The 72,089-nt window shown below is 44.8% G+C and overlaps 2 protein-coding genes across 2 annotated transcripts; one reads left to right on the plus strand and one right to left on the minus strand.

The window, feature by feature from the left end:
- Positions 1-16,171: 16,171 nt before the first annotated feature.
- T265_09026 (hypothetical protein) lies at positions 16,172-33,103 on the plus strand (the record flags this gene model as incomplete). The annotated part of the gene is made up of 3 exons (XM_009174990.1): positions 16,172-16,180; positions 25,661-25,859; positions 33,075-33,103. 3 exons carry the CDS (start codon positions 16,172-16,174, stop codon positions 33,101-33,103), a joined length of 237 nt encoding a protein of 78 aa, XP_009173254.1.
- Positions 33,104-38,121: 5,018 nt separating this feature from the next.
- On the minus strand, positions 38,122-50,097 carry T265_14732 (hypothetical protein; the record flags this gene model as incomplete). Its single annotated transcript, XM_009175003.1, has 8 exons — positions 38,122-38,867; positions 41,163-41,263; positions 43,160-43,441; positions 43,531-43,758; positions 45,984-46,208; positions 46,252-46,404; positions 47,381-47,588; positions 49,630-50,097. Coding segments are annotated over 8 exons (2,133 nt in total), but the record flags the coding sequence as incomplete, so codon positions are not given.
- Positions 50,098-72,089: the final 21,992 nt, after the last annotated feature.

Here is a 72,089-nt window from a genome sequence, read left to right on the forward strand (position 1 = left end):
CTGGTGCTTGAGGGTTATTCTGAAAACAAGATGGACTGAAAAATGTTTTCAAAGCGGCAGTTGGACAATAATGCTCTGGAACCTCACACCTCATACCTATCCAGCCACGTTGCCTGCGGCTAGTTGATCGAATTCTACGCAAGCCAGAGGACAAAAACGTGAAGAGATTCATTAACACAATCGCCGGCCGGAATTGGCGCTGCAGCGGCCAACCACGAATGTTGTTCATACGGTCAAATCGCATATTAGACGTTCCAAATATGTCTACGGTATTCACAGCCGTAAATGAGACTGAATTTCATCTGCCCCCATCTCCTCATTGTACCATCGACTGTAGCGTCACATGAGAACACTCGTGCCTCACTACCGTACGACCTTGTAAGTTTATTTGAATGAAGGTTTGCAATAGGAAGACGAAATGAACGGGACTGGGGAAAGAACGTGGATCTAGCCTACAGCAAACGTCTGAGACACCCAAACTTCCAACACTCAGTCACACAATGGGAACGGATGGCATGAACGCCAGTGACACTGGTTAGCTGCCATACCGTTCAATTTCTCCAGCCAAAAACAGCGAAGCTTCGTTGCTGGACGTTATCAGGGTGTGACAGTTTGCGAGTCTCCATAACCCATTGAGCGTGTGACACCCACAGAGCCACTCATGACAAGTTAGTCAGTGGGTAGAATTCTAACTAACACATTCTTCTAGTCTTTGAGATTGGGGGTTGGAACTTGCCTGACAACTTGCTCCTTAAAAATGTATGGCTCTCTGACAGTTCTACGCCAAACACCACTTCCTTGCAGTTGAACACCCGGGCCAAAGGCTTTAGCTGAGGACCCCAGTCATCCTCTTGTCTAATCCTTCACCCCCTGGCCGTATCCCAGCCAAAGTATAGCCATGATGGTTCTCACCTCAGCACCAATTGTCAAGTATAGACAGCTACGATCCAAGACTTTCCTGGAGCTGATTTACAGGGGATCGCAGCAATACTTTTTGAAAGGAATCTAAATCAGGATATGAGATTTCTTTCCCATAGACATTTAGAACGAAGCTCAGTGGTCACTCCTGTGAGCTATATTTAACGGATAACCAACAGGGCTGAGCTCGCAAAGATCCAGTAGGTCGTGCCATGTGAGAGGATTGGCCTAACTGGTTAAAACAATCAGGGTTTTTAACTGAACACACGTGACCATTCGACCAACGCTACGCGTACGAAAGCAGACCCGAGATAGGATCAGTGATCGGTAATAAAGCAAAAGTAAGGCGGAGCACGTACAAACGGCAACAAACGAGTAATGCTACAAAATTACGTGACCAAATAAAATAAAATGGTCCAAGATACTAAGCCAGTACAATCCTAGCCACAAGCTCCTTTTTGAAGCATTAAAAGGGGGGGGGGAACGAGGAATGTCCACAGCTTTCGCAGGGAAAATCTTGTGTGCGTGCCTTCACAAGTGAAATAGTCGAAGATATAACGATATTGCCGGTGTGTCAAGTGTGCCTGGCTTTGGCACACGGTACTAAGACTACTGAAGTTGACTTTGGACGTTCTGTTTGATCCTGGTTTCCAAGTGCCTGGTTGTATCCGAATCAACAGATGTAACCAAATTAATAAGATTGGATTTGGCGACCGAAGCACGGGTTCTTTCTTTGATGCTTTCGCAGGGAAAATCTTGTGTGCGTGCCTTCACAAGTGAAATAGTCGAAGATATAACGATATTGCCGGTGTGTCAAGTGTGCCTGGCTTTGGCACACGGTACTAAGACTACTGAAGTTGACTTTGGACGTTCTGTTTGATCCTGGTTTCCAAGTGCCTGGTTGTATCCGAATCAACAGATGTAACCAAATTAATAAGATTGGATTTGGCGACCGAAGCACGGGTTCTTTCTTTGATGGGGTGAGGAGACGCGCGGTTTGTCCGAGCATTATTAAGTGGGCAGCGCTAACAGCTGCATTTGAGAGGCCTCTGATCAAAGATGTTACGTTACCTCCTTTGAATGGCAAACAGAGATTACTCCGTTTTTCTATACTCCTGGAGGTATCTCATTTCCTCCTTGAGGTTCGCATTTTTTGTCTATGAATCTCAGTGTATATTCGTTTTTCTTTGCAACTGCTGCTCTGCTGCATTAGGAGTGACATTGTATTATGATCTACCAAAGGGAGTTTTAGCTGTAGCTCATTTTTGTCCATTTTGTGTGAAATTTAAATACTGTCGTATCCACACAGACTTTCTGAAGATGCTTATCGAAGTATACTGAAGTTCATGGGTGCTCTTATTCAACCTGGCCAGTTATGAGTCCAATTTAGGGTCCTTAGAGGATAGTTCTCCTAATTCCAAGACAGGTATAACTTCGCTGGTGCTATCGGTGAAGTTCCACATCTTATTTCCAAGCCAGACTACGCGTGTCTAAATAATTTAAAGAAACAACGGGTTGACTCTCTCCTCATTTCAGGAAGTGTCCACCCCAAGGTCACATCCCACCAATCGGATAGCGAACTCTTGTTTGAATGACATACTCTAACAAATATTCATCTAGACCACTCAACACTGGCATTCGCCTAAACGTTCGTACGATGTTTTGAAAATGCATGTGGCCAAGCCGTGAAGATCTGTCGTAATTTTTTCATACCAAGTAAACGTTTCCTTTTAAATTGCGCTCCTTTATGAAAAACATTCCACGGAAAATACACCTGGAGCATAGGATTTTTAAACATCCACAAAGACGATCTCACGTGACTTTGAGAATCTGGGTACAGGTTTCATCACTGACTTTACCCTGATATTTTACTGATAGCCCATGATCACCTTGTCATACAGGAGACCCGTCCTTTTAAATCGTAGTCCCCCAAAATCAGCAACACCTCATCCGACTGTTCTGGCGCAGATGGTCACGTTCTTTCTCCTTGTGCCCCGCTTACCACTTAGGGTCATATCACAGCCAGACACCAATATTTCGGAAAGCTAAATCCTGTTGCACAGATAATTGAGCTTTAAAGGCGTATTGTTGACCCTTAGGGCAACTGTTCGGAAGTCTGTACACAAGAGGTACAAATACGTCAGTGAATGTGTGCTCAAAACGGACAGCTTGTGAGCTACGGAACCAGGAAAAGCGAATCCTGACATTGCAGATAGACAGTTGAGGAAGCCACAGTTCAATTTCATATCACCTTTGCTTGAATACTTTCCTTCTTATCCTGGCGCAATTGTTCTGGTTAAACAACATGAAAAATGGGAAACTGTGTGAGCTCAAGATTATGTTATCCAGACTCCACCAGCTCGATTCAACGTATCTGGATATTCAAGCTCAGACCAAGAAATATGATCCTGAAGTGAACAGTAACTTGAGTTTGAAGGATTGACTGGAGTATACGGTGGACCTGATCTGATACGTTCCAAAACCCTTACTTTGAACGTATGTGTCATTCGATTTGGCAGACTTACATTAGTCTCATCATGAGATAGTAAACAAAAGTAAACGACCACATATGGTTTAAGCTCTCCAGAGGAATGTGTGATCCGCCTTCATTTGGTATACCTCTGGTGCATAGTCTGTGTGTATTTTTAAGTGAATAGGGGGCTTCAATCGACCGTTCCGAGTGAGTGGAATTTTTCGTCACGTCATGATCACAACACCGTGTCGTTGTGGCTGGCTGCGCAATGCGGTACAGTGGAGCCATAGGATGTAACGCATACATGACAAGTGCTAGCTGTTATGTCGCACAGACATTGGCCCAAAGGTTGTCTGTGCTACCAAAGCGCACATAAACTCGGAGGCGATTTGAACACAACTTGGCGAATGAACTACCTGTGTAATCTTCCTACGTTACCATCCAGCCTGTGTTTTTTTGGAGAACAGCACCGACACATTAGTCCCCGAAAGGCATATTTGCCCGGACTGGAATGACAAATCAGGACACATTACCAGACAACTCTGGGGATCACAATCTAACAGTGCACTTTACAATCAGACATCTATCGAACAGGTCAAGTGGATCATAGGAAAGCAAAAATCTTGTTCAACCTGCTTACTTGTGGAAACCATTGACTGAGTTGCCTGTGCTGACATTTTGCCAAATTGTGTGTTTTGCTGTCAGAATCGTCTGTGGAAAATTTGCACTACTGAGTAGGTTTTCTGTGAAAATTCAACTTAGATCGGTTAAAAGGCGAAATCTGCAGTATTGCCGCCAACGAGAAAGAACTCTCTTACGGCTAACTAAACTGTAGGTTCGTTTATATCATCCATTAGATTACCAGTGCGAAATTCGAATAATTCACTAACAAAACATATCTTGAGCACGGTTTTTTGGACACATTGAAATAGATTTCGTGTATTCCAAATTATTCAGTTCTTTGAACTCTGTGGTCCCACTATGTCCCCCTGTGTGCACACAAGCCACGTTTGATCTGCCGTTTAACGGAGAACGTAGTCGAATTGTGCTGTCTGGCCGACAAGATCGACAGAACTAAGATCCAGTGGCTCCCGTGTATATGCGCGGAAACAATAAGCAGAGTTACCGGCATCAAGTATAGCTGAGATTATCTTCACCGTGAGGGGGCTGCCTGTAAAGTAGTGTACCGTAGTAGTGTGCCCTGCGGTTCACAGATCCTTTTTATCGCACAGTAGGGAGCGATTTTGTCAAGCGGGACCGCGATATTAACCCTCCAGCATATTCCAAAGTGATTAGCAGTCAATAACTGAGCCTTGCCATCGGTAACCGATAGCTACGTGATTATTATCGTTCCAAGAGCCTCCATTCTCCGGAAAAACCTAGTGTGTGACTCAAGTTCACAAAACGTCCTATCACGATAAGTTCCAGTCTCTTCTCAAAACATACTGAGTAAAAAGAACTATATAGGCAAAAGGCAATATACCTTCACATTTAAGGCAAACTCCCGATCGAGCCCTGGGTTTGTGGTTGAAAGACAGCTAGTATATCGGCCAAAAATTTGACAGTAAATGATATTGTTTCCGAGTTATGGACCGATGGGTTCACATCCTCACCAGATTTTCGGGTTGTCAACGGCACAAACATAGTGCCAGTCTTCTTGTGAATAAATTATCCCATCGCAAAATAACCCAGTGATCAGTAGACATCCTGGAACCTATAGGGTCTGAGTTTGACAGTCATGGCCTGAAAGAAGTTCTCCAGCTGACGGACGCCTTGACTACGATTGACACATTACATAGTACATTGTGTTCGTTTGATATCCATTCGCCTTCTACCAAAGTCCAACCTGAGGAATCTGTCAGCCTGCATTCTATGTTCCGAGTAACCCTAGCACCATCCAGATTCCGGTTCCTGGAAAGTTCATTTTACTCCATACAAAATAAGATAAATATTACTTTCGAGGTTACCGTTATCAACAAATGGATAGTTTGGTGATGGACAGTTCAGAAACAGCTGATGACAAAGCACTGTGTTCTCCGGGTCAGTTGGAAAAAAGAGAGAATGAACAAAATTATTGCGGACTGAATTCGTTTCGTACGGTCTCGTCTGTTACAATGTAGCACGGAATAAAACGAAACAGTTATATCGTCCATATGATTTTGAAACATGTTGTGATAAATCTGCAATACCGCAACGGCCTCACACTAACTCTTAGGTCTTTTGAGAGCTAAATCGGTTAGCCAAACAAAAAACTCCAATCTATGTGGCTGACTGCTCCGTGCTGTGAGATTGACCGATGAGCAAGTTCCAGCTCTGTCTTGATGACAGAGTTGGGAGCAACTAACATTGCGCGAAGTTGCTTGGGCAGTTGCTTCTTTGCTGGCGTCTCCAGCCTTCGGTAATTTATACTGATGTGTGAATCACTGCAACTGCGGGGGGATTCGTAAACTCAGTGATTGGCCTTCGAAACTAGCCCCGGCGTGACGATCGGCAGCATTGGCGTAGCCCTCGTATGGCATAGCCCTCCTATATGCCTCGACATTCAGGTGCGCTACCGTATAGTTTCGGCGGAGGGTTCCATTCACAGTTCCTTTAATTTAACTGAAGACATTATTTCCAACATAGGGAACCTGTAGGAAAATAAATTTCTCCAGTACTGTACTTTGTGTTTTCTCCTTGTCACTTATTCTGGGTTATTTCTTAATGAAATAGTTCGGATACCGAAGTAAACTAAGGCGTGCCGCCTCCATAATTCTCAGGGCCACGGATATCATTCTTTCCAACAGCAGTTATATTTGTAGGTGGAGATTCGTATTCCACGTTATGCTGTCCAAATGACGAATACAGCAAGTTCCGGCTGACGTCTCGGTACATCAACATTTGGCTTTGTCTGCTGTATTGTTTGTCCAAAATATATGTATACCAACATACCTTGCTCAAATTGAAACCCAACTAAACATGGCTGGGTCTTGTGACTCAAACAGCTGGGGCCGACCGAATATGTGCACATGAAACTCCTAAGATGTGTTGAAGATTAGAACTAAATCGATCTGCTGAGATAATATTTCATCGTGTTGTCGTATTCTTGTAATCTTGTTCGTGTAATTTTATCTTATGAACCTTACGCACAAAATGCGATACCCATGACTTATAATCCATAGCTTGCAAACGCCATATCTATTCAGAGTATCTTATATCTATATGAGGTATTCCTGAATCCAACTTTCAGTAGAGGACGGTATTTCACCTCAAGCAAATGAGAATAATTCAGAAAAAACATCAAGTGACTGTACCTCCTTTAGCATGAAGCACTCATCCACTGTACACAATGCCAACTCACAGGAGCGCACCCGGAGTAATACAGTGCAATTAGATGGTGTGTAACTTTGGAAACATTGTCCACAGTAAAAACGAAGGAACTTGTTCAGATTCGAAGCTTTACACAAACATGCCCTAGAGAAGGCTCCAGAATTATCAGTGATGAGCAGCAATGAATAAGATGGTATCCGCACCGAATTAATCAACAGCGTTTGTCCAAACAAAACAGTTTCGTATCGCCTGTTTGACTGCCTTGGACGCTTTAGGATGATCAAAGGGGGCATGACACTTAAGAAATATCTTGCCACAAAAGTGACCAGCGGGCGCAGTTTATTATTCTTAATGAGATTTACATTATAGAGTGTAAAACGGAAGTTACCCGAATTTCACATACTGAACGTTGTGGTGAGTTTGGTGGGCCCAATCAGGAGCATTGAAATCGGAATCATACAAACAACCGATCAGCAGTACACCGGCTTCGATCGCATCAAGGTCGAAATTCAATATCAGTGTTTGATTGGTCGAGCTGAGCACGTACATGTGTGAAGCCAGATTGAGGACATTGAAACAGCACGCCTCTTTTTATTGATGATAAGCGGTGTGAGTGGACACTGTCACAGTCAGGTAGCTTAGTGCTAATTGCTCCGAAAGAATGCTATTACTGCTGCTGCGATAAGTTCTTACGTGATACGAGTCTTGTGGAATGAAAATGCAATCGTTGAAACAGTCTTTGTTAGAAGACTATTTTTGCAACTCTACCGCTATCTAGTTGAAATAAATCACCACATCTCTGTAGACGCGGTTAGCACACACAATCAATTTGAACCTCGTGTGATTATCGTTGATTTATGGAAAACGTCCAATTAGACTTTCAGGAATTTCAGCGATGAAAACAACTAACACCTTTTCATCACATCTTTATCACGATGGTACATTGAGTTGTTTGAGTCAAATCGTATTCCATTTACTAATGACGGTGTGAAAATTTGGCTTTTTCCTGTTTAGTTAGGGAATATTTCTTGGATTAATTCAAGTTGTGTCCCATGAAAAAGATTCTCGTGGATTCGGAATAGAATGATCTCGCACAGCGCACAGTCAATCCTGAGACGAAGTTTAAATAGGAAAGGGTATTATTGTATCCCGATAATGTCTAGGTGTTTGCTTGCTCACATACAGCACAATCTGCTTGCTTACCCCTTGGTGGAGAAGATGACTATTTTAGCATCAGTCCGAATGTTGAGGTTTTTAATTTCGAAGTTCTGCAACGCTACACGAATGGCCCTTACAATGACATTCAGGTGCTCTGGAGTTAGGTGAAACTTACTAAAAATATAGTCGTTTACGTCCTGAGACGTTTATTTCAGACGTTCTAAAGTTAACGTTGTCTCCAGTAGATTAAGACCTCACCGGGCTATAAGCCTTGAGAGACATCAGAGTCACTTTGATTCAGATTCGGCTTAACTCACATTCCCAAGAAAAAAATATAAGAACAAGTTCAAATACAATCCAGGCACACAAATCGTTACCCCGCGTCGGGGTTCACGAAACAGCCTTGGTTCCCCAGCTGGGTGCATCCGACTGACAGGAAGAGTGAGTTCTTTGTTTCTGCTTATTTGTCACCTGCGTTCCTCGTTCATCAAGAAATCTTGGAAAAGTCAGTGGAAAGTGAAAAATAACGCATAAAATAGCAAAAACCAAACAACACGAACTGTTGAATTTTTGGAGAAACTCGCGTGAATGGATACACGTATACTGAGGTCTGAAGATGAGTTTTGACCACCTTGCATCCATTCAGCTCATTGTTTGTTCGAGTCAAACACAGACAAGTGTCAACAGTCATTGAACGAAGTAACGTCATTCACACACTTGGTGCCACGTAAAGAAGCGTGTGAGCAAAAACATTTCCACGTCTGTCATATTCTCTCCATGGGTCCTACTCTATTTATTCTCCTAAAATTATATCTGTCCTCACCTTCACTTGTGATTTAGGTATATTGTGACTCCACACAACCAAATGTTTGCTGGTCTGAATCCATTATTCAATAAATATAGTGGACCCCGTACAAAGAAGCCCTACAGAAGACCACGGTCGATCGGGAATGGCGTACACTGAGGTCCGTTTGGGCTCCGATATTTCCACTTAGCCGAAGTTACCATAATTTGCAACTGAGCAAAGGGACACATTAAGGATATCGGCCATAGGCCTCGAGCGGTATTGGAGTTAAGAGCTGCTGATTTTGTTGTCTGGTGCAACCACTGTGCAACCGCATTTGATAGATCAAGGCTACCTCAAGAGTGAGATGGATCCAACCACGACTTCTCATAAGTTTAGTCCCACACATGGCTTCAATCTAATCAAAAGGATATGGTAACAGGAAACCTCATACTGACCAATGATCAGCTAACAACCTGATATCAAACGGTGCATCTGGAGGGTTAGTTGCCGCCGGCTGACTTTTAAGGCTCTGCGCTGAATAAAAGCGATCCGCGTTTTCCGTGTTCATATCTTCGACTCAGATGCACCGCACACTACTTATGTCTCCTCCTTCAGCTAGACAAGCTCGATGGACAAGATCACCTGATCAACAACCATTAAACGTACCCGAGCTATCGGCATCCTGCCGGCAGGTTTCACTGCCGGGATATCTACTTTTTTATTTACATTAATAATTTACCCAAAGTACAGAACAACCCATACAATACGTTCGCTGACCACCTGAAAGGGATGGAGGGTCTAATTAAATAGCTTTCCAAGAAAATATGCACCAACTTAAGTGCGAACTTTCCGGAATATTATTTGATTTGACTATGGCCCTGTGAGAATTGAAATTCTTGTTCACTTCAAGTGGCTAGGGTAGCCGAGATGTGCAGCTGAGGAGTTAAGGTAAAATACAGCTTCAGTCAGTCCCGTCAGTATGAGGAAACAGCACTTCGAGGTCACTGGACCCTCATGAGGCTTAAATGGGTATTCCCATATGCAAGGCACAAGGTGTTGTGCGAAATGTTCGTTGTCAGTTCAGGGGCTTGCTGTCCGTGCGTGAGTCCCGTGCCTAACAACGAAGTACCCCGTCATTTAGAAATGGATTCGTCGCTGCCTGGTAGGAAATATATGGGTCGACCATCTTTCTATCTGTGTGACCAAACTGAAGCTTACCAAAGAAATAATTATTTCTCTATAATGTCTTTTTTACCAGCTCACTACTCCGCACGCATTCCCTTGGTACCTCTAAGTTGGTGATCGATCACAGACTTTGGTCACTGTGACATTTAACCCACTGAGATTGCTTGAAACGCCTTGATCATTGCCTACCCCGCTCTCGAGTAACTGGCCAGACCTAGGCATGACATCTACACAACGTAAAACTTATGTCTTGTGGATCACCTTATGTTGTGGCGCACGGAGATCTATGGAGTTCATTTTTGAAAGAAAATGATACTTCCACTTCAGCGTGCCGTATTAGAACTCGCCTTGTCACGCCCTATCCTGAGTTCCTAGTAAGGAGTGAGCAGTGTACCTATTTCGACACATCTCCGGAAACCTGAGACAGAAGGAGCTTGAACGGACATGTACACTTATATCTGTGGTCAGTAATCTGCCCAGAACTTAAAAAAGGAAAAAAACTACGAATAAAGCCACAAAAAACACCTTTAGGCCGGAAACATTGAGCACGGAAAACCAGTGAGTTCGGCCAGTTGTACAGAAAACCGAAGACTTCAGTGAGAAAACATGGGCAAAGGATGCGATATGAGTGAGCATTGTCTGTCTAAGATAAGTTGATCAGTTTGATCTTCCTACAAGTTTTTTGGGTGACACTCAGGTCTGACAGCCAGCGAAATTACGTCAGCAGTCCTCCACCAAAAGTGCACTCACGTTATCAACTGGCCCAAAAGAATGGAGGGGAATCCGCTCCAAAAACGGAAATTATATGGGCCACTTCACGATGGATGCATATATCCCTTCCGTTGAGGTTGTTCACTGGGAATTTCTTGTACACTTCAAGCGCTTTTGTTGACTTCATACGTAAATTCCCTATACTTTGAAGTGTTTTCTCAGGCCCACTGAAAGAAATTTTTATCTCTGGAGATTCAACCTTCAGTGACCAACCGAAACTTGTGTTCTAGTGGTGAGCTCTCCTGCGTTTTCCACAACCATCAAAAGCTACAACTGAACGGTCACATGACACCTCCATAAGGAACGAACAGTATCGACACGTCTTTCCTCTTTGATTTTAGGTCTTACGTTTGCAACATGGAACACGATAATGAATGCGGAATTCCGGGCAAGTAAATAGTGGTTATTTGAATATCAGAGTAGTGTGGCTTACATTCACGCACATTCAATGGAGAGGTTAAACAGTGCAGGTTGCATGTGCGAAGGCATTGGAAAGAACAAATGAATAATGATGGTAATAATACCGAAAAGTGTTTGATTCCATACGGAGAGTTATATATATATATATATATATACAAGTGGTCTACTAACAACTACACTGGCATACAAAATTACTGTTCTCGTTGTCAAGGAAATGCAGACGAACATTTTCAACCTCAGTGAAATTGGCGTGAATTACAAAGCAAACAAAAACGTGTGACTGGCTTTGAGCTTGGCTTTGGTGACTCATTCAGAACTTTGGTAGTAGTTACTTCCTACGTCTTTCACCAAGAAAGCAGGTGTAAAATATTCTCTCAGTTGGGGGCCGGTAATCAGTTTCAAGGCTTCCATGTAAGTAAGCAAGAAGTAAAGCTACTAATGCTTCAGTAGACTGCCGAGGCCCACGACCAAATAGTAAAGAAAGGGTGCTTTTTCATAGCTACTTTTGCGACTCCTTCTCTCTTTCTCTTTCTCTCTGTGTGTCAGTTGCACGCGTCACACCACCGCGGCTAAATTGCAACTACTTGGTGCTAGCACCATCCGGCCAGATTGAGAAATATAGCAAATACAGCCGAAGATGCCTCACGCCAACAGTGCGTAACAAGGTTTTTGTTGAGTTTTCTTCTTATTCTTGGCTTATACAACCTTGGACGGAAGCCCATTGCAACAAAATTTTATTTCTCTAATTTTGTGCAATTTGGGTTTGACGGAAACTCGGCGACTGCGCCTATCTGATGAGCCCCAAGAAGGACGGAACTGTTCGTGGACTGTCGAATAACTTTCAGCAATCTGAGTAGTGTATCACGTCTATACATGCATCGCGATATCTCGAATATCGTACCGACTGAAACATGAGGCGGTCTGGTGCAGCACAGTCAGTTACCTAGAAAGAGTACAAACAGGAGATTCAACTGGGTTCCAGGTGAGTCCCTCACAAAACCAAATTTGTTTGCAAATGAGTGTATTTCGCCAAAATGGTTAACCATATTGTTAAATACGGCTCTTCGCATGGCAATACACATACGTATGTAGTAAGTGTTTTTGGGGACGCACTGTGATAAACGTTTGGACAGAATTAGCCTTCCTTGAATTAGCGTGTTCGTTTAAAAGCCTTCGTTGGTCAAAAACCAATCCAAAGGGGTGATTCAGCCTCATATGTCTATGCCTTAGGCAAATCCGTGTGCATCATTGATTTCGAATATTTATCTGACACACACCAGTCAGACCCTCGAGCTTCTACATCTTTTTTCACCCTGATCCATTATCAATAAACTACTTTTTCCGTTGACCAATGAAACAACCAACACAGTGGTTCCTAACACATTTTGTATCGCTACAATCTTGTTAATTACAAGGTGGTCGGTTAACACCGCCGGCCCAAACCCAGATTTCTGTGCACACGATCAATTCTCCCTCATCTCCGCACACAAAGATCAAGAAGGACACGAGTTCGACTGGAGAGGCGTTCGCATACTGGCTCAAGCGAGAACAAAAAGAGAACGCGAATTTACGGAAGCGTGGTGCTCCACCGAAGAAGCCATCTAAAAACACTGAAATTGATCCCATTTACCAGCCACACAGAGCGAGAGAACGCCAGGACCACAGAGATTAGAGCTGCACAAACAAACAGACGGGGAACTCATAGGAGAAGCAGGAAAGCACCCTTCAAACGGACACATCAATTGGATTGGAGGAGGCGTCCAACCGAAGCACCAAATCAACTGGCGGACTCAGGGACACTAACCGCCACGGTGGAGGAAATAGGGCGGTACAAGCAACCAATCAAACTCGAGAACGGCAACAAAGATCACAAACGGACCAATAGATTCACTAAATTCGTTACACTTCAAGTAGCCAATCACGTCAGAAGATAACAGATAGCCTTCGACTGCTATATAAGCACACGCAGGCAGCCAGTTGCCAAGCTCGGCGAACAGATCAACAGCCACCTGATCAACAACCAATAAACTCACCCGAGTTACCAATATTTCCCCACATTACCAATTTCTGTGCATTATGTATTCTGGTCATTATCCACCCGGGTTGTACAGATAGGAGGTGATTCAGAGCCTGTAACAAATCACAAGGCAACACGATGAGTCAGTAACTGTCTGAATCAGTCCCAAAGCCCACCGACCAATCGTCTCACTATTCCAGAATGTACATCTGAAGGCCAGCGAAAGTTAAGTTCAGTCAGATGGCTTCGCTTGTTTTGGTCACTAAGGCATATAAACAATTGGGCACCAAAAGCAAAGTGTGGCCAAGCCGGTGAGGATCCAAACCAATCAAATTCAGATGAATTTAAACAGACAACACACGATTCGGAAAGGCGTCCAGGAAGAATGTTTAAGGACCAATAAAAATGCTTTGACTTTGCTTAATGAGAGTTTGCAGGAGCAAAGTGAAGCTTTTTCTTGCTCGATCTCCGGGGTCAAGACACAATTTACTCACCGCTCAATCAGATATTTCGTAGTTTTGCCTTTTAGTTATCTTCGTAGAAAATTCTATCGACTTCCAACTTTGCTCATTTATGTGTCCTTAGTATGCGGTAGATTCAGACAAGTTCATCCGTCATCTAGATTGGGGTTGAGATTCCTCCGAGAGAAGAACCGACTGCCATGGATAATTTCGTTGGCACAGTTTAATCGGTATAAATGCCCATCTGGATACAGAATTCCGTGCTGAACATGGTAAGGATATGTAGTGACAGACCCAATAGCGAAAACCAGTTAATACGATTGAATGAGTGACCCCTAGTGGGTCTTCCAGTTGTCGTTTACCAGCTAAATAACAAAGCAACTTTATTTTTGTTGTTTTAAGTAACAAGTCTACATGTTATCAAGAAAAATGTGGCAGCTAATTTCACAGAGTTTGGAAACCGAGTCGTCCAACTGCAGGCCATGGTATTCGTACCATCGTCATCGTCATGGCCATTATCATTAATCAGTATCATCACCACTGACAGCAACAACAGATGAAAACACTGGCACCTCACCGCCGTACAACCATGTCATTTTATTTGAAGAAAGCCTCAGCAAGTCGTCTAATAGGCTAACAGTTTAGGCGCAACGTACGGAATAAAATCTTTCAAACGGTTTGTAACGGATCTCCCATTTCTAATAAGTGGTCATCGCAATATTATTGTCCACGTTGGATTAAACCAATCAACTTGGAATTCGTTAATCGGCGTCTTCGCCTGAAGCGGTACGTTTGACAAAATCTCCTGTTGCTGGTGTTCGCCTGTCCATCTTCAGGTTAAGCTTTGCGTACAGTGTGACCAAGATGCAATCATTCGAAACCGTTTCAATTCGGACCAGATGCTTCACGTGACCTGAAAGCACTCGCAAAGCATACCGCAAACGGAACGAAACACGTGAGCCTGCACTATCGGGGGTCTCACGTGTTGTGCCTACGTCACGCGGTCGATTCCTCGAAATCACCAGATCTCACATCATTGTGACCAAACTGGCTATATAAGTAAGGTTATCCAAACTGTCTCTCTTCAACAGCATCCTTGAATCTACATGAGAGTTGCTTTTGCCAATGGCAAGAGAATAGTCCAATCAGTCTTCTGTGGGGATGGTGTTTCTTAGGGCAGATAACGATACGGGTAGACACAACTTATCTTCGTATGAATATATGGTAAATTACCGGTACTGGTGGCTGCATACAGTGACTATTTCTGAGCGCTCGCGTGAAACGATTATCTCCTAAGAAGAGCCGCGTACATCATCCACAGAGACCACTGCTGTTGTAGTGGCTACCAGTCTACCACACAAGTCAAGACTCGCAAACATTCTTGCGTCATTCCTACTTGAATTTTGCCAAATTGCTCTTATCAAGAACAAGAGAAGGACATTTTCGTGTTTGTTTCCGCCAGAACAGTATTACTACAGTAACATTCGATTGTACCGGTGGACAGTGCTGTGCAAACACGTACAAGCACATACAAATACGGGCCAACAAATCCAGTCAACATGATCAGTCCAAAAGTGGGGTCGCAATTCGCCAAACCCAGTGCTATCATTTCGGGATTCAACGAAGTTGAATCCCACCCTAGTTGTTCGGTTGGATGACTTAATTCGGTGTCGCTGTTCATTTTGGGCGTCGTTGTCTCTCTGGTTCCGCAATATGGTGCAACGGGAAGTCAGATATAAATAAAATGAACAGAAAACAGAGAAAACCACACGAAAGAAAGTGCAAAAAGAGAGGCTTGTCTCAAGCAGAAGAATGTGCATGAAGCAACCATTTGGTGATATCAAGGAGGATCACTTGAAGTGTCAACAAGACGTAATGTGGTCACAACTAAATAAAATGGTTTGTTTGCATTTCCAATCAAGGGACCATTAATGGATAGCGGGCACTCAATGAGAGTGCGAGCGACGACTGATACTTTCTCCGGAAGTCAACAAAGGCATACGTTACCAGCCTACGGCTGTTTTCCGTTGACCCCGTTTCGCTCAAACAGAAGTTAGAGAGTAGAACAGAACGGCAGGGGAAACTCAAGCCAGTATCTTCTTTACTGAGGCGGCACATTGCTGATCTGCCAAAAATCGTTCGATGAAGCCACGAGGAAAAAGCGAAGAAGCAACTGTTTCTTAACTAAACATTACAAAATCTCTACGTCCTTCAATAATGTGGAAGAATACTTCTGAATCCTGTATCTAGGATTGAAGTAAAATGGACATAACAGTACCTGCTGAAACTGTAACGCTCAGACTGAACCCGTCAGATTAAGGGTCGAAGGGCAGAATTCCTCCGAAGAGTTCACAAAGTTGTCAGCTCCATCAAAGTGGATTCATTCATTTTAGGCTCAGTAGCTAGTTGCTGTAGGTGCCTCACGAAATTAAACAGAGGCTCCTAATTAAAGCACAACGGCAAGAATGGTGATTAAGTTAAAATATATTGCATCGTTGGCTTTCGGGAAATAATCCTCCTTGTTTCTCGTGGTCGCCAGCCCCGAACTGGTACCGTACGGCAGTTCCGTAGAACGATTGACGAATTTCGAATCAGCCTGTGTTTTTGCAGACAATTTTTTTCCTATGGACATCATTCCAACTAGAGGATATTCATTAAATGGCTGACGAGTAATGGCAGTGGTAAGTTATTTTTGCTTGCGTTCCCAGAATGCGCAAAAAGTCCAAATTTACCGCAAGCTCAATTTTCGTGCAAAAACAGTATGTTTTGTTTGGTGGCATCGAAACTGCTCGAAGGTTGGTGGCCGATGGTCGTGGATATTTCGGGAGCTATCCTACGATCTTCCCGGAGTACCCAGTTGCTTGACTCAGTTTTATTGAGGAGTAAGTGGTAATCACATCGTACACGAGTGATCCATTGTGAAAGATGGACAAGCGAGGGCTCCAAATCCTTAGAGTTGATAGCATTTCAAGGTTATTCGCGCATCGTTGCCTTTTGCAGGGGAGTTGACGTATACTTGGATAGTGATTTGTCCACTCCTGTTCATGGCGCACTCGCGAAGCATGCGGATGAGTCGTCTTGAATAAGTAGTACAGCCGCCTTAGTTACATCGCGGCAGCCAGCTGAAAGGTCTTTTCTCCCTCCCCCTAATAGGAGGAAGTTTTCGCATCCAACTTCACACAGGGTGAAGTTCATTGGTACTTGGGGTGGTGGTCACATAGGTCATGAGACGAACCATAAAATGTTGTCCCAACGGTTTTTGGTCCAGCTAGTCCCGTCAACATTAAGAACAATACCTGGGTGGACAGGAGTCCAGATCAGTATTTGCTCGGCAAGACTCTGAGGTCTCATGCAGCTTAACTAAAGTGGCTACAGTAGAATGAGGAAATATGGACAACGACATAGATCAGCTGCAACTTTCACCACACGAAACCGTTATAGACAAAAGCTGTCGCCACTTGGCTGGCTCTATCGGGGTTGAATACCTGTCAGCCAAACTCTCAATTGAGGACGACTGAGAGCAAAAGCCTGCATGTTCACTGTCTGTGATCTGCCTGTCTATCCGCGATATTGTCTTCCCACGATTGGATACACCACAATTCTAGACTGCACAGATCTGTATATCTATTTCGGCTCACTCGGAATGTGACCGTCACAGTTAGCAGTCTCGCCTGCCTCAACATGGAAAACAAATATTGTTTTGCTTTTGGTGGAGGAATGCACAAGTGGCTGTTTGATCGGGTCATATTGATTTCAGACTCTCCTTGAATCACTTGCCACCCATGTATTAACCAACACATAGAAACTCCAGTAACCAACAGCATCGCCAACCAACCAACAACAGAGCTATAGTCCAGTAATGCATGGGATTGAGAAGTTGGACTACAGTCACCGGGACATAGAGACATTTCGTATTACTTACATTGCAGTGGATATTGTTTCCTTATTTTATCTGCGGGAAAGCCAATACTAGTTGAAAAACTGTTTTGTCTTCACCTGTCAGCGGCACACTGGTTAAATAAGCACAGTTGAATTGCTCCCCTTGAATGTGATTTTCAAGAAATCTCCACCTAAGCAACAATTTAGGTGAAAACCACACAGTATTCTCTCTTTACGAGAAACTTGGACAGAGGAAGCGCTCAGAAGAAAGTGATTTTGATTGGCAGTTTTTCGAAAACGCGAGTCCTCCAAAGTCGCACGCTCAAGAGTCCCCTGAGTTTCGTGAACTGCGCATTGCTGGTGTTTCCCGTTGAGGATGAAACAGTTGTATGGTGCTTCTCGGCTTTTCAAAATACGGTGGCTTTACCTATGGGACAAAATATGCATCTCAAATGTCACTACCAACCATCTATAGGTAATCACATTCACGTCCCACTCATTTGAAAGTTTTTCCTATCCTAGTGCCCCACACCAAAAGGGGAAGCACCGGACTCGCGTTTCGCTCCTATTACAACTCACCAACACGGTAGACCCTTGGGGTTTGGATTCCGAGTGTGAGCTTGTTGCTATTGGTCCAGCAGTGAACGCCGGACGTGCCTGATTTACCACGTCTGAACAGGTGAATGTGCTCATCCCCGGATGATGTGGGTAGTTTTTCCGACGCCTCAGATGCCCACAACTTATCTCTAAGTAGCCCAGAGGAAAAATAAATTCACAAGATGGGTGAAAATTTAATTTGAAAAGTCGTCACCCGGGGACCCTGTCGGCACGATTGCGTGATTTTGATTCCGTTATTGAAATGTGTGTGGCTCTATATCCTGTCTAAGTGCGATCTAATCGCATCACCGATCAGCCACTCGTAACTGAACGGTTAAGTGTTCAGAGTACTAGCCTGTAGGTCGTGGGTTTGAAATTCTGTTGAGCTTTGTAAGGTGTTCACTGCTTATGACTCCCAATAAGGTTGAAACAGCTCAGCCGTGCTTCAGCATAGACTGTCTTCACTTAGAAAGCGAAATTTTCATTGAAAAAGACCAAATCATCACGTAACGAGTAATGGCCTCTTTCATCATTTTACAAGCTACATAGGTGCGCATTGCGGTGTTTCCCGTTGAGGATGAAACAGTTGTATGGTGCTTCTCGGCTTTTCAAAATACGGTGGCTTTACCTATGGGACAAAATATGCATCTCAAATGTCACTACCAACCATCTATAGGTAATCACATTCACGTCCCACTCATTTGAAAGTTTTTCCTATCCTAGTGCCCCACACCAAAAGGGGAAGCACCGGACTCGCGTTTCGCTCCTATTACAACTCACCAACACGGTAGACCCTTGGGGTTTGGATTCCGAGTGTGAGCTTGTTGCTATTGGTCCAGCAGTGAACGCCGGACGTGCCTGATTTACCACGTCTGAACAGGTGAATGTGCTCATCCCCGGATGATGTGGGTAGTTTTTCCGACGCCTCAGATGCCCACAACTTATCTCTAAGTAGCCCAGAGGAAAAATAAATTCACAAGATGGGTGAAAATTTAATTTGAAAAGTCGTCACCCGGGGACCCTGTCGGCACGATTGCGTGATTTTGATTCCGTTATTGAAATGTGTGTGGCTCTATATCCTGTCTAAGTGCGATCTAATCGCATCACCGATCAGCCACTCGTAACTGAACGGTTAAGTGTTCAGAGTACTAGCCTGTAGGTCGTGGGTTTGAAATTCTGTTGAGCTTTGTAAGGTGTTCACTGCTTATGACTCCCAATAAGGTTGAAACAGCTCAGCCGTGCTTCAGCATAGACTGTCTTCACTTAGAAAGCGAAATTTTCATTGAAAAAGACCAAATCATCACGTAACGAGTAATGGCCTCTTTCATCATTTTACAAGCTACATAGGCAAAAAGTGAACTTCCCTTTTGAAGCTTATTAACCCAGAACATAGGTGAATGTCACGTACGGCTAAGCACAACTGAAACCACTGGGTCAATCACTAATCCGATGGCAAGGTACGTTTGCTGATGGTACCTCCACCTTCAAAAGTAACAGGGCTGTGTGTTTCAATAAAACAAGAAAAGGCTACCAAAGGATTGGCATATATTGCATACGTGCTATATAAGACGCCGTCGACAGAAAGCAATGAAACTAAAGCCCTAGTGAATTCAGGACGGTTCACTCAAGAAGGTGTCTCTAGCAGGGACCATGGAGAAGGCCTACCAACAGCCAGATATCAAAGCCACTTGGAAATCGTCACAAACCATACAGACAATTCAGAACTGATGGTTAGCTATGAACGGCAGGAAAATTTACACATGATGTGAACAGCTCAGTGATCAAGTGACAAGCACATAGCATACGTTTTTCGGACGAAAGGAAAGAAGAGGGAGCTGATTGTAACGGCGAGAATTATTATGCTAACGAAAACCAACTATTCCCCATTTCAGAAAGCCAGTGAACGGTAACCCTAACATATCTCTGTAGTAACGTCTACGAGGAAGAGTGGTAACTCCTCGTTGTTCCAAAAGCAGGAATCTATTGAGCAACGTTTACGAGTGAAATGTAGGGGTACAGGTGATCAAAAAGCGTATGTAAATCCTGACTCTTAGAACTACATGTAACCTTATGATGGTCAAGCCTTGAGTGGATTCTCATGGTATTTCACAAAATTATGAACAAAACGTGGAAGTGGGGGACAAATTTATTACTCTTCAGTTCAGTTTCTAATCAGGAGAAAGTACCTCAATGAACTTCGTCCGATGATGCAGCAGGGCGGAGAGTATTTAGGATATTTTATAGCTTACGAATACTAAATACAGCGCTTGAACCGTTTCGCTCGTCAGAACCTCTGATATCCAATGTTTCCGTCGATGTCGGTACATCTTTGAGCGTCAAAAAGTCGAAGGATTTCTAGCCCCCCTCTACACTGAGATCCTTCTGTTTGAACCCTACATTCAATTCGTTAAAAGTAATACACCACACTGCATTGTGATAAAAAGGAATCGAACATTGCAATTGTATTGAATAATTTTTTAGAACTACTGAGGTCAGATAAGTCCACGGCGATGAATAGACACTTTGTTTCATCCTTCAAACTACCTGGTCTCAAATAGCTAAAAAGAACAAACATGCACTTATGTAGGTGCAATATCCTGAAGACTCTTATCGTTAGGCCGAAGCAGACGAGCCCCAAACCTATCGCACACAGACAGAATCTATGGCAGATCAGGACAGAAGATTTCTTTAGCAAAGTTTAGGATAGAGTAACCGATGCAGGTGGGTAGTTCAGAAGAGGTCGCCATTCTGCAGTGTAATAAATTTGTCTCCTATATCATTGCATGATAAGTGGTTATCCAATTTATAGTCGTTCCAAAACTATACTTCCTTGATTAATCGCTACCTCCAAACTAACCGATATGGGTTTTGCGTTTGATGGAGTTTTTGATGATGCATCAACAGACGCTGCTGTTTTCCTCGTTCCATGTTTTTTGGTCACGAACAAAAACCAGACTGCACCATGAACATTAATCTTTATTTCTTACCCGGAAAAACAGCTGGTCATAAATAGGAGTAGATTGGCTGTCTTAAATGTTTGAAATTAGAGCGTACAAAATCAACTCTGGAACGCAGACGTGGTCCAACTAGATAAGAGATTGCCAAAAGGTGTGTACTGTATTTACTTATTGAGCAATCCAGAAGGCGTGATACAGAATATTGGGGCAGTATAACCATCAAAACCGAGGCATAAAGAGTTTTGACGAGTGAGGACAGTACTCACTCATTTGAACTTGGCTACAAAAAGGTGACGAACAGTAAGTGAGGACAAGGTTTTGTTCATCGACATGCCATGCGGGCAAGGATTGGTCCGTTGCACGTCCTCAAGAAATGAAACTAACGCTCTTTCCACAAGGACAAACTGAAAATGAGCTGGAATGACCTGATTAGTGCGTAACAGACTCAGTCACCTTAAACAAGCTCAAGAGAAGACAATTTACATCCACCAATTGGTCATATAGTACGCAACAGCCGAACAATAATTGCCACGTTTAGATGGTCTCAAGATAACTCAGCTTCTGAAGCTATTGGCGCGATTACTGACGAGTAGTAAGCAGTTCCGATGTATTTCCGTGCATATGTAACCATATCCGGCTAAGTATTCCAGTCACAGTGGCTGAGTTGGGACTCAGTGACCTGAATTTTTTTGTGCTACTTAAGAATACCACCAGTAATTTTATTGGGGAAGAAGCTTCCTCATGCCTGCAGAATTTCCCCCTAAAGACGCATACGGGCTGCCAGGGGGGAGCAAGTGGGAAAAATCCTTGTGGTCAGACAGTTCTCCACTGAGTGTGATGTGAAAGCGCCTATTCCGGTGCCTTAAACATTATCACTAGGCTTATGATACACGCAAACCACTTCGCTACCAATATTGAAAATAGCGTCAGAGAGACAGTTTTCAAGGCCGCCTGGAGTATAGATCCCTTGAATGCCAGGTGGGCACACACAAGCCCCAGAACGAACACATCTGGCCGATTTAAAAGCTACCGACGTTGACGCGCCCGAGTAAACATTCGGATTGTTTGAAACTAGGACTCGAAGCCCAAATTGACATTATACCCGCTGACCGACCAGAATACCTACGAAGAGCGGAGACATGTAACAAACTCGAACTACAATTGTGCTAATGATTTCAGTAATAGTCTTTTAGCTGTAGCACTCATTCGGTGCCCAGCTGCTATGCCACTCAATGGAAGCACGAAGGCTAAAGTACTGCCAAGTCGCCCAGGCCTAGGTTAGAGCTGTCAAGGTGCCGAGGTTGGGTTCGAACCACGGACTTTCCGGTCAGTAAGTTCATCCTTTGACATTTAGAGCTATCCAAAGCTCACCGATGGATAAAACTTAATGGTTTCGATCATCTCTGACTAATCAGAGAGGTTCATTTGATCACCGGAACATCAGAGTATTTCAGTAGGTTGAGGTGGAAGAGTGGAGCTCCGCCAGTATGGCAGTGAAGTGTGGTCCTATTCATTCAGAATATGCTCTTCTAACAGAATGACGCGTAAAGGCTAGCATTCAGTGACCAAGCTCATTTGCGCTTTCTCAAAGAAGCAGTTTGCCCCAATGTAGGGGCACCGAGCGAAGTTGAACCACTTCCATGGTCGTAATACACTACTCATAACGTCGCTGAAAACTCTTCGACTGCCCACGACGGGTTTTGCTCTTCTCGGAGCTCATCAATTGGAAAAAAGGTTTCGAACCGACTGAGAAGTCAACGTTTCAGAAAGGCTTGGTAAACAATATGTAGTTTTTAATTGTCCAGATATCTGATTAGTAAATAATAGATTTTTCGATGAGAGAACTTTGCGCTCACTTGGAGCCTGGATATACCTCTGGACAGACTCGCTTTAATGATGGCTCTCCTGCTAGTGGTCTACACCTCTGTGAACCCAGTGTGTAACCTTCAGCATCCTCAGGTGACTATCCAAATTTCGCGCGCTTGAGGAAACGTTCTGTCGGCACCGAGTTGTGCGCACATACAAATCTGTCAGAAGTGATCTTAACCTTATTGTCAATCCTGGGATAACGTCCCTGTATATTATTCTACCAAGGAAAATTATCGATCCTAATTTTGATCGATACTAGGCCCTGCACGACTAAACGATGAGACTATGAGCAACCGGATCAGTATCCCATTTTGTTACTGCTGTCACGAATTGCCACTTATCTTTTCTGAATGTGCTCGAAATAGCTCAGTGGTTAAGGTGATGACCGGATGTTTCGTGGTCCGAACTAAACCTCTGCATTTCGAATGCCCCTGTCCAGGCTTTTGCAACTTGGCAGTGCCTTAGACCTTCCTGCCTTCGGGTGCCATGGCAGCTAGGCACTTGGAGAGTGCTACAGCTGAACGATTATTATCAATAATTATATTCATGAAGACAGCCAGCCTTAAACTACCTGGCCAGCCCAGCACAAGAATACGAGATAGTGGCATCCGATTCACCATTTCACGAGATTATCAATAATTATATTCATGAAGACAGCCTCAGTTAAACTACCTGGCCAGCCCAGCACAAGAATACGAGATAGTGGCATCCGATTCACCATTTCACGAGTTTGTATTGCAACAGTAAATCTCGTTTCGGCCAGTCAGGAAGCGACTGTGTTGATATAAGGGGCGCAAATTTCTATTTGCGCCCTGGTCCCAAACCTAATCCACTGATATTCTTCTGTCACAAGGTGGCGAGTTGAGTAAAATTTACTATCGCACTCAGATTACAGCCATTAAAACAGGGTTATTCCTTCCGCTCGAACGAAGTTGATCAGTTCGCATCAATTTCGTGAACAGTATTGGTAACGATCAATACTTCCCCCACATTGTCACAGGTTAGTGGCTCTGTGAACATGTTCACAAGCTGCGAACAATCCCTCAAAAACACCAAACTGTGGTCACGTCAAACGTGAAATGTGGCGCTGGGCTTCACAACCGATTAGGTTGACAAGAGATTGTTTTTGTGTTCACCTTGGTCCTGGTTCAGTCCTGTGTTTCAGGAAACGTCTTGAGAGACTCTGCAAGCAGTTCGGTGGACAATACGAGCAGCAGAGGTAGTCAGTGTATAGAGTGATCTGTTACTCACTCCGATCTGAAAATATACCTTTGTTACTTGAACAGGGTGACTGGAATGTCTTATTTTCCGAAGTTCCAAGATTACCATATGGCCACCTCTTATGAACGACAACGGGCCGAACCTAGCTCGGATGACCAAGTGTGAGACTGTGAACGATCTTTTCGACGGCCCACCTTCGAACCACTACAAACGCCTTTAACGTGGTTGCTGGTTCCGTCCTAATAATTTCCACACATGCTGTTTCAGCATCAAGGACATAGACAGCAACTCCACCATCTGCTTCATAATTTATGGGGTTATCGTAAACTGAACAAATCAAATTCAAAATCACGTAGAATACTTTTCTGATCATGACACCTCTTAACTCAACTGCGATTGCTGCGTTACTTATGTCACCAGAATCAATAAAAATCTGCGTGCACAAATTTCCGAGCAATAGCCGAAATGTTGGACTGAATCGCGCATGCTCACTGAATCGGTCGCGGGACACAATCAGTTTGCGGTTTATCAGGTTGATTTCAACAATTTAGTTATAATCAAAAGCTAACCTGAATCCTTCATCGGTGAAACGAATTACTCACAAGGTTGCCGAAAACTTCTAGCAAATGATTTAATTTCAACAATCCAAGTCTTCTTGATTCCGATAGTTAATGATGACAACCTGGTACCGTGAAAGACCGTACGCACAAAATTGCTGAGGGAACAGACAAGCGTCCAACCAAATCAGTGGCTGAATTCGATCGCCTTGTATGGCCTTACTGACTTCTAACCATTTCCATGTCACACGTTACCTGAATGCTTTCAGCGCTAAAGATTATGAAGGCAAAGATGCGGTACTCCTTGACAAATTACTTCGGTGTTCAAGAGGAACTCGTGTACGATGCTATTCAACTGAATGTGCTGCGTACTATTCGCATCATGTCCAAGTTGACACTGTATTCAAGATACCGTAGTGTACTTTCCCAACATAACTCATTGGTTAAAAGTTTCCTGAAACCCCTTGATATCCCACTGCCGTTCTGGCTCTTCTTAATATCAGTTAGGTAGGTGCAGTCCCCGAGTTCCTATCAGCCCCACATTCCACCGCAACACCAAAGTGTATGCAACCAGCGTAATACACTCATTTGCAAATTACTATGGAGACCCAACTGAATGTTTCATTTGTCATATTCTTCAGCTTCGTGCAGTACATTCAGTTGAAAAGAATATCGTGGCCTGGGGATTCATCTGAGTCTCTTCCAAACAATTTTGTAATTTCTCAAAGTGCGTATTCTGCCAAATGCGCGCAAACGGTCGGTAAAGTAGGAAACCATGTTGATAGAAACTCACAGCCTAAGCCTGCCTGATTTACCCCAAGAAGGGGGAACCTGAGCTATCGTAAAGTTTGGAATGGACTTATAAGTAGTGAAAACATTAGGCTGACTTTCTCCACTTCAACCATCCTGCTTTCAGTGATAGTCACTTATCCAACGAAACCCCTCAACTGAGAGCATCTACGAGGAGGTACCGAATTGTGTCTAATCGCGCCCCCTCTCATCTCAGCATGGTCAGGGGCGGATGACTTCGGAAACAAGCAAATAATTCCATGTAAACTGTTGCTATTTTGCTTGTGTTCAGGAAGCTCTATTCACTGCTTCTCGTGTCGCCGGTGTTTTCAACAAAGAGAAAGGCGCCATAACTCGGTTGCCGTCTGTCATGTGGGGCTGGCCAAACCCTGATCCCAAACCAACAACAAATCAGCTTCTTAGGAGTTGGCGGATAAAGCCACCTGAATCCAACGGCTATGTTGTCATTGCTGGTCATCTGTTCTCTGTAGGTGTGCTGCTGCCTTTCAGGACTGCGCAAAGGTAGAGGTGCTGAGGAAGCAATCAGTAACAGGTCTCACGGAACTCTAATGATAACGTTTTCAACATGTAATTCGTTCATGCTGCGGCATCCCCGGAAAGCAAAGTACCCTTTTCTAACCCAGCAGCTAGAGTGACCAAAAACAAGTTGGGGTACTCAACGTAAGAAGGAAACTCTTCATCAGTTGTTAGAATGTTCATACCATACCTGACGTTTCCGTTAAAGGATCCGCATGCACACTATTCAGGACCGTCTGTTAAATATCAGTCGTCTTTCGAATACCCGGAGTCCGGTACGTGACGAATTCAGATTCCCCGATCAGACACTTTATACCGGCTTTACCACAACGAACCAGCGGACAATTCAGACCCCCATGGTGGTACAATTGCTGCATGTAGCCGAGCTAACAGTCTGCTGATTGCCTGAAACCTAGTATACCGAAGAGTTGTGGTGGCTCATTCCAAAGGGACCTCATGCTTCAGATTCTCACAGACGGGAGTATGAAGTGAAGTCACGAGACATAAGAATTGTACTTTGAAACTTTTCAAACGTTGGTCACGTTGCATGTTATGTTCAGCATTTGCTCTACGCAAACGTTTGTTCACGGCAACCTTCATTGTCTCATGAATTGTCTGAGGTGCAGTAGTTGTTAGCATCGTCGTCACTAGTTCCGGCTCTTGATATCCCACATTCAGCTCATCGTAACCAACAGAAAAGGTGATCAGTTTTTTCTTCACACCCGTGGTGCATTATCGAAAGTCAGCAGTGCTTCTAACAGATTGAGGGGCCCTCCCCTTCAGGCAGCATATACCTCCAGTGATTGTGGAAAGCATAAACTGGTAAACAGGTGATCAATGGAGCGTTAATGCGCGCCCCACTCCAACTCATCCATCCAGTCCATTCATCGATCACACAGAAAAGGATGAGAGCCGAACTCAACGGTATGCAGATCTCTGCTGTATCAGCTGTACCTCCTCACCATGGCAGAATTACAGCGGAACTCGAAGAAAAAATGCTGTAATCAACGGTACACGTTAGACACGCACAGCCTAACTGATGCACGTTCAGGGCAGTAAGATCTCGTGGGCTCATCCGACATGAGTTCAACAATAAGTGAATCAAGGTAAACGCTGCACACACTCAGTTGTTCGACGTCAAGTGTTTTTGTCCCTTTGTAGCCGGGTAACATTTCAGGATGAATAGTTCAAGTTTGTTGATGGCTGAAGCCACCGTGATTGGTGCTGTGACGGATCACAACAATGAGTTGGCTAAAATAAGTGAGTCACTTATGGCTTCATAAGTGGCTTTCATGGAATCTAAAGAGTCATTCATAAGGTTATTATTGTTTCATACTTCCGAAACTCGGCACCTCCGACCCCGTGACAGTGAACGTCCAGAAATTTTATTACTATTATATTTTCAGCATTGCAGGTGTTAGCCGGTTGCAAATTGTCCAAAAGAAGCAAACTTATGTTTGTGAGTATTTGGTTATGAGTTCCGGACCAGTACACAAAAGTATCGAGTTAAGTTGGTTGAACAATGAAATTTGCCCGTCTTATCAAAGCTAACCAAATGATAAGTTGTTTTCTAATCCTACATTTTTACTGGCGTACAGTTCACGGAAGACATGACAACACGAAATGAAAGCAGCCATAGTCAGACTGAATGCCTTAAAACCTCTGCGTCTTCTCGGCTGAAATCCGAGTGATTGGGGTCGCACGTCGCCGGATACCTTGCCGGACACAATACGTAACCAATTCCACTGGTGTGTACACTGAAAATTCCTATCCGGAATGATCAATTTTCAGTCGTTGTGTGCCGGATTAGTTTTGGACGTAGTTCGCAACAGATATATCGACCAATACGATACTTAGATCAACCTATTTCAATACGCAGATACCATACTCTCAATCGTTTACCTAGGGATTTATGTTCCCGCACGGAGAAATAAGCGCGATGCCCAGTGTGGTCCGTTGTAGCTCAGCGATTGGTTACTCTAGTTTTAGAAAAAAACAGCCTCATATGTTTCGAATGACTTCCAACGAAAATTATGTGGTACAATACCTCACGTTACTACATTTTGCGGAATATTTGTCATAACACTTATCAGGCGAAATTCGAGTTCATGAATTGATCAACAGCACGGCTGTGGTACATTCTTTTACAGCATGGATGACTGAACAATTCCACGCATCAAACAATAACATGGGTCGCTGAGTACACACGACGTTCAATCCCAATCGGATGCTGAATTGGTCCAATAATGGAATTCTGCAAGGATGGCAGTTGGTTGTCAACTGGTTTTAAGTGAGAACATTCTCCCAATGGTCGTAGTCCCCATGATGCTGCGGCGTGTCCATTGTCAAACCGTATTGCAGTCAAAGTTAATGCCACCATCATTTCTTGATTGGAATTTTTGTAAACGACCGTGAGGAACCAGTGCGTTCGTGGTGTAGTCAATTTCTGTCTCAGAGATAAAAAAAAAACAAGGAGATGGTGCGACTCAGAAACGAACTCGGTACTGAACTGATCTGGGTGAAACTATCAGGAAGGTCAGCTTCCTGGAAGCAACCACTGAATGCCCGGAACCTACGGCGACTCTCAGCTCCGCTGGGTGTTGACCAGACAGACAACGCCTCCTCAATATGCAGCGCGTCACAGCGTTGCATCAAACCCAGACAGAGCGAGTCAGCGTTGATCAAGGACAGGCAACGCCTCCGCAATATGCAGCACGTCGCTGCCTCGTACTAAAGCCAGACCGCGTGCGTCAGCATTGAACCAAGTTCAGTGTCCTTCCAATAAAAAGCTTCAGGACGTTGTACTTTTCGCACTCGCACGCACTCGCGCTCTCGCAACCACTTTGTTGGAATATAGCTACTGTGTTCCCTTCTGTGAGTCTTCTCTCCGACACTAGGCACTGGAGCGGGTCAGTAGCAGATACCACAGGCCGGCGAATCAGCAGATATAACAGAAACTTAACCAGAGACCGAACATCGTGGAAGGGGAAGTGGTAATGAACCGGTATCTCATCTGCAAGAGGAGCTATAGTCACATGAAATCCAGGAGTACTGAAAATACGTCCATAGTGATTTTAATGGTAGTTCGAAAAGTCTGCTATATGGAAACAGGATGTAAGCTCTGATGCAGTATTCAGCCTTACGTGATCATATTCAGCGTTCCCTGTTCACTTGAAGCCTGATGCCCTAGCGAATAAGTGAGAGGGAATTCCGAAAGCGTCCTTTTCATGTGGAGTGTGCCTGAGTGATTTTAATTCCAAGGAAACGACCTTCACTCCTTCCTGAGACATGCCATCCCGAGAGTGCAGAAGAAAAATTGCTCCGCAAGATCAAATAATCTAAGGCAACGGCTGCTGGTTGAAGACGGAAGTCTGCTACAACATCAGTGTTGAAAAACGCACCTCACTGCGCGTTTCAGTTCTGTTGATCGAATGGATGTTCATATCAATCACCGGGTGGCATCATACATGTCTGGACATCACGTATTCAATTACTGAGAGTTCCGAACAAAAATGAGAGAGTTGTAGGCGGAGAACGTAACTTACGATAATGTGGGCCAGTTTCTATGGTTCATATCGTTGCGTGGCCATGTCCCAATGTTGTTGCAATCGATATGGGCTGTCCCAAATCCACCACCCGATCGACTGTATTTCGGCCACACATTGTTATTTTGGAGGCGTAAAAGCCCAGCCAGACAACCAAATTTGACGAAACGAGCACTATAGAATTAACCGGACAAGTCAAACAAATCGCAACGGGACACGTGCGTCGGGTGTTGCATTCTGAATTTAAGCAAACGGATGGTTGCACTAGACATATATAACACTGAAACGATTTTAATAACTTGAAACCTGCAGAGCAGCTAATCGGGAACTTTCCATGACCAGCGGTATATTTGTTCTCAGTCCTATTTGGTAGAATCAAACAGCTTTTAGGACATAGCACAAAGAGGCAGTGTACTCCTAGTTTTGGATACCCTTTCTTGATGTTGAGTTCGGTTAATCACTTATACTGGTGTCTACCTTGAATAGTCGGAGCTTAACCGAATATCGGCACATCAGTATCAGGGGAATTTAAGCCAACAAATAAGTTTTCAGGGACGTCTCCTTAGGCTTCCATTCTAGCTTATATTAGACAAACACTCATACGTAACGGTATAATAGTCAGCGGAAAAGGGAGTCGTAGTGAGGCATACGTTGTTTCGCCAAGATAGTGGGATTATCTGTAGAGGTTTTGAGAAAACCGGGTTAGCTCAACTACCATCGCGCCCAGCCGAAACTGAAGAGCAACTAGATCGTCACCCAGGTGAACTTGTAAAGTCTGTGGCGCGAGATGTCAAACAGGTTAAATATAATATAGGCAAATGTTCCTGGAACAAAGTAAAGTTGTCCAAATGTGGTGATCTCGGTAGTTTTCACAATACTGGTCCTCATTGTTCCCGGCTGGTTTCTCCAATCTTGTCTAATTGGATGGAAGGCCGTCGAAACCCGGAGTTGGTGGTCATGTTTGAGCGATATGCACCTAGAGCACAGTTGATCCACTGTGACACTATCAGCAGTCCATGAGTAGTGATGCTCACGTGTACAATTGGAATTATCTAGTCGTGCGGTTTGTGTAACTGCTACCGATTGAAGACACCCACGGAAGTTATGATGAGGACGAAGATGTTAAAGATTAGATTCGAATGAATTCAGTTGAGTCTCCCGTCAAAACGAAATTTGTCGGAAAATGAGAGTTTTTGGCGAATTCCGTCCAATGTGGAGCTCAGTAGAACACAAGACTGACAGAAACTCGGATATTGCACTTACCTAATGAGCCCAAGGAAGGGCGGAACAGCTCGTGTACTGTCGAAGAGTTCTCAGCAGCTTTATGAGTGGTGTGTTGCGAACAACTGTTTTCTGTTTTGGTCATTTTGACTAATACACCACGTGTATAGTTAGGCACACCCATGAATAAATGCGTAAAGGAAGGGCAAGAGACACGGATCAACGGGCCACTGAGTCAAGCTGATTATGTCAGCTGGACTGGATCGGTGAAGTGGTATAATCCGTAGGGTTCAACATAAGTTCAAACCCTGTGCGAGTTTCTTTTGGGCAAAAATGTCTGGATCACGCAACCGGATTGCAGTAATTATTGCGACTGGTAAAAACCGGAATCGTTATCTCCGTGGTCGGTTCAGGGGTACCTCATACACGATCTGGACTGTTGTTCTATGGCACTTGCGGTCTCAACGAGAGGTCTTCTGATTGGTTCGTATTTCTTTTATTCATGGAAGCGGAGCTGTGTTGTAGCATCCGATTTCCGGTTACTATCATATAAATTTGATGTACTAGCAGACAGGATCAAACACAGAAAAATCTTTGTTCGCTGAAATCGTTCTTATCAGAAATTCAGTCGCTTGCAACAATCCAATGACTAATGTGTGTTTACCCAATTTCAGAAGCGCGAAAATCCGGGAGCAACTTCCATTTTCTCAATCAATATGGCAAGCGGATCATTTTCGTAAGCACTGTTATCGAATTCTGCGCAGAAATATGACCGTTCCCAGGCCAAATGCACGCAGCTACCACACGAGATACGTAAGCTCAGTGGTAAGTGAGTTAGAAACACTGTCCGGGGAGGAATAAAAACTTGCCAGAGAGCTCAACCCTTTTGCATCGTGGGTGAAGATCCCTACCAATCCATAAACCCGACTTGGGATGGATGGTACATTTTTGAAGGCTACAACATTAGCCCTAAATTTTGTTGTCCTTGTCGTAAGTGTTGCCAACATGAAATTCACGTCCTACCATCTAGGTCATAGAGTGTCACCGGACTTGTTTTACAGGATGAATCTGACCAAATTATAAGACGAATAACACCTTGTCTGATGAATTCCAATTCAATGAAAAGCAAAAGAAAGAAGGACACATAAGATAGAAGATAGTTGTATCCGAGATACTGCAACGTTTGAAACGAACAGGAAGCATCAGTGCTAAAGCTTTGGTTATATTTGGTGCACCGGTACAATACTTCAACTATATGACCTCTAAAATACATGAATCCAGTCTGACTTTCGGGCCCATCCACCTCACGCGTGCAATGCGCAGCTACTTACCCCCCAATCATCGGTGAACGAAACTGTGGCAGCTACAACCAGTGTACGACCAGTACGCGGTTATTACAGCTGACAATGATGATGATGATGTTCGGTTTTCCGTGCCATACTCTCGCCAGAATTCTAGGGCCAAACGGAAGAAAAGTGTCAACATCATGTCTCACAGACGCTCTCAAGTTCATCGATCAGCTTAGAGATCAGAAGTTGACGATTAACATGTGTTCTGCCCTCATGCTGTATCCTTATTTACTTACGTACGACTCACTGAGAAAACTCACCAAGTCTACGATTTGAGTGAACAAGGTGGCTGGGATATCCACATGCCTATACCGAACCTGAATGGGTTGTTGCCTCTTTGTACGTACAGCGCTCAAATCACCTTTACTAACAATATCTACCTTAAACTGGAACAAGGCAGTCAACTGAAACTTCTCAATGATGAGGGGATAGAGCCGATGAGAACATGCACCGGAAAGCCTTCCTATAACGAAACCGAAACCTAATCAGGCGTCTGACTGAAAGAGCAGTGAAGATCCCTCGACTGTCTACACGATGAACCGAATTTTTTAGAATAGGTATTTTCGCAAAGCGGGTATCCAACACGGTTCACGGTCACAAGACAGAATACCAAGCAATATGCGGCTGATAAACCATGTCTATAACAAACTTCTATTCAAAATATACTACCTCTATATAACTGTATTGACACGGTCTCCAACCCATCATTCTAAAACATATATTACCAATTTCCACCACCAACTTCTGTGATTATTCATTTGTATGTTTGTGCCGAACATCATGCGTCCGTGGTGGGACAGAGGACTTATCAAACAGGATTCTGAATGGTGGTTGGAAGAAGACAAACCCGAAAACAATCGCATTGCATCTGTTCGAAACCACCCATACCACAGAACAAGGAAGCATCTTACAAGCCTCATATCGGGTATTCCTGAACCGGTCACGGACACTACGATTCAGACTGTTAGCAACCGCATGGACTACTGAAATCCATTGTATAACCCATATATCCGCGTTATATTGGTCTATGAGCTATTCCTTTTCCCCAACCCAGTCTGTGACGTAATCGGTCTGGTCGAGTAAATCACTGGCGTAATCCGCCATTCTCGGCGATCGATTGAGCCATGTACCTCTTTCTCCCAATTTCCACATTTACTCATGGATACGCACGATCAAACACGCCGTTTCTGACTAGAACTAAATAAATTTGTGATCTGTTGGGCCAAGACGACCGACCACAGAAATGCAGAAATAGTTCATGCCAGTGCTTATGTGAAACTGAATTTCCTAATATTACTGATACAATGGGAACAAATTAAAACGATTGCTGTACAAGCTACATAGGTCATATGACCAGACGCTTATCTGACCGTGTATGTGAGCAATATTCATCAAGAATTGGTGATGGTTTCACATGAACCATCACAAGTATACGTCTACCTGAATCCGAGTTTCGGAGGCTTACTATCCAATCTGTCGATCTCAAGGCAACCAAACAAACTACCCGTAAAATTAGGATGGAAGTTGAACCTATCCTAGAAGGGATAACACAATGGACAAAAAATCGTGCTAATTTTGTCCCACGTCGGTCAATCAGCAACCGAAGTGCACAGTCGAGGGTGGACTCAGGCTACGGTGATCCAGTCAGCAAGATACGTTTGTCTTGGTTAGCAATGTAGTTAAAACAATCGGAACATTTGAAATAGCAGTCGACTGACGAAAGCCACTGCGGCACAAATGAGGAAATGGACCAGTGACGGTCAAGTACATTCGAACAACCAAATTCAGCATTCAGAACAATGGACAACAGTGCTTCCCTAATAAACCGAGATCCCCTGAAGCGAACTGAAGCCTTCCTCTTGACTGTTTTCCGGAATCGCGGCATAGTATCAGGAGAAAAACCCGATTCATGATCTCAAGAAATAGAATAAACCCAATGAATAGCATTGGGTTTCCAGAGACTGGCGGCTTTCAAAACGAACAAACAAAAAGATTCCTGCTATGTTAAAGAGGACGTCAAATCGCTGTTTCGGCACGCAGTAAGTGGGGTGACGATAGATTCGTTGAAAGGACGGAAGATCTGAGTGACAAAGTCACACTTATCACCAAGTTTGAGTTGTGTTTGCAGCAAATCAACGGAACTCAGGAACGATTCCATTTCTTTCAGCTACATAGAAGCCAGACGAATCTGTCAGTCAATACGTCCTCGCGCTAAAAGACACGGCCAAATCGTGCAACTTTGCGAATGAATTTTGACAGCTCGAAGAGTGGTGGAGTAGGCCTCGGCATCCAAGACGAAAAGATCACCAGAGGGCCACCCGAATGACACTAGTTGTTTTTGGATCGACGCATCAACACATGCCACTGTGAATCTTCGGCTCTGGGCCATGTCATGTTGGACGCCCCATGATCCCTGCGCGGACTCAAACTAAAGCCAGCTTATCACCGGTAGATACCACTGCTGCCGTAGCTTTAATTTTGCCGGAAACCCAATAGTCTCACCTTAAGCGTTAAATGCAACTGGACAAAGGAAAGAAAGCGTTCAACTGTAGCACCCTTCCGTGCCTAGCTGCCATGCCACCCGAAGGAAGCACTAGGGCTGGGATACTGCCAGGTTGCCCAAGCCTAGACAGAGGAATTCGAGTGGCGGAGGTCAAATTCGAACCACGGACCTTCCGGTCAGTAAATTCGCGCTCTAACCACTTGGGCCATCTCGCCCCCAACTGGACAACGGGTAGGCCTAAGTAAACTGCGGTAAAGTTGAATGTCAGGGTCAGTTGTGTGTACTGATCCTAAGCCATTGAATATTGTCTCACGACAACAGCATTAACGAATCCCCGCGGCAGATTACTCTCTACCAGAACTGAACGGAGCGAGTTTCTTCACGACGACAGATCTGTCCTCGGCACTTTGACAAGTGAAAACCAATGAAGAGCACAGCTAACTGACAGTCTTCGGTACATCGTTTGGGCGAATGAGTTGGCTGTACTTGCCCTTACGGTTCAAGGAATCCAGTAATAACTTTCCACAAGGAGCTGATTCAAATTCCGAACAAAGTACCGACGTAACTGACGGTGTTCTAATACACAACGAACATGGCTGGAATTGGGAGCGATTCTATGGGCGCTACACTGAGCAACACTTAATGAAGAAAGTGGAGTACCACGTGAATACTGTTGCTTTTCACAGATATCTCTCGTACTTGCCGGTTTAACAGCACATACAGGAGAATTGGAGTGATCGAGTCTATGCTAACTCCGAAGGATCCAGAGGCCGGAAAAGGAGTAAATTGGATAGTTAGTTGATTAATTCGTTTTCTCCCAGGCCTAGCTGATCCAATGAGCCCACCCAAGAACAAATAGACAAATGGGTTACGGGGTGTTCGGAAGCAGGCGCAGTCCCCGAGTTCCACTTGAAACCAAATTGCACGAAATTAGCGAAATACACTCATTTGCGTCTATACATGCGTCGCGATATTCGAATAGCGTACCAACTGAAACACGCATGAGGCAGGTTGATGCAGCACATCCGGTCGCCTGGAAACATCAAAACAAAGAGAGTCAGTCGGGTTCCAGGTGAGTCTCTCGCAAAACCAACTTTGTTTGCAAATGACTGTATTTCGCTAATGTGCGCTGTTGAGTGGGTATTACTCAACAGCCAATAATCACACCCGAGCAACCAGCATTTCGACAAATTTCCTAAATGACCTGAAACGGTGCTTATGTAGGGAGAAAAAATTGGTCTCACCAGTGTGCATATCAAAAAGATCTTAATTGTATTCTCCCCTCTTGGACGATTTCTTTCAGTAGGAAAATCAATATGCTTATCGAACATAAGCATTTGTTTACATAATCAGCGACCTACTAAACGAACAGCCAAAACGAGCTACACTCGCTTTCATAGTAAGTTGGTGTTAACAGGAGACTAAGCTGAATCCCTCGTTTATGATACTCTCGAAGTGAATGCCTGCACAAAGACCGTCTCATGTTTCATTTAGTACGACATTCGAGATATCGCTGTACATTTTCATGAAGGAAACTACTCACAAGCAGAGCATAAGGTCAACTAGAACTCGGGAAGTGTGCTTACCTGGTGAGCCTAAAATGGTCGTTGACTGTAGGAATTTTTAACAAGCATTTGAGGGCGCGTTTAGTCAAGAACACCCGAAACGTTTGCAGGGAATGCTGATCAGATTACGGGTTATTTGGACAACCAGGAACGCAATCCACTACCAGCACACATACTTGATCAAGGATAGTAGAAAAGCAGCAGCCGAGTTCATCCTCGTTTCTAAGATCGACTCAGATTGCGGGAGATAAAAAAACAACCGGGTCTGCTTCTATTGTGAAGGCGCTGACCAAACTTTACAAATGGCTGGTTAAGAAATTAAACGTAAGCACTAGAAATTTATCCACAGATGCCACGACCATATCTGTATCGAACACGTGCTAATAAGGTCGATCTCGTGGTGACACCAACAGATTTGGGACTATATTTGATACACGAAGGATAGTGGGCACACTCCGGTATTACCAGTAGCATCCGCAGAACTCTGAAACCATTTACTGGCCGGGTAGAACTTACCAAAGGATACAAGGGATGCAAACAAAGAATACACGAAAGCACATGACCAGAAGTCACAGCAAGACAACGACTTGACGCGATATGTTAACTCAGTCCTGTAAAATGGTCATAGTAGGTCCGTTTGCGCACGCTGAGGAATAACAACTCATTACAGCCAATCACTACAGTTACTAAGTTCGGTCTAAGGTGCTGTCAGCCGTCAGCACAACAACCATAGCCAAACGGATGTGTTCACAGTGTACAGGTCACCGTATATCCGACTTATGGTACTCAGTTAACGGGTTGCACTCTACAAGCGGAGAGTTTCAAAAGTTCGATCGGGAGGGAAGATTTGAGCACCGTACTAGCAGCCCGTACCATGACCAATTAAGTAGCAAAACAACGCACAATCTAGACCACAGTCATCCAGTCAGCAAAGTTGGGTAACGACAGCCGTTGCAGAATTAATGGGTCATCGAATAACCATCACAGAGCTTGGAAGGGTGGCAAAAAAGACTGTTCATAAAATAAGAACCCCCATGAGAACTAAGTGATATCCGGACGCAAGAATAAAAGTTTACTCACGACCGAAGTCATCGTAATTGGAATTACTGATAATCCTCCGTGCACAGGAACAAATGAAGGCACGATTTGAATTGGCCAACACCCTGTCTCACAAACTGTTCATAACCCCCACATCTGTGACGACGTAGTTGATCTACAATTTCCCATATGCACGATGACCCGATTGTCCCAACCGTTTTGTGGACACTTACACAAAACTCTCCGTTAACTTTTGTATCGTCACAGTGAATCAATTAGTTTCACTTTCATTTTACGCAACACAAATAGTGTGTTGCGTAAAGAGAGGCTTTGTTGTAGGCTACATTCCGTTACTTCGTGATGCTACGCCGTAAAATGAGCAATGGTTTGGAAAAGTTGGCATAATGAGCTACCTTGTGTCAACTAAGAAAACTTTGGGATCATTCGATTGATCGCACAATGACATTTGTTCGGATAGTTTGGAACAATAGGCACCTTTCGACAAAAACTCCTTGAATTGTCCAACAGTAGCCTATCTGAGGAAATTTGCGCGGGTATCGCTGGAAATATTGGACTGATAATTCTGCGAGGCGCAGAATCATTTTCGAAGGGTAGACGAGCTGTCTCTGTCACACAATTTGAATGCTTCTCAGAGCCCTAACACCCAACTGAACACAGTACAAAAACTGCCTAGAAGGGGTTAGGTTGTGACCTATCAACGAACCAAGAAAAACATAACCGCTCTGACAACTACCGCCACCCCGAAACAAACCATATCAACGCTTAGGGACGCTGACAAGCGTGGGTCAGTAGAGACCACTGGTGTTTATTTAACGATGGCCACATCAGACCCTGCAAACAGCACAACATGGCCGTAAATAATGTACCATCCTCATTGCGTTCACATTACAGTAGTTTGAACAGTCACTCAGATTCACAGTCTTTTCTTCCCAATCTGTTCTTCATCGCAAAGCAGAAATACTGTGCAGCATGTACAAGTTTTATAGATGACGGTGATGAGCAGAGCCAAATTGCTGAAACCATGAGTTGACATACGGCAGGTACATCCACCAAAATCTTGGGACTATCGGTAGGGACAGAAATGTGATAAGTCGACCCAAAATAATGGCTCTGTTGAAGAACCTAGCGCATTCTGAATAGGCTGGGGATGAAAGCCTACTACTAAAAGACGGAAATAAGGTCACCGAAAAAGTGTTCAGTCGACTGGCAAAACGAAAATAAAAAGACCATATACAAAGGGAATGGTAGGGACCTATTCCTTCCATTCGGCAATCACAAGAGTCCCGTTAGTTCCGCCGAAACCAAAAGAATTGGTTAGAGCAACTCGGCGACAGGTGCTACCAGAATTGCTCAGTGGAACAGAAGGCTCCTTATGTTTTGGCAATCGAAGACGCTTCTCGAAGGCATCTAAAGCCTTCTTCGTGTCGGCAGAGTCAGAGTTCGCGGACAGGACTCGCTCCAGTTCAGATGCCGAGATAGGAGAGTGAAGGTTGCAGTTGCTTACTGCGAGGTTCCGATTTACCGCCAGTGCAGTGTAAACAGACTCGATTGCACCAGCTGCTCCCAGTAAGTGTCCGGTATGACCTTTGATTGAATTGACGATGATCGGGTTAGGCCGATCATGACTAGCATTGTGACTTGCCAACAAACGACAAATGGCGGCTAATTCAATTGTGTCACCGAGAGGAGTTGAGGTTGCATGACAATTGATGTGATCAATCTAAGAGAGGGTTGATGAAGAGAGAAACAAGGATGGTTGCGAGGGCCCACACACAACACTTGTAGACACAACGAAATGGTAAAAGGCTGACTGCTCAGAATGTGAGAAATACTAGACAATGGCTCAGATCCACAACAATAACTGGTATTGCTTTGTACGAGGGATGAACTGTGCTCAATAAGATCTTGAGATATCGTCAACACTATACAGAGTAGAAACCAGAGATGCACTTTGGGCTCCTGATAAAGAACTACGTCAAAAATATAACGTGATTCTCACAACCTTGTGGATGGTGATAACTAATTCGGAATTTCTTGGACTGAACAGCCAGTAGATTCCTCAGAGCTTCCAGCACCCCTTTTTCTCGTCACTTTCCTAGCTACGTAGTTATGGGGATACAATGCCTAAAAAATCATGAGCTCCTTAGTAGAAAAACAGTATTTGGTCGAGTCTGACACACTCAGACCTTCTTAACAAGCCTTCGGCCAACAGCCTGAATCCAAACTTCAAAAAACTTATTGGGAGATTCCTGCGTGGTGCTAACTACGAGTACCAATGGATGGGATTCTCCCGGCTCAGTGTTGGAATTCACCCACGATCGAGCCAAGGGAGTAAGCTTCCAATTTGGCCGATCAGCAAGATTCTTTTCGATTAACAAACTACATCAGTGTTGAGGGGCGGTCAAAGGATCTTGTCTGTTGACATGAGTGTCCAAGTCTTATGGCCGCTGGGTTAGGGGGATCTCAAATCACTGATTGGGTTTGGGTCCCTGATCTTCCCGTTCGAGGCACTTAAGTTGATGATTCCTACCGGGAGTCACTAATAACTTCTGTGTGACTGTGTAGGTTTATGAGTGCTACGGCAATTTGGTTAGGAGGAAGAGTGAGATCAAGTGAACGTTTGGTCATCTTGGGTTATACTACTTTTGTTGACTCCTCTTCAATGATAACCGCATACCTCCACGTCACAGCTCGACTGATCTACCACCGTTCTCCGCACGTTTACCTGACGAAGCTTTTGTGTCAAAAGCGAAACAGTACACAGTCACAGACCCATCGGTTGTCTATCAAAACCTTCATCGAAGCCCTTTTCTTCAAATCAGACACTTCGCCATTCAAACATCCATGTCATGGTACTATCGTCAGAATTTCCTCCTCTTCATTTCCCTCCAAGAACATCTTGATTTGTATTTCAAATAACCTCCAACCTATTAAAAACTGAATTAACGTCCGCCTCAACCCACCCTGAGGTTTTTACAAGCTCATGTGCGTTTCTGCTGTTTTTATCACTTTATCGAAGGACCTCGGAGCACAGTTTCTCCTTTCTTCCATATATGCGCATCACCAGGCGCAATATCACTATACAGTGTCAAGACCCTGTTGATCGCTTGTATTGCTTACAGAGTTTACCAGTACATCGTGTAGCTGTTGGGAAAGGAATTGAGAAACGAAGCCAGGCGCGCCAACCGAGGAACTAAATTGGATGTGCCTGAAAACAGCATGCCATCCCTACAATTACTTCCCGAATATCTCACCTACGTACGGGATCACCAAGAACTGTGGGTTATATCGCGTACTTTTAGGCCCAGAGCTAATAAAAAAACACCAGGAACACAACACACTGGCACCTAGCACAGCCGCTCCTGAAACACCAACTCGAATTTAGTAGTACGAAGTTGTGTCAGCTGCTGAGGAAATTTCACACTGGGGCTCAAGACAAAGCAAGATGCAACTTAACTTGGGTATTCTAAGGGGCATGTGAGAATAGCTCAGCGCTTGGATGATAGATACTATTATTGCAAAAAAACGAGCTATTTGTAAAGGTTAGCTGAATGATATTCAGTTCAGTCCACCAACATGATTATGGCGGTAATTTGACCTATCTTCGGTTCTAGCATCCACTTGGCAGTGAATCAACTACGGTACCCAACACAGGCTTACTCAAGGGCTTTTTCGGTTAAAGTCGACCGGGCTATTTGTGCAAAACACGCCAAACGACATATAACATAAATGTAGACTACAACAGAAACACGCATAATCCTATATCATTGTCAGTATTTGTCATTAAGCAGCTTATCAAACAAATATGCAGAGAGAATTCACGTCACCCGTAAACTGACAAACTAATCATGAAGCAGTGAGATTAATCGTTTCCTGTAGAGATGATGCATTCAGGACAAATATTACTAACCAATGTTTGCTACCATGGAGGCCAATCGCCTACTCCTACACGTATGCCAACAAACGAAAACGATAAACAAATAAACGAGTGAACTTCCCATACCGATCAGCTTACCTGATCCAGACTATCCAGTTGCGCATCATGAAGTGCTGCTTGCATACTCCTTAGAGCTCCGTCCCCGATAGGGTCTGGTGCGACCAAATTGTGTGCGTCAGCTGCGCAAAGCAGAAATAGAAACAACAAAAACAACGGTTGAATCAACAAATGACCAACACTTCCATGCGCGTGTGCAAATCATGTGTCCGCGAGTGCATCGAGAGGAACAGGGAGGTAGACAGGCAACTAGACAGTGAGAAAATCGGTAAACGCATTCATTCATTCGATGCACATAAATCATCAAATACGACGGACGGTCACAACTGTCCTGGCCTTGTAGACAAAAACAAGTTGGGCAATGGGAAAAGCAAGTGGGAGGATAATAGTATAGCAGCCGACTCTCAAGGTTGACGAGGACTAAGAGACTGTTGGTATCCTGCCCCTAGGACAAAACATCAGAATTTTATTGGGCGACAAGTTTAAAGTGAAGCTGTCTTCCCAGAAAGGAAATCGAAGACCGTTTGCACCAAGCCGGTGTCCGCTCTTTGGGAGGGCATGACATGGCCGACTTTTGGCCTTCAGAAAACACGCATTTATTTACTGAAATAGCCTTTTGAGATACGCTATTTGTGTCCCAGTTCCCACTTAAGGGAATCCAAACGTACGGGAACCTTCGAAAATCAGCACGCTGCCACAGAAAAGACACTCATGCGACCTGGAGGCTGATAAAAAAGATGCGACTGGTCAAAATAATTGTTAGTTATCAACTTGTACATGTGTGCACAACAATAATCCTGCCTAGAGTTTGAAGGATGGACAAAAAACTACAATTTCAAGAGAGGGAATGATCGTCATATGGGTATCATACTCGAAATTTCCTACTGGAAATGAGACAGCAGTGGTTTCAACACATTATGAGAGCGATTGGTGGGTGCTATGGCCTGCACGTGTATGTATGTATTAATGTATGTTTTTATGCAGGGTAAAGATAAAAATTACACCATTTCATCCAGTTCGACGACTAAATTGCTCGGCCCTCTGGTTCAAACCTCTCACAATAAGATGGTGACTCTGGTCGTAACTATCATCGCAGCCCGCGGTATTCCTGAATCAAGACTGTCGCTTTCAAAGCGTAGCCTCCCAGTTTACCGAACTAACTAATCATGTCAACGCATCCAACGCTTGGCTATATCTCCCATAACCTCCCGTTTTCCGGTGACCAAAATAAAACGGCTAAGACCAACGTACCTTTGGTGCATAGTTTATAGTTGGTAAACTGAACTGAACTGAACTGAACTCAGAGTCTTTCGTGCCATTCCAACTTCCACTGTACCAGTCTTTCTTGGTTCGCGAACAAGTTGTGGTCGTGACTAGAGTTCAATTGGTAACTTGTTCTCTCCGAATTACAGTAACGTTTATTTAACAATGTGCAGGTTGGAGGATTGTTTTTCTGATCCGCTCGCCTAAAGAGGAAAATCAGTTGCAAACGTTTCTTTAAGGTGACATCAACATCGCGTATAGTTAAGCGGGTATCTCCCCTTAACCTGCTTGCGCTTGTATGGCTTTTGAAGAGTTCGTGCTAAAATCCGGTCAACGCGGCGATAACGCCTGTGTAAGAAGTGAGTCCACTCGAACTCGCTTGCCTTAACATAATACATAATACATACAGTTCCGCAGCACAAACGACCATACCAGAAGAATTAAGCTTACCCCGGTTATTTCTCCTCAGGATTACATACAACGGTGACCTGCTCAATCAGTGCTCTTGTATACAAGTATTCAGCCGTGGGGTGCATAGTTGCCATATAGCCCGTAGGAAGAAATAGAAATACCTGTTCACCCAAGCTTATAAGAACTAGAAACGTCAGGTAGATTCACGCAGCTTCCGTAGGGAAGCTCGAGACTTAACAAGTCCTATGTGACAAAAAATGCAAACACGTCCAGGTATCCTCCTTAGGCCTAAAAGGGATGGTCGGACAATACAAGTGCGGGAGAACGGTTCAAAAAACTCTTACCTGATCTTCCAAATCCGATAATCTCAGCTACTGGAGGCGAGTTGGGTTGAAAATGGGAAGCCGTATCAGCTGTTGGAGGCCATGCTTGTAACACCATGCACGCTGCTCCTTCGGACATGGCGAATCCATCACGAAGTGCGTCAAATGGACGAGAAGCTTCGATTGGAGCTTCATTGAACCTGGTAGTAAGAGCACGGATACGAGAGAACGCCGCAATCGCCCATGGATTGACGGTAGCCTCACAACCGCCTGCAACCATGAGATCAGCTTCACCATACTGAACTGTGAATAGGAGAAAAGTAAACAAAAATTACATGCGTACGTCGCGTGGATCGAAGTAAAACAAATCAGATGAAGAGAAAATAACTCACTCATACGGTATGCATCACCGATTGAATGAAGTCCGGTAGCACATGCGGTATTGCCAGCCATACAAGGTCCACGTAGCCGCCACAAACGGCTAATCGCACCAGCTGGCATATTAGCCAAACTTCGAGTAAGGGCATGTGGTCCGATGCCTTTGTATTTCTTGGAGTTTATTGCCTCGCTTGTGTCCACAATTTCTTGTATGCCCTCCATTCCTACACCAAAATGTACGCCTTGTGGGGAAAAGAAAACAGCAAAAAAAAGGTGACTACATTTTTCAGACCGAGTAGAATTTGTGATAAGTTGCTGATCGCTGGCATCGAGGCTGTGGAAACCTCTTCAGCTTTCAGAGGACCAGGATGCGGCACGAAAAAAGAATGATAGGAAATCACACTTAAACCAACAGTCCAGTTTGACGGTTGAAAAGATATTTTTGTAAATCCTTATTGAGCAGGATAGCGAGGGAGGCAGAGAGGCCAGCATGTAACAGGTTCTTTGTGACGAAAACTACTCCAACACAGTGATGGATAGCATTAGCATCGTGAACCATGTGTACAACTTGGGTCAGTTATGTTGCTGAGACGACAACTTTATCCACAAAAGTCGCAAGGTGTTGAGCTGTAGATATTCAATGTCACGAGGATCGAGGTTTTCCGACTGTATGAAACATGTGAAAAGATTTTGCCCAATATTATGAAGTACCAACCAGCTAAGTCTACCCAGCGCCGTTAGTCGCGCAAGACCAGAAACAGTTGTCAGATTGCTGACTAAAAACGCTAAAACAGGAATGCAGTGGTTTAATGCGCCAATGCTAACCAAGGGGAAACCAGCAAAATAGGATTCGGAACGATTTAATATATGAAGTCTACCCAGTAGCTACTACGACCCCTGTAAAAAACCAAAGGGTCCCCTTCGGGATACCGTTAAAAAAGCGCGAACGGACGAACTAGAGATGGTCCATGACATGAATAATCCTGAAGGCAGTCCTTCCAAAGAGGAACATAGGGATATATCCAGCGAAGCGCTGAGATTATTCATGAGTGACTCATTGGCAATTCAAGGTTTGTGTACATCTCCTTTGTCCGCAAATTGTACTTGTGAACAATACTTAACTATCTTCCTTCTTAACATCACTGGCATCCTAGGAGATAAGAGTGGAGTTCAAAAGTGAATAATATCGACCCTGTTAGTAGAAGAGAGGACCAACGTGCTTGAGACTGCACGCGATCAGTCACAGACGGCTCGTGAATGAAATGAACGGGCCCTTGGTGACCATGCCGCTATAGGCTCTAGCACATCGATGAGAAGTGGAGAGTCGCTGCCTCTATTAGGGTTGTCAGTTACCAGTGTTATTCAGATCAGTCCCCACCTGCTGTTACTTTAAACACTCTACTCATCCTTGCTTGATCGGTCACTGCTTTTAAGTAGTCACCCCCGAGCATTGGACAAAACATCACTCCTGTGTATTTTCTCCAGGACGGCTAAAATATGGAACTTCATTTTACTCAAAATTTCTTCAGCTCCTTCAAGTCATCCATTTTTACGCTACCAGTTGCCAGACACTTGACATCCTGTGTGCGTTTCATTTAGCGTTGTTTCGTGCTTTAAATGTTCGTCCTTAACAGGGGTTTTATGCTTTGAATTTCAACCTCACCCGCGAATTCACGTTTCGTGTGATGCAAAACGCCAAGTGCCCAATGTTGGTATTTAACTGCTAGATAAGTCTACAGAAAAAGTAGTGCAGTAAAGAGAAATAAAAGCTAAGCACTCTTAAAACTGGCAAGGCACCAGTTTGTCAATAGGCAAACTCTTATATGAACAACCGAATTCATTCACCGCAGAGAACTGCTAATATGTGAAACATGCGGTGTTCGGTCGGTTTGAGTCAGCTACCACGAAGATACAGAGGACAATGAAAAGTGAGGCAGACAAAGCGGTAGAAGAAATTCTGTCTGGAAGTGGACAGTATATGATCGCTTTTAAAAATAAGTTATCAGGTAGAAACAGAAAACTCTACACTTACGATGACAGAACTCAAAGCCCGTCAGCAAATCATAGCAACAAGGGTGTCCAATACATCCTATTTAAGATAATACCAGGGCTCGAAGTAGGAGCGAATAGGCCACAATCAGGAGACATCCAAGGAGGTCGAAAAATTCAGGGTAAATGGCAAAAAATGATCTACCAGTGACTAGTGAATTAGTACAGAAGTAACACTCACAAAAAGTGAGGAACTCACTAATGGAGACAAGTACTGCAAGTACTAGGCCTACGTCGATAACCGCATCTCGGTGGCAGATTTGTAGTAACAACGCTTATGTATTCCCAAAGACGTTTCAAGTAGAAAAAACGTTAACATTTCCTAGTATCCGGACTCCCTGCAATATGGGAGTCGATAACGCTGGCCAAACCAAGCCATAGAGGAATTGCGGTAAAACAAGCGCATACTCATACTTACCAGACCGGTTATTGGGGCTATGCTTTAATCCATCTTGCTTCCAGCCAGCCTGAGTAAGCGCCTCACAAGCCGCCACAATACCGAAAGCAGCCGCCCGAGACAGAGAGCGCCAATCAATGGACGTGTTACTGACAGCCAAACGATGCTGCGTCTGTTCTTTAGCTGACACACATTCTTCAGAGCCAATGATGCCTGCGACACGGCAAGGCAAGAAGGAAAACTCGTCTAACCTTACAGTCTCACGTATTGGAACAACTCAATAACTTACCTGGTGTAGCTGAAATACCCGATACGGGTTTAAGGAGACTGTTCCAGAATCGCTCAATACCAATGCCGATAGAACTGCAAACTCCCAAACCAGTGATAACAACACGGCGCTTGGGATGCATTTGTAGGCTAAATGACAGGAAGTGTATTGTAGCTATGAACCAGAAAAAAGTTTGAATGGTCATACATTTGAAAAATAAACAGCTACACTTTGTCTATCAAAGGTCCTTTATCATTATCATCGACAGCATGGCACCAGTGTTCAACACCAATGCTTCACTGCCGTACTACCATGATTTATTTGAAAATCTTATTGTAAAGAAAAGAAGAAAAGTGGACGGGGAGGATGCTTAGTGTCAGCTTACTACATTCATTTTGAGATGCCTACACCTCCAGACATTCACTCAGGCAACCTGGATAGAAGTTGACGACGAGAACGCCACTGACGACGGTTGGAAGCCATACCTTGTAGTGTCTTCAACCAGGCGTAGTGGGGATCACACGGTCCCCATCCTGAAAGGCGAGTAGAACCGACAGCATCCAAACGTTTCATGATTTCTTTCATACCCCTCTGCTAGGTCAAGGGTTGGCTACCTCTCTGCTCCCGCCACTCCGAGTTGAGCAGGGAAAACAGCACTCTATTCGGCTAACGATGGCTAGGCATAGGCGACACATGTACCAACCAACGCAACTTTTGGTGCTGGACACATTCTTCAATGGAAGTACCCGCTGCACAACCGAAAACTCATTTTCCAATTGCCTCGTTACGGATACCCCGATGCTAACTCACAGGAGCCATGGTTCTGAGACAACGATCGTCAAACACCTGAAGAAGTCTCAGTTCCGCTGCCCGAAACAGGCCAAGTCTCACAACCATACAACAAAATAGCCCGCACTGTAGCTTGATACACACATCCCTTGAGATTCAGGGATGCAATAGGTGTCTCAAATTAGAAAACGCAACCCAGGCCTTGCAGATTCGTGCACTGAGCTCATCTGTCACACTATAATCAGAACTAATACAACTTCCAAGATACGTAAAACGCTCCACAACTTCCAGTACCTCGCCCTGGATTGTAAGTGGCACGTTCAGTGACTGCACACCCACTTTGTGGGTGCACAGTGCATACCAAAAGACGAGATGACTTTGGTCAGCTCATCCAAAAACACCTGCGCCTTCTCCTCTTCGAAGATGTGAACGATGTCGTCTGCGTACTCCAGATCGACAAGGTTTTCTTTACAGGCTATTTGAACACCAGGGTTTTGGTTACCCTCCAGCGTTCGTCTCACTATTTCATCAATCAAGGAGTTAAAAGGGAATGGAGAGAGTGGACATCGCTGATGGACACTGCTTTATGTACGGAAGCTTTTGGAGAGCTCTCCACATACCCTCACACGTCCGAAAGTTTTGGAATACAAAGAACGTAGTCTGTTTACAAACTTCGGGGGCCTTTCCTTGGTGGACAAGGTTGTCAAGAAAAACAGACCGATTGTCATGATTTTTTCTCGAGGACACTCAATCCGAGCGAGAAGAATCATTTTGCCATCGAAAAGAAGGCCTACGCTGTCGGTCGTTCCATCAGGAAATGGCGGCACTATCTACTCGGAAGACCCTTCAAACTGATCACCGATCAGCGTTCAGTCTCATTCATGTACGGCGGTGGACAGAAGGGTAAAGTGAAAAACGACAAGATACAACGATGGAGGATTGAGCTGTCCGAGTACAAATATGATGTCATATACCGACCTGGCAAGGACAATCATGTCGCCGACACTCTGTCACGAAACGTATGTGCTTCCATGGGGAGCAATAACCAACTCGGAGAGCTCCATAACTCCCTCTGCCATCAAGGCATTACCCGTATGTTTCATTTTGTGCGTTGCAAGAATCTCCCCTACTCCGTCGACGATGTCAAGCGCGTCATTTCCTCCTGCAAAGTGTGTGCTGAACTGAAGCCAAGATTTTGGAAATCCTCTGGTAGACTCATTAAAGCAACACAACCTTTTGAACGTCTGAGTTTGGATTTTAAAGGTCCTTTGCCATCTAATACACGCAACCGCTACTTACTCACTATAATTGACGAGTTCTCTAGATTCCCATTTGCATTTGCGTGTGCGGATATGACCTCGGCAACTGTGATTGACTGTCTCACACAAATCTTCTGTCTGTTCGGAATGCCAGCCTATATCCATTCCGACAGAGGCTCATCGTTCATGTCGTCTGAGATCAATAGCTTTCTTCTGGAGAAAGGTGTTGCTATGAGTCATACATCAGCTTATAATCCACAGTGTAACGGTCAAGTTGAGCGTCTCAACGGTACTCTCTGGAAAACAATAAGCTTAGCGCTGAAATCTCACAATCTCCCGCCTTCCCGTTGGGAATCAGTACTCCCTGATGCTCTACACAGCCTCCGATCATTGTTATGTACAGTCACTAACTGTACTCCACACGAAAGTTTGTACCAATACGCACGTCGCTCAACATTTGGAATATCGTTGCCATCTCGGTTGACCAACCCTGGTCCAGTTCTGCTACAACGAGGTGATAGGTCATCCAAGTACCAACCACTAGTAGAAGAAGTTGACCTTCTGAACTGCAACCCACACTATGCACACATTGCTCATCGAGACGGAAGAGTCGAAACCGTGTCCCTTCGCCGTCTAGCCCCAGCGGTTCAGAATACAACTGACAATATTCGCAATATGTCTGAATCCAACGAGGATACCGAACACCCAGATACTACTGAACTAACCGGACGTCAGCCCGATAGCTCTCAAGCATCTGAATCTTCTTCTGTACCGTCCTCCGAACACCAACCGAGTTATCCAGGGATTCTAGAACAACAGCGACGCATTCATCCTTATAGATTGAGGAACAGAGAAGCTTGATTCAGTACACCACTTCCTGTCTACGTCAGCTCATATGTGCCTATTAAAACACTGTCGGGGGTGGATGTCATGATTTTTGTGTACTTATTTTTATACTTAACATATGTACTCGTACTGAACTTTTGTATGTACATTTCAGCTCATGTACGCTTGTTCTTAGACAAGTAAAACGTTGCCTATCCTCGAAAATCTGGACTCTGTTCTAACTCGCTCTCGGACTCTTTCTAAACGTCTCACCGATCAACCAAGAAGAAAGCACCTCGGAAGTCCAGGAATACCATAATTGGTGGTCGCTCGTACGTATGGTGTTGTTCTAGCACCTGACGGAGTGTGAAGATTTGGTCAACGCAACCCATACCAGGCCGGAACACCGCTTGCTGCTCTTGAGTCAGTATCTCACGAGCCACCGTAAGGCGACGAAGCACAATTGACGCCGAAAGTTTCGTTACAATTGGAGTCAAGCTGATCCTCCTGTGTTTACTAAACTCACTACGCGCCCCTTTTTGGAAATGAGCACTATCACTAACTCTCCCCAGTTGTCCGAGACAGACTCCTTTTCCAAAATGCAAGCAAACAGATAAGACAAGCGTGGACTTGGGACTCCATCCCCATCTTTGAACAATGCGGGTGGGAGGTCATCCGAACCAGGAGCTCGGTGGCGCTTAAGAGAACATATGCAGTCGTAAACCTCCAAGGCCACAGATGGTTCTACGTTCACCGTCCAGGGTTCTACTTCACCTGTGGGCGCTAGATTAGTGTCAGCTGGTGGCCACGACAACCATTGTTCGAAGTACTCAACTAATCGGTCGAGGCGTTCTTCTTTATTAGAGACGCCCGCTCCATTCTGATGCTTGATGGTTTCGCCCACAGGCGGCTTACGGGGACTGTTTGAACAGATCAACTGAAATAATCTTCGGGCATTACCGGCTTCCTGGGCTTCTTCTATTTCTTTGGCTTCCTGTGTCCACCATACTTCACGGTCAGCTCGCACGCTCACTTTCACTTGATGTCTAATAATTCTTCGCACCAGGTTAAGCTCGGGACCGGCTGGGATATTTCTCCGACATTTAAGCAGTGCCAGCGTTCGGTCCGATATCCAAAGCTTGCGTGCGTCTGGTTTGGCAGTGCCACAGGCAAAATTCCCAGCACTATACGAAGAGTTAATAACCTCGTCTCAGTATGCGTTCACATCTGACGGTGGAGCATTTGGAAGGGACTCTAGAAGACGATTCTGGTAAATTCGTCTAAGATCATGATTTGCCAGTCTCTCACTTGCCAGGCGATTTGTTCGCACCTTACGCGGTCCAGGGAAACGTAGGGAGAAGCGATTTCGGACGAGTGCGTGGTCAGAATCCACAAATGTGTTCCAAAACGATCAGCAGTCAGTTATTGATCCGCGCCATCGGTAGCTAATGGCAACGTGACCGATTTGAGTTTGTGGCCGGTACGCCGTTGAGGCCATGTGGCCAGACGACTTCGGCTATTTCGGACTTTAGTATTGCATAAATGGAGTACTGCATTCTCAAGTCTTTGAAAATAAGTATTTCGGAAATATGGCGAATTCGTCGGAAAACGAGTCTTCTGTGAAACGGAAGCCACATCGTTCACGCAATTGATCCAGCACTGCAAGTTAATGTAATCGGGCTACCATTTACCGAAAAGTAAGTTGGTTTTCTGTGCCTAATTCAGAGTGGTAGAAGTCTACATGTGGAAAGATGACACGGCGGAAAAGAATGGCGGACGTTACGAAACGTCTGAGTGCTCTTTGCCTTTGGGGATGAAGTCCATAAGGCTAGGTTACTGAAAGATGTAGCGGCTAACCAATGTCAGTGGCGTTTAGGTTATCCAGATTGTCTCACTGAGTGTTGAAGATGTCGGTGCGCCGGACGTTTGTGGTTGGATACTCCTGAGTCCCCCTGTTAGTCACTTTTTTCTTTATTCCATTTTAACACTTTGTTCAAATAAATTAACATATTTGTAAGAACGTGAAGCGCCAGTGTTCCCCTTAGATGATGCCGTCAATGATGGTGATGATGACGACGATTATTATTACGGTCTGTTAATGAAATTGCTTGCGGAAACAAACACAACCCTTTCTGAGCATTGGTGTCCAATTTTAAGACACAACAGATGAGAACAAGAAAATATCAACATGTTCAGAATCACCGCCAGAATGCTTAGTACTGTTGTTCCTAGAATATACCCAAAAGAGCGCAATATCAATCAGTGCCAAATTTACTTACATTCTACAGGACAGACTGTCTCCTGAGAAAGGTGCCTCCAAGGAGAGCAGTCTAGCCAGTCAAATGTGTGACATCTCTCATTACCTTCAGTTGTCATCCGTTGAACGCTGAGTTTCCACCACACAAAAAATATTTTGTCGGCCGGTGGCAACTAGGTATAGTCACTTCAACTTGCGGAGCTAGATCTATTCTTTGGGTGAAGTATCGTCTACTTCGACAAACACCCGTCATCTGATCACCTGGTTCTGGTCAACTCCAAACATCCTTCTGAGACACCGGCGGTCAAAGACCTGAAGGCTTCTCATATCCTCGCCCGAAGTGGCAGAGACTTGCAGCCATACAAAAATAGACCTCATGCGGGCTGTAATCCGATATACGCGTCCTTTGAGACTCAGAAATAACTTCTTGATGTCACGAATAGCAGGAACTGGCAAAAGCAATCCTGATGTTCGAGATTCGTTTCAACTTCGTCCGTCGCACTACCGTCAGATCGTATGCAACAGTGAGGACACGTATAGAGCTCCTCAAATTTCAATGTCACTCCCTGAATTCTAAGCGGTGCTAATGACAGTTGCGCAATATTACTGCAACGGCCTACTGAGTGTAGAGTTCCCTCCAAAGTGTTGAGTGAACTCGATTCCACCTGCAGTATACAGCGCCCACCAATTTAGTTTACTTATATGAAGGCACTGGTGAGCTTGAGGTAGCTCAATGCTTTAAGCGTGAAATTACTGGCCGGAAGGTCCCTGGTTCGAACCCAACATTTGCATCTCGACTCCTCCAGTCTAGGTTTGGGCGAGCTGAGGGCATCCAAGTGCTGGTGCCTCCTTCGGGTGCCACGGCGGCCAGGAACGACAGGGTATGCTGTGACACGTGTTACAGCCGAGCGACTGCAGTGTTTCATTATGTATCGATGATGTATGTAGTATGCATGCTATGGAAGTACAGGCGGATAGTACTATCCGAATCACGTGATTCTCCGACAATTTCGGTGGATGGAAGACTGAATGAAACACCATAGACCGTAGCCCAGTAAACAGAGTTGTACATCATTGATGCCTACATACAAGTCAACCAGTGACGGAAACTGTGTACGTAGAAATACCATAGACGAAGAGCTCAGCTGAGCTCCCACAAAAGCAAATATGTTTACAAATGAGTGTATTTCGCTAAACTATATGCTGCATTGCACCCCTGCTTACTGGAGAGCTCAGCTCCCACAAAAAAAAAAATGTTTACAAATGAGTGTATTTCGCTAAACTATATGCTGCATTGCACCCCTGCTTACTGGAGTTCAGTTCGTGAGGTTTCATTCAGTTTCCATCCACATAAGTTGCCTTAAACCCTCACTTTTGCAGAATAACTGGCTCCAAAGCGTGCACACTACGCTCGACTTCATTTGGTCATGTGCCAAAGTCCTAGGCCTCTGGCGTACAAGTCCTGTCAACCAACAATGGGTGTCAAGGAGTCGTCAAACAACGAGTCTCTCCCGGCGTACATCCCATTTTCATTGGTCGAAAACCCAGCGGTTAGGATCTCGCAAACACCGCCAGAGGCCATCGATGGCCGGTCGCGGTGTTTTTGTGTCTTTCTTTCGTTTCCATTGAAAAAATTACGTATATTACCAATTGCATAAACGTTTTTGTTTGAGTACAAAAAACCACAAAAACGCGCACTTGTACAATTTCACGCAATAGAAACGTGGTCATATGTTTCGAATCTCCCTTCTGGTTTCGCTCGCGCTTACAGCAGTTATTCGCGAGTCTCACGTGCTAATTCTGGTAGCAAAACATTTCAGAATATCTTCGTAATCGTTAAGTGAGCGTTGTTCGGAAGACCCCTGGACAACCAAGATTGGATTATTGTTGATTCACTGACCCGGGCGAACGACCAACCATTTTATAAAGACAAATTCTTAGTGAGTCTGTTTCATCTGACCTCTTTGGTATTGTATACTCGATCTGGCGTTATAATTTTTTTGCCACACACCCCTGGTGAAGTAACTTATTGAGTAGCTGGACCACTACAAACATATCAGATGAATCTGCCCTCAAAAGTCCGACATGACACTGTTGTTCGCGCGCTTGCCCTGCGTCAAATACAATATTTAAATGTGATTTGATACGATACGCAATGCTGGAGTATCCGTGCATCCACTCTGAACTACTCCTGGTTTCAGGAATTCCCAACTATTCATAAGATAGTACAGCATCCCTTGACAGTTTTTATATGAGTTGCGACGGTTTTGGAGCGCAGAAAGCGCATCAGTAAGCTAGATTCCGTCGGAAACAAGACAAAATTGCTGCCTATTGTGAGACCATAAGCACGATTAGCTGCCTAATCGGATGGCCTCGAACATCGTAACCGCATGCATTGTCGCTTACATTGGATGGCCATCGTAAATGCTGGTGGTCCGCTGATTATGAGGTCAGAGCTACGCAAGGTAAACTAATTGCGTGGCCAACGGCAACCTCCCATCATGATAATCGTATGCGTTGTATCTTTGTTAATCCGGAACCCGAAAATCATGAAACCCCGTTTGTTGAATAATCTTTTTATTTAATTAACTCGCCCTAACGGACATCACAGCAATAGTTTCTATTCCTGTTTTCCGTAAATTACCTATTGTTGACCCCCACCCAGAAAGGGTGAAAGGTTTTGCCATATCGACCTAGTATAGTCCTTGGGCACAAGCGTTGTAATATTACATGCTTGTAAAACTAACATGTCGACATCTCAGGTAATCCCAATATTGACATTGAGTACTTGGATTCAAAGATAATGCGGCGATGTCGAAAGGAAACAAGCGCCCATATAACTGGATGCGAGCAAAATATGAGCAGAAAAGGGGTGCATAGTGGTCATTCGTTAGATTGGTCGTGGTTGTGACGTCCGATCATCAGGCTTCTGGGACAGCAGGCGCCCACAAACATTTATTAGTCGACGTTGCCAAGACAACTATTAGGTGGGCTCTCACGTCGGAACTTGCTTCGGTAGAGCAGCGGATTGAACTACGAGGGACTCGCTAGATGAATTTTCATTTCATTTCAGTATTTTACATTTTGCGTATTCGGCACTGTGAGTTCCAGCAAGTAAATACGCCAAATGAAGTGTTCTTTGCTTCTGTTGATCTGGTCGCCACTCGTTAGCCTTCCCTGTATGACTGAACCTTGGGGAATGTACTTCCGACTGAGGCAGCCTGCTGAGTAGCGCCAACAGCTAGCCGGTTTCTGCGTCAAGGCAGCATCGCAGTCGGTTGTTGTCTTTTTAAAGGGTCTCGGTAACATTTCGGGTTTGGAAATCAGGATATTACCATTTCGCGATTCAAATGCATTCATTACTCGTCCCCCTTCACAAATTTTGATCCTTGGTGGTGGTAGCCATTTTATATCCCACTTCGTCTCCACTTTACAACCACTTGGATCTCCAACAGAATTAAAACTACCCGTGATTCTGAATCAGCTTGATTCTACCTATCTTGGTCCATTCGAATAACCTGGATTTCGCCAACCGCCAACCAACAGCCTTCATCCGATCACTTCAACTACGATGTCTGTTAAAGATCTTTCCACAAACCGAAGTAGGTCGGCGCAGTGATCGTACGGCGCTGCGTTACTAAGTTCGATGCCTCGCTCGCAATTATTCTTCCCACACACTCCACTGTCTTCTCAAACTCTCACATGAAAATATGAACAAACAAATCAACTGGCCCCGAGCGCATCTTGCACGAATTATTTCCAGTCCACTAAACGCTTCGTACAAACTTGAAAATATGGCTGTTCCGCTCCACCTTCAGCTTTCCCCGACCATTTTATTTGACCATTCTATTTAGTGTGCTCGTCTGGCTTAATGCACTCGAACCACCTTTCCTTTCATACACACTGGTACACTTGGCATCCCACCAACTACGATAACAGAGCTTTCACCCAGCACACAATAATTCTGAGAAGCAACTTGACACAGAACTCTATTGCGAGTTTCTCTAACTTATCATCTCCACTTGGCCCTGGCCAACAACTGATCCATCCAGTGTCAATTTTCTGACAGCAACGACTTTCAGTTGGAATCAACCGGCATCTTCGAGCGTTATTCAACCTGATGTCAACTTGCGCTTTCCGAGGAACATGCTGAACTCCCCATCTACTGCCTTTCTATATTTTAGCGGATATCTGAAGGAACGTACCATCCAAGAAAATTGCGATGTGTTGGTGCTATAGCCGATCCCCAAAAACAGTTCACATAGCAAGTGTGGCGACCACACGTACGTCCGTTGAGCCTCTAATTTTGCGTGGGTTTCGGGGTGTTATCAAGGCGGCACACGAAATATTGGCCCGTGCCCATCAAGCGAGGCCTAGACGAGTGTAGACTGCTTCAACCATATCTTCAAGCGCCGTTCGCGGCTAGAACAAGAAGACTCAAAATCTTGCCTTCCTTGAGTTGAAGAGTGTGTTTGATTCTGTTGACTGGTCGGTGCTGTTAGCAACATTTGCCCGAAAATGTACCCTTGAAGTTGTGAGCACTAACCGGTCCTCATATCGCTGGCAGTATGTTTATTTCTTAACTTGTGTGCAACTTGCCAATCAAGGCATGATCGTTTTGTTACACGCTGAACGCGGCGGAGAACAATAAAAAGGTGGGAAAAGCCCAACCAATGTGACACGCTCATTAGATGGAAGGTTAATATAGTTGCGGGAAAAACCAGAAAGATGAGGGATGAGGTGGCACTAGCTCAACGACGAAGTCACTCGACCTTGTCTGGAGCTGAAAAATTGTCGCTGGCCATGAGTGACCTTCTTCTGTTGAGAAATTGGCCAGAGTCACAAAAACGAAAACGGGGACGATGATGGAAGAATTCGAGGTAGAAACAAATGGCAAGTCTCCCCGCAAAAATATGGTTTGCGGTGAAAATAAGTAGACTTCATGGTGTCACCGTTGTAAAGAAGTTAAGTTAAAGAATTTTTCCGATAGAGAAATGGCGTTACCGCATAAGATGGAATGAACAACGTGAGCAAAATTGTCAAACTCGCGGAAGGGGAAAACGGAAGTGGCAGCAGAACCCCGGGTGTTTAGAACCGAATGAAAGGTCCAGAGGTTTATAATGAATTTGTTCCAGAGGTGGCTGGTGCCGGGTGGAAAATTTTCTCATAGTTGCAACTGCAGGTTCATTTGGGTGGGAGGGAACGATTGATAGTAGGAAGAGAATAGCTGCGAGGGTGCCATCGGACTGTGTATGGCAGTGCCGTGCCATTACTGCTCTGAGATACTCCGAGTTCCTAAAGTCCCCGTAAACGACGTCAGTGTCGAACGATTGGACAAAAAATGCGCCTACCTGTGGCGGATGTTTTCTGGGTTTGACGAGAGGATTAACGTTGGTAGAACAGCAGCAACTGCAGAATTCCGAAGCTGCAAATGGCAGCAGGGCGTCCGTTCCAACAAAGAGTTTGCTGCTAAGCAACGTCCCCAGTGGAATAATATATTTTCGTATCCATACGTATTCGCAGATTTACCTACGCACGCTTACACGAACAGGTACATAAACATATAGGTTGCACAGATATGTTTGAAAACAAACGTGCTTTTGCGCATGCCGCAAACCCAAAAAAGACAGAGATATCAACAATTAATTAGGTGTGAACTTGTTTTAAGCTACAGCGATCTTCATGAGATACTTCAGCCATCTTTTCAACCATCTTTACGCTGGACACAAACAAGAAGTCACCGGCGTACATACATTTTCGGAAAAAAACCGTGACAAGCAAAACCGACGAAGAAATCAGAGATGTCACAACTCATGTAGTTCAGTTTATGTGCCTTTCTGAAAATGGACAAGTCAGCTAACATCTCCACTAAAGTCATCAGCACAGAACTTCTCTATTGTTTTGCCGGTGTCGTCGAACTCCCGCAAGATAGCCGTGTTACCTTCCATCTGTGGTTTGGGCACTGGAACAACCAGCCGATCACCAGCGGTTGGCGTTCTCATACATTCTTCAACTGCACGCCTCAAAGCTTACACGTTTTGATCGGCTCAGTCCACGTTCTCGGCTAGTAAGCCCCCAAACTGAAGTCCAGTCATTCCAGCTGCTGCGGTTCTGTTAGCTGGGGGTGAGGAGAAGAAAGTAATGAGAGCTATGCTCCGGAGGTGATTATTCAATCAGTACTAACGTCAAACTTTTCTGTCTTTCCGGTGATGCAGGATGTAAGGTTTACTCAGTTAAGTCGATAGCGCCGGTGCGAGACCATCGTTTTATCTCGGGATCACTAATACTCAGTTTGTGGTTACCAACGCTGACTTGAGAAAGCATAAATATATTGTCACCATCTAGTAAAATAAGCGCATCAAGGTCGTCTCCACTTCATACAAGATTCAGCAGAGGGAGTGTTTTGAAGCAGGCGATTCTGTAACGAGCCGTGCATAGTCAAACAGGGTATCCTGCGGCCAGCCGATCTACGAAATTGGGGTGGAACGTCGCAAAAAACATTTAGTCTGTTCCAGCAAAATTGGTCGCTCAGTTTTTGCATGATAGAATTGATTTTTGAAAACCGTGACATTTCTTTAGTTGCTACTTTACAGTGCAGAATGTCCATGTAAAATTAATTATTTTTTGAATGATCTAGATGGGGGTTGTCTGAGTGAATCTTCAAGGTCATCAAACGCTATCGACTGTGAATACGTTGCCCAATGCAATAAGATATCGCGAATTGCAGAAAGAGGTGAATCACTTTCAATCGACGGAAAGCACAAATGGTCCCGCAGCTAAAATAATTTGTTAGTCCTTCAAGTACCTACAAGGCCTTTGTGGATGCAGGGTATACGGAGGTGCCAGTTCTGTCAATACTTTTCACTAGTTAAACCCGCATGGCTGCTCAAATACCAAAGTACGTGTTCAGGTCCCTCAGTAATTTCCATTGGGAGTTGAAATCGCCAAGGCTGTATTCATTATTGCCGGATAAATCATGCAGTTACTTTGTGAAGCAGCAGAGTACCCCATTATTACCTGCGAAATATGCATGGATGACCACGACGTTGACCATGCCGGACAGCTGAACCAGCCTAGCTGACACACACTAACTTGCGGTTTGGGGTCATGATGCACAATCAGCTGGCCGGAACGCGACCATCCATCTCTGCCGGAAAGGTTTAAATTAGGCGACATGGACAGTTTCATTGTATTGGTCGCTTTGATGAGTGCGTATGTCCTGTCAGTAAGCTTTTTTCGTGCATGGTGTTCATTGAGCTATTGATTTTTGAAATGGGTGAAAGATTTAAGTTAGGTTATCGAAATATCATTATGACGTAGGCAGGTGAAAAATAGGAGCAATACTTACCCTACGATGACAGCACTTCAGCAGCTAAAATGTCGTAGAAGCTTGTTTACACAGCGACATATTCAACGGCCATTTCGCATTGCGCGATTACCTATGGATTAATGCCTACCGGCGATAAATCCCAGGAAATACGAGACTTACGTGAAATGCATGGGGTCCGATTAACAGACGAATTATCCGGAGCTCACGGGTCGCGACGCCGTAAAACACAGATGAAAAAATTGGCCTCTCATCCGTCAAAATGACATAAAAAAACAAAAAAATATACCTGAGATGGCCTGAAGATACTCTGTCATACCTATGACCTACATCGACGAGCATAGCTGTATCTACCTTCATCAGAACAGAAGCTACATCGCACCAAAGCCCACTTCGTCAACCAAACAACAAACACACCTACCTGCCGATCCCAGTAGTGGACACGAGGTTCTTCATCGCCATGCACCACGTGGTAACTTGAAGCTGATAACAGTACCTCGAGGACTAGTGACTATTTCTTGCTTTCTCTCCTGTTACCGTCCTCATGTTACTGTCCCCTTGTTATAAATACCAGATCAACCAGTCCTCTTGAAAGTTCACTCTCATCAGCCTTATACATCTGATTTTCCTAAGCACACAACCACTCTGCGTGCTTACATTGGCTTTCACTAGATCCCTGAGGTGCAGTATTTGCATATCCTGCCGTAATCTGATTGCCCGTATTATGATGAACAAAAAGTATACTTATAGCATTGTCCAATCGGGCCATGGGGTGGAATGTATGCCGGCGTTTTGCGGAGTGTCTGTGGCCGAAAATACACGAAAGTTTTGTGGCACATATGGGCATCTTGATGGCTGTTCTAACCGAAAGTGGTACATGTCGGTGGGGCTAAACACCACTCCTGCGGCCCGCATTTGTGCCGCCAACTTGTCGATGACAAATGTATTCACTTGATACTACTACTCCATTATTTCCCCGAATAAGGCTAACAGCTTACTGATGGGGGTCAATAATCCACTTTCCATGAAGGAACACATAATTAAACGCCCTTTACGCATGCCATCCGTGATCAAGAAGGTATGTAGCCTGCATCTACAGGCCGGATTTAAAGTATCTTAAAAAACTCACCCAAAACGTAATGTCGCATGCGTTTAATCGACTTCACTACATCTCGGAAACGTCGAAACAATACTATCCGCTGCTATCTGGAGGGGGTGTCATGGTGGCCTTCGCCTGAGTGCAGCACAAGCACACGTCCGGTCTCGAAGTTTTTCAGGACCGAAAGCATACCGTCTGCCACAACAAACCCCAACTAGGTGGCACCTACTCAACATAGTCGGCTGACGCTTCCGTGGGTTATATATATGTATCGTGTATATATCCTGAGTGTTAAGGATCTTGTTGACAACAAACTGTTGCACTTCACGCGACAGCTTTTCATACTTTGGCAGGGACCTGCAGGCACATAACTCTCCTTCGGTTAACCGTCGATTTACCGGAAGCCGATCAAAAAAACTTAGAAAGCTTCTGGTTGTGTTCAAGAAAATAAGAGGTGACTGCAGAATGGTTTCCGCTTCTCCTCAGACAAAACCATACTGGGCAGCTGGTGTTTAGCCTACTGATTTTATTAAAAACACGTAAGGTTTATTAGCTTTTTTGGATTACTCCACATTTTTTTATCTTTCTGGCAGTCTGTTACACGTACTTTCACACAGGTTCGGCGCTTCCAAAGTGAGGGTGGTCAATCATGGTCTTTGGAGATCGAATGGCAACGTCATACAATCTGCCGTTGATAATCTAGATAATGTCATGTCAGCACCATGCCATTTCACCACCACCATGTCAGTGCCCTGCACCTTCCAGCTATGGAAGTGATTTCGTTTTATCACAGGCATTCCAAGTCTTAATACAGATGTTCATTTCGGAGAACTTATCTGCTACTCTGATCAGTTTACTCGCTTGCTGAGGTCTTGCACACATTGCAGCAGCGCTTGATATTTTGCAGGAGCAAATGAACACAAAACTGGGCAACAAAATCATTCGGGTCAAATAAAAAATATTAGCATTTTTACAAAGTGCACGCAAAAAGAGCAACATCGTTGTTTTTCCCAGTGTTCGCGAGAAAAACCTCAGGGGTTATTCAACCCGTGAGGTGTCGGACGCGCGTAAGGAAGGATCGAACGATCTGTCGTTTACGGATTTGAAGAACAATCATGACAAAGAACACCACTGTCTGACAAAACCAAACGTGAATAACTAAAGGGGAAATGTGCGATAGACTCATGGAGATCCACAAGAGAGATTACAGGGAGCCTATCAAATACGGCGGCCTTCACAATCAGGTACCACAATAGACTCTAGCGGAAAACGAACTGGAAATGGGCCTCGAATCAAGAAGTGTGATCATGTTCGGCGGCCGAAACAAGTGTCACGGTGTCAGTATTTGACGCAGAGCAAAGATAATACAACCTTATCCGAGGCAACACTCGGCGTGATTTGCGCGAATCTGACTCCCCCGCTGGCTGGTGAGCCTGAATATGCCAATACCAGCGAGTGGTTTGCAATGAACCACGGTTCCAGCGGTTTTAGCACGATGCTCTAGCCGTAGTTTTAAATGCAGTCTGCGTCGCCGGGACGCTAAGTTCTATAGGCGTTCGTTCATTTTCCAAGTATGTGAAGTAAGTTGGTGAGGCTAGCTTCAACTTGAAGAGAGTCGGATGCAAACTGTTCCGTCTATCCTGATTGTTGCGTCGTCTCAATGAAATCGGACTTCCGCTTTTCATGGCTAATTGGTGTCAGAGTTCCCCGAGGGTTCAGTATGCCCTCAATAGATATAATAGATGGAAGTCGACTGAAGACTTCTGCAGTTTTAGATCTATTCACAGAATGGTGCCTCTTAAACCATAGGATCCCGTTCCCAGAGATCGTTTCGTTGTCGCCCGTCAATTTTGAGACAGGTGATAATAGTAAACCAATCAGATTGCACCTGTTTTCCGTTTCAAAAATTCTTACATCCTCAGGGCTTCCAAAACCCACCATAGATCTCTTTCAATCATTAAGATATTCATTGCTGGGTGATTGAGACACCTGCGCCCGTCACCTTGGCAGTTTGTCGCCAGTAACATTTTCCTAGTTTCAAGCAAATATGGTGGCCATCACGGGATCCAGTGTTTTTTGTGAATAAGGCTAGTTCCGGAAGGATATTAGCAGGATGGCTAAACTCGTTTTTCAGTCCGCTTCTTGCCAGCAGGTGTTTTTAGCGTAAAAGGTACACAAAGTACCACAGTGCCCAAAAACGCTTCAAAGAACGTATGCGGTGTGTCGCATCTATAATGTATGCAAAGAACACATTGTATAAGTCCGGACACCCGCGCACGCCATTGACAAAACGGTAGCCAGAGGATACGGGGACACTATTGTCTACAGGGCCCGCGTGTTGGACCATTCGGAACTCAGGAAGATGCTGGACCGGCAAGCGGATTGGTTAGGTCATTGGCCGTTGCAGCATCTAATTTTTACGTTGGGTCCCTCCTAATCTTAGAATGCGTGCTATGGGAGCACCAGGGCCCAATGATTCTCCAGAGACATGGATCCACATTATTTTCTGTAGATGAGCCGAAGCCCTGTTAGCAAGGCTGTAAGCTGTTGCTATTACAAAACAACCTCGGAAACAATATATCGTTAGTTCGCCCCGTACAAATTGGACCTGCACGATAAATACCTCATTTTCGACTGTATATTTATACATAGTCGCCTCAGGTGTCACTAATTTGTGTCAACAACACTCCCATCACATGCATGTAGAGACCATGTAAGTCGCTTGGGATTATATTTAAAAAAGCATTACACCTTACGCAAAGACGGGGAGCGACTGAAACAAACACTTAAAAACGCTGTTTCAGTGCATATAAACCAGATTAAGGCTCTATTTATTATTAACATCCTTCCATGAAGTCCTCATTGGTCACAAAAATGAAGGGTCAAAAAGTTGTGGTAATAGTGATTTTCAAGGTTGTACATCACCAACTCTTACATAAATCAACCAAAACGTCAGACATTGTCTACTTCACAATATCTCCCTTGAAGATTTTGGAGGAAGCCACGACGTTGGAGGTCCATTTGCGGTGGCCCCACTGGCTTTCGGATCCTGTCAGTTCAAAACGCGGCTGCAACACATGCTCGAGATGAGCTTTCTAGGGAGCAGCTGTTGGAGTTTGTGCGGTACAGCCGGGTCGGCGGCTTCCGTTCGCCTGAAATGCATAAGCGGAAAAAATGGCTCAGGGAGAAATGAGGCCCCTCCATCTCCCCAGTGCTTGAAAGTAGGCTTACCAGCGCGAGAACTCGCATGAAAAGCACCCAAAAGCTATCCGGACCGAGTTGCGGCGTGAAAAACTGTCAAAGAAAGGTTTTTCCACGCGTCAGCTACCAAAAATGGTAAAATCTGTTGTCTAATGGGAGCGCGCACCCTAAATTCGAAAGTTTTCTCACCTGGTGTTAGTTGGATCAAATGTGAAATAAAACGTATCGGCCAACTGAAGGAATACGGAAAGGACCATCAAAGCTCATCAGCAACCTAACAACTGGAGTGACCTACTGCCCCTTTTAGTACTCCAATTGTGTACTATGTTTTGTTCCACGCCACAATCTACACCAAGTAAATTAGTCTTCGGTACGTCACTACGAATTCCAGGACATTTTTCTCTTCAGAAACTAGTTTTCTGTGTAATACATGCTCACTCACCTGAAAACGCGTATGTCGCGCTTTCGTTATAATTCACCATCAATGGCTAAAAAACTACATTTCTCCTAATCTCTCTACTTGTGCGCACGTTTCCATCCGCTGCTACCCGTTACAACCTCCTTATGAGGGTCCGTTCTCTCTTATGGTCTGTCACGCCAAATACTTTACCATTCAGTTGCGTTATGAAACTGATAACGTTAGTATCAGTCCTGAAACCCCCTTATACCGATTTTATTGATCAACCCCCAGAAATGGTAGAACTACCAAACTGCAATCTTAACGCAACCAACACCGATCTCGTCACCATCACAAGTTATTCCGACTACTAGCCCATGCATTACACGCTCCGGCCACCATGTCCGCTGGCCAGACCTTTGATTGCAACTTGACATCACCTACTACTCCACCAACGCCTACTTTCCCCCGCTAGGGATAGTATATTCGTAGTGGTCATTTCCTTGTTTCTTTCATCAACTTCGCCTAATCATTATTTTGATCATTTGGCCTAATTTGATGACTGCTACGACCTGTATCATGTGCCATACAACCTTGGCACAGGTCAGACTAAGTGTCTGGTTTCATGCCCCTTTAAAACCTGAAAGGTCCTTTGTGAGTTCACACTCCATCAAAAAGTCGACCATAAACATATAGGCGTTCACACTTAAGAAACAGGACAAACCAGCACAGCACGCATCGGCTCTTGGATCTACAGACAGCAAGCTCTGGTCACGGACAACGAACAGCAAGTGTGGGAATCACACTGCTAAGGGAACACTCCTTGCATTCGGTTTCTTTTTGCTTAAGCTCATCAAGGACCTAACAAACTGCCAAGTCTCCTCTTGTTTGTATGCTTCATTTTTTGCACCATTTACATTCGTAAGGTGCACCTAACTCTATAGTGTATAACCGTAATACTCAGAACATATTAGTATCTCTTGTTTGATATTCGAGCTCACTGTATTAATACTAGAGCACTAATACAGTCCTTGTTCAAATAAGGTTTAACTACGTATCAGGTTCGCTCGGGTCCGCGCAACAGTCTAGGAGAAAGGTTTCAAGAATCTTCAGATACGTTTCATAATCAACGGATTTTAGATCGGCAGCCATCATCGTAGCCAATCGTCGGATATGCTCACTGATTTTAACGTCCTTTTTGCGTCTTGAGTAAACAACTTGGTTGGCGTGTTCAATAATCGGTCTGGTTGTACGGCAGCAAAGCATCAGTATTGAGCACTGATGTCATGCTCTCGATGTTGATGACGACGCGCAGAGGACATACGAAGGCTTTCAGTGTTTAACGTTCTGTGTCTTTGAACCACTGGTCAGGTCTGGAGTGAACATCGTGTTAGCAATACCGAGGTACTCCCAGGAAGAAGGAACTCTCCCGAGATAGACGAATTACTCATTCTTTATAGGCTACGCTGGTCGGGACATGTACTTTGCATGCCAGAAGACCGTATATCTCATGGAGTGTTTTTTGTCCGGCACTGTGCTGAGTGAAAATGATCGATAGGTGGACAGTGTATGACCTGGCAACGAAGTATGAAACAGTCGCTTCGATAATTGACGCCTCCCTGGATGGGGAATCCGGGACTCCACCCAAAATGGTTAATGGCATTGGCAGAAATGGCCCAATGGTGCAGCTATCGCTCTCAATGCGTAGCTACCCAGTTCCTCGACTAACCAGATGTGTCATCACCTTTAGGGCTTGAATGTATGTTCCACACTCTCCCGTTTTCCGGTGATCGAACAGCTGGAACCAGTGTGACTGCGGTACAAGGTTTGTAGCTGATAAATTGAATTGAATCCCCGAGTCTCCCCGGACTGATGCATGGACACACTTCGGTATTCAAAGGAAGGTACCAGTCCAGTATCTACTGCTTTGCGAATTCAGCACTTGTGTTGGAACTCAAAAATTTCTGGTCGTCCATAAAAGTGGATATGGTCCTAAAAGCGCATCAGAAAGTTTATTAGCGTTCATCAGAAGGGGCAATAGTGTCTTGAGCAACGCCAACGAAGACTGTTGAAGAAGAGTACGTTGGTACGACTTTTACTCGTAACATCCTCCTTGAATACAAACCCTTAATCCAGCCTAGAATTTCTCATTCGATCTCACAAGATTTAAGTTTGTGGAGCAGTGAGATGTGTAGGTCTCGATGGAATGCCTTTGGGAAACCAACTACTTTAACATCCGATACGAGTCCGCCTTTGGTTTATGTCAAGTAGACCACAAATACGAACATACATACTGTTCCCATGTGCCGGGAATATCAAGTTGTGGATACGTGATTGAGAGTGGCGAAATGACTCAGTGGTCAGGGTGCAAATTTACTGACCGGAAGATCATCATCACTTTTAGCTGTAAGAACCTCGTACTTATCGTACAGTGGCTGTAGTTGCCACAGTTTCGTTCACCGTTGATTTGGAGAGATGGGGTAGGTAGCTGCGCGTTAGAGGCGGGAGCTGATAAACTGGTGCGTAAATGGGAGATTGTAAGTGGACTGTTAAGTGGGGAGTTGGGAAGGGAGCTATGTATTGAATGTAATAGCTTGGATGCACGAGCGTCATTGAGGGCGCGACTGGGCCATGTCTGACAATGTCACTAACCATTGATGTGGGCCGTCTCGGGGTCCCCATCCAGGAAAACGGCAATGGCGAGCGCAGCTGCGTTTGCTGGTAATGGCTTTAACACTTCGCTGCCAAATCATTGTAGACCGCCTCTGGCTCTCTTCCACCCTTCACGTGTTTGTGCGAGAAGAACTCTCCGAGGAAGTCGGTCGACTGGAATACGCGGCACGTGGCCAAGCCAGTGCGACCTATACAGTGTGATCAGTTCATCTATTGATGGTTAGTTATTTCTTCCGAATAGCATTCGACAAACGTCGTTATTGCTGATCCGATGTAATGCTCCACAGACATCGATGGTCAAACACAAAGTCTTTTGACGTCCTCAGCGCGCAACGGCCATGTTTCCGATTTGTACAGTAATATGGAGCGCACCGCAGCATTGTAAACTCGAACCTTGATGGATAAGCTGAAATCACGCCCACACCACAGGTGACGTAGGTTCACAAAATTGCTCTGGCCTTCCCAGTATGGAAAGAAACATCATGTTCCGCGAGACCACCGGGATTGATGCGGCTGCACAGGTAAACAAATTCGTCTACTACCTCAATCGGTTCATCCGCGAGTATGAGGCTAGGGTTCGAGCCCACCCAGTCTTGTAGTAGCACTTTGCAGGTGTGAACCGCACGCCAAACCGTGAGGTGGAATTATTCAGATTATTTATTACTGTTTGTATTACCACGGGGTCAGGTTCAAAAAGAGCTATATCGTCTGCGCACTCGACATCTGTGAGCAAACGCCCCGGGAGCACTTGGACCCCACAGGCATTAGAGGCTGGTTGTGGGGCCTCCGTGATTGTATCCATAACGAAGTTCAAGAGGAAAGGTGAAAGGGGACAGCCCTGCCTGACAACACTTAATGTGGTGAACTCAGAAGAGAGCTTCCCGTAGACCTTCACATGGCCACGGGAGTTGACGTACAACGTCTTAAGAGTCAAGTATTTATAAGGGACACCTTTGCTCCGCAGACATTACCACAGTGCCTGGCGGTCCACAGAGCCAAAGGCAGCTTTCAGCTCAGGAAACGCAAACAGTGTTGGTTGCTGGCAGCAGTGCCGCTGTTCAGGATTCTATCGGATGGTGAAGAAATGATCGATGCATCCTCATTCAGGACGGAACCTAGCTTGGTTTTCACGTATCTATCTATCCCTGTGCCCAGTCAACCTTCGAAGGATAAGACCAGAGAGCACTTTCGATGCCACGGTGATTTTCACGCATCATCGGCATACGCTTTTTGAAGATAACTGTCGACGCACCCCATTCCACAGGCACATTCTCTTCGTTCCATATAGCTCCAGTAAGCATTGTCAGATGGGTCACCGTGGGTTCTCTGCCTTCTTTGAAGAGGACTGTATACATACTGTTCGGTCTTGATGCCTTGCCACGTTTCAGTACGCCGCTGGCTATTCGCACAATGAGATTGATTTCTCGAAATCTACGGCATTTTCAGACTTGCCACTTCATAGTGTAGAATGTCTATGTATAATGTGTATGCTCCTGTATTATTAAAAATCCTTTACAATGGCGACTTGTTTTAGTGAACGAAATCTCCAGGGCAATAAACACCACCGACTGTGAACACCTTACCTGATGATAAAAAACCGCGAATTGTGGAAAAGGTTGACTCACATACAATGAACTTAACTTTCAGGTATTTTTCCACCGGAACAGATCTCCTCAACATTCTAGAATCTAAATGGCCTTTGGAAATGCAACATATGCGTAGGCGCATTTGTGCAAGCAAATTTTGGTCGATGATTCTTTGTTGCCAGTAAAAATTCCGTACTGCACGCTAATTATTTGCTAGACATCGTGCACGTTGGCTGGCAAATTACAGAGTTTTTCATCATAGGTTCCGAATTATGCTAGAAAGACCTCGAGGTTCATCGATCTTAACCGACGCACACCACCAACATGCAGCTAGGGGTATATGATGCCGAAATAACTAGCCACATTGAGCCTACGTCGATAACATCAGACAGCTAAACGACCTTAACTGACGCACATCACTAACATGGGGCTAGGGTCACGCGATGCCTAACTAGCCACATTGAGCCTACGTCGATAATACCAGACAGACAGTCGATCTTAACCGACGCGCACCACTAACATGAGGCTAGGCGTACACGATGCCTAACTAATCCATCCATCGGTAACGGAGAAAAGGCTCAAAATGGACGTCTTGAAATTTTGATATATTGGTCGTTTTGCGGCGCATTTTCGTCTTCGTGAGGAGCGTTCATTTGGCCGTTGAAGTCCTGAAATGAGAGGAAAATATAATTCAAGTTATTGAAATATCACCATAAGGCGGGCGGCCGACAAACAGGTAGAGACACTTACCCCAAAATTCACTGCAGCGACTATGCTGTCGTAGATGCCTGTTCACACAATGCCATCTTCAGCGGTTATTTCGCATGCCTGTTTACTGCACCTCTCAAGAAATACGAGACTTATATGTAATGCATAGGACCTCATTAACAGACACACTTTTTGGAGCCGATGGGTCACATGAAATCATCTTCGTCTCTTTCATCTAGCTGGCGCTCTACAGAGTTAGTCGTAGTTGTCAGACATTGACTCACGGCTGTCGAGTAGTTCCTCTGTGGACTCGAAAACACGAACGCACACAGACGTACGGGACACACTGTGCTGGGAACCTGTGCTTCCGTCCGGGTCAACATCATAAGACGCCCTCTTTGCGGAACGGATGGCAAGCACACGTCTGCGTTTTCTGGATGGGTCCGGAGCTAAGAACCAAAATTGATTTATTTTCGTGTGGACTCACCTTTGGGACAAGCCTGAAGAGCACCACCACAAAGTGGGCAGGGTTCACCGTCACAACAGTCGGCGTGATACGACACGCGATCCGTTGTATACCAGCGGTCACTGGTAGTAGTAGGCCGGGGGTGATTTGGGAACAAGTGTAAGGGGTACGCCTTTTCTTGGTAGGCTGTAATCTGACAGGCATCGTTGGTGGGTTGGAAAGCAAGCTAAGAAAAAGTCAATGATGATTAGTTCTTACTGCTAAAACGGACTGATCTCGAAATACAGAGAACAGGTGCACGCAGGGGAGCCACATCGCCCGATAGAAAGGGCATGTGCATTCTCCAGCACAGGCGTCGACAGTCTGGGAGCAACTGGGTGTTTGCACCACAAACTATAAGTTAGTTTACGTAGCTCGAACTCACCTTATTTGTCCCGACACTTTCATACGGCAGCCGCGGACCCAATTGCCTCAAAACGAGAGAGCATGCACAGGCATTCGACAGGCTGCGTCCAGAACGTAGGCGTCACCCTCCAGGATTTGCCGCCTCTCGCAGTGGCACGACGTATGCATCTCAAACTCCCGCATGAGCCACTCGGCGTGTCGGGACACCTTTTGAATTGCATGCTCCAACGTGTCGGAGTGGTGCACCCGATCTCTAAGGCGCCCGTTTGCATTCTCCAGTCGGTTGTTGGTCACATTACCGAAATGAACCATTCCGGACTGTGCGTGTATGGCCCATTTTCGGGTGATGTACAACCAGCGAGCCGTAAGATAGGAGAGAAAACGGGGGTCGGTTCGACGCAGAAGCTGTAGATCTTGTCGGAATCTGTGTGCTTGTAATATGATGAACATAAAACCTACTGTACAGCATTGTCCAGGCGAGCCATGCGGTGAAATATGTGCCGGCTGTTCGCAGAATGTGTCTGTGACCATAAATACATGGATATTAAATGATACATACGTGCTTCCTGATGGCTTTGCGGACGTGAAAGTAGCAAAGCATAATGTCACAGCCGAACACTACTCTTGCCGCACGCATTTGCGCCGCCAACTTGTCCATTACGAAGGTCCTGACCGGATACGCTTCGCCCATCATTTCTTTGAACAAGCCGAACAGTTTACGCATGGGAGCAAACTGCTCGCTCTCTACGAACGCATACATAACCGGACGCCCGGTTCCCATGCCGTCCGTTATCAAGAATGTGTATAGTTTATATCTAAATACCGAATATTAGATGCTTTAAAAAAACTTACCCAAGGCGGTTTGTTGCATGTGTCCCGTCCACATTCACTACGTCGGGAAAGCGTCGGAATAACGCTATCTGCTGCCATCGGGAGAAACATATGTGGCTATAGTGACCTTCCTCTCCCTGACACACAAGAACGCGTCCGGTCTCCCGAAGTTTTGCCAGGACCGAAGGCATATCATCTGCTACATTAAAACCCAACCATTAGGCACCTACTCAACATAGCCGGTCGACACTTCCGGCGGTAGTTGTGTATATCCTTAGTTGTAAGAATCTTTCCGAATTCATCCGCCACAAACTGCCGCACCTCAGATGACGGCGTTCCATATCTCAGCAGGGCCTGGCATGTGCCCAACTCGTCTTCGGTTAGGCGTCAATTGACTGGAAGCCGATTTTACAGAAACTTTGACAGTTTGTGGTTGTGTTCCGGAAAATAAGAGGTCACTGCCAGTTGGTCCCTTTGCCTCCGTACACAAAACCGCACTGGATACCTGGTGCTTCGTGTACTTTTTTATTAGCTCGGCTTACTAGCTTCTTCGGATTCCACGGCTTTCCGTTGGTCATGGAGGGCGCCTGCTGGATTCGTTGTAAACCCATTCGTAACGCAAAATAGTGTTGTTACTTCGATTGCTGGATGAACGCACAAATATCACAAAGTTATCTTTCATGTATTAATTTGAGGTCTTCTCAAATGCCGTGAAGGATGAAAATGACACACCCACAAATTTCTCAACGATAGCCACTTCCATTGCCATAGCAGACGAAGTTCAATCCGAATGTGCGCCAATAATTTTCGAAAGACATCGATGAAAACAAATCGGAAAATATGATTGCAGATGAGGATGGTTTTCAGTCTACGCATATATGCAAAGAAGTGCAACATTTTGACGTTCAAGTTTTTATTTCGCCCGCAAGGGTTTTGCAGAAAAATGCATTGTGCGTCTAGCCGCTGGATTTCAGTACGGATATTTTGTACTTTATTTCTTCTTCCGACGGGCTATCAAAGTTTACATTCCATTCGCTCGTATGGATTGTCTTTGCAGGCTGTGTTGCAGGGGGCCAGCTGAACCGTTCTCCAAAATGTTCGGCTCATCTTTCCAGTCGACGTTTTTCCGAACTGCTTTTCACTTATCGCTTCACTGAACACTGTGTTCCGAAGGCCAGTCGATCGTATCAGATAATATAGAGCATGGATTGTTAAGCAGGAATTCACACGGATCCCGCTATACCGCACGTTGCTTTTCACCGCTTCACTGAACACTGTGTTCCGAAGGCCAGTCGATCGTATCAGATAATATAGAGCATGGATTGTTAAGCAGGAATTCATTCACATCCCGCTATACCGCACGTCTTTAGGCGCTGCTACGGCCGATAAGCCTGGCCCGCTCGAGGTTGGCCCAGCATTCGGGACGTTTGCCGGTTCGGCATCAAGGCGAGATCTGATTGGTCGACAATCTGGACCCAACAGCCAATCATGACCTAGTATTGGCCAAATGCCGGTTGCCAATGGCGCATCCAGAACGCGTCAGAACTTCCAGAAGGTTATAACCGCTGACGCTATATATACGAAGCGCTGTACAACCGTTCTTGACTTCGTTTTGGGCAGTAATGTAATAGACCCACCTTTGGTGGTTGTTGTGACGTAAACGCTGGCCGGGAGGCTCAGGCCGAGAACTAAGCTGAGGAAAATACCGTTAGTATAGTACCCGATTTTCCGTCAACCTGATGTTCTTCTTGAACCCAAATCGGACCGTTTTCGAGAAGTACACTCATTTGCAAGCCGATTTGGTTTTCCCGAGAGACTCAATTGAATCTCTCGTTTATGATATTCTACAACTGATTGCGATGCACACAAGTCACCTCATGAAAAACCAATCTCATTGATCACTGACCCAGAAACTGCATATCCAAACAGTAGCAGTCAGTACTGGTGGCCGCAGGCTATTGACACGCCGAAATTGAGGTCGCCGAAACTATAGGGTTTTCGAAGTTGCCATTTTTATGTGAAGTTAGCCTAATCAA

This window comes from Opisthorchis viverrini (assembly GCF_000715545.1).
Source record: "Opisthorchis viverrini unplaced genomic scaffold opera_v5_251, whole genome shotgun sequence".
Lineage (NCBI taxonomy): Eukaryota > Metazoa > Platyhelminthes > Trematoda > Opisthorchiida > Opisthorchiidae > Opisthorchis > Opisthorchis viverrini.